General features: G+C 36.9%; 1 protein-coding gene across 2 annotated transcripts; it reads right to left on the reverse strand.

Annotated features, from left to right (window-relative positions):
* Nucleotides 1-4,515: 4,515 nt before the first annotated feature.
* Nucleotides 4,516-30,545, reverse strand: LOC149302587 (poly(rC)-binding protein 3-like). 2 transcript variants are annotated; one of them, XM_089482209.1, is made up of 12 exons: nt 30,468-30,545; nt 27,781-27,804; nt 27,645-27,677; nt 26,473-26,589; nt 22,168-22,299; nt 17,569-17,697; nt 14,431-14,574; nt 13,538-13,579; nt 12,987-13,062; nt 11,340-11,392; nt 9,586-9,755; nt 4,516-4,873 (listed from the first exon to the last, which is right to left on the reverse strand). In XM_089482209.1, the coding sequence occupies exons 1-12, from the start codon at nt 30,543-30,545 to the stop codon at nt 4,516-4,518; spliced, it is 1,356 nt and encodes a 451-aa protein (XP_089338335.1). The 2 variants fall into 2 exon arrangements, with proteins under 2 accessions (XP_089338335.1, XP_089338334.1); XM_089482208.1 differs by having other exon boundaries at nt 14,389-14,574.
* Nucleotides 30,546-72,089: the final 41,544 nt, after the last annotated feature.

Below are 72,089 nucleotides of genomic sequence, written 5' to 3' on the forward strand. Positions count from 1 at the left end.
ACACCTCTGGCACGTATAAGGTTAATGCTGGAGGTTGATTGCAATACAACTCACCCTAGCATTGAAAAAGTTTATACACACAGTTAAAAAATAAAGTATTGCATTTTACATGGTACGGTTTCAACATTGGTTTAGGTTGATAGCATTGTATGGAAGTCCATCTTGATAAAGCTATGTGTCTAAGCAGTGCAAAAAGTGAATAACTGTGGCGAAATTGTGGGTTTCTCTCTATAGAAAAGATGGTGAGGAAAACAATATTGCATTACCAAACCAACGTGTAGCAAAAGAGTTCAGGGAAGCAAAGGAAGGTGAGTGGGAAAACCACAAAAAAAAGATGATTAAAAAAAAAACTAGTTCCAACAGAGTACAAAAATCCATAATAGCAATTTTGCTGACATAGCTGGCATGTTGCATGTGTTTTTATGCACGCTGACAGCTGTCCATTCAGAGTACGAGCCTTAAAATGAAACATATTAAATATATATGTTAAATATACATTACTGCTTTTTTTATTTTTCCTTACAAATCCCTACAAAGATACCTATCCCAGTTCTAAGCTTACAGAAAAAGTACAAGAAAGATTTTTTTAGGACATTTTTTATAATTGTAACCAGGGTCAGTTATGGGACCTTTGCTGGTCTGTGAATTGGACTGAAGAAGAATTAGAATTGTATAAATTAGAATACAGCGATTTGTGGAAAAGAACAAGAAGCTTTGCTCACTATTGTGGGTAGAGAAGCAATGAGTTCATTAAGAAGTAGTTAATGGCATTTTACATAAGGAGCTCTTTGAAAGGGGAAGTCCCTTGGATCTTTTTTTTCTCCTTGATCACAAAATCCAATGTTCTATACAATAATGCAGGTTAGCATTGAAGGAAAATGGTTTTATAGCATTTTGTTCCAGTAAGCGGCCATATCATATGCAACTCTAACACCACACTAAGTTGATTTTTATGACAATGCTAATAAAGTCCTGGTTGATGAATGAAATCGTTCCCTTCTAAGTATTTGAGTGTCAGACAAGGTGATTAAGACTGAGCTGTACTTTTGTTTACCTCAAAGCAGTATGATAAGGAGTCAGAGTGTTTGTAAAGTAAATAACAGAGCTAGAACACACACCAGCACCTTATATACAGTTGTCTAAAAAACTAGAACTTTGAAAACTGTTTCATATTCTAGTAATACAAAATGGTAGGAGTTCCTAAGTAACTTTATTCACGATGGAATGCACTCCTTACAGGGACCTACTTGCTTCTGGTCTCAGAGATGTACTATTACTAGATTCCTCAAAGTATGCTTGAGTCTTGCCATTCAGAGTTAGACACAGTTATCCAACCTCTACACGCACTGCTGTTCATAGCATTACCAAGATTAACTTGAACCACATCACAAAACTGGTATCAAAGCTCACAATTATGTCAAAATGTGTTGTCTGGTCTATTACAAATCTGCTGGTGTACCAAACCAACTGGCAATGATACAGAATGAACACAAGCACAACTATGGAGGTAATCTAGCTGCTCCCAAGCGGAATAGGAACTACCAAAACTAGATGTTATACTTGTTTGAAAAGAGTTAGAGTGATCCTACTGTACCTTTGCCCTTCATAATGTATAGTTAATATACTTCAAGGAAATTCCTCATCTCACCACAAATCACCACCTCTAATCCATATGACCTTACTATAGCAAACATATATACTGTTAACAGTATACATAAAATATACTTAAAACGTAATATTCTATTAGTCAATGACAATTTCTATTCTTTACATTTACACGCTAAAAGAAAGTAGGTAGGGGTCATAACATAGTCTGTAAATCTTTTCACACTGACGTTAAGGTACATCAGGGAGAGTATGTGTTAGCAGCAAAGAAAAGCCATTTATTTCTATAAATACATTTATATGCAATATTCAATAAACTGCTCTCCATTTTTATCTAAAAACGCTGCCATTCTTGTAAAGAACCTAATTATAAACTATTCATTTTGTCAGTCTTTTTTGCAACAGCTACACATTATTGAAAGCTACTGTCAGAAGACTTACATGTAGCCAAATTGGTAAATAAACCAGACATCAACTGTGGTCAGTCCTGCACTTAAAACATATGTTTTGTGTCTATTAGTTTTAGAAGATACAGGAGCCATCATTCTTTACACTTGAGGAGGATTTCAGGATCTCCTCACATGAGCACAGTCGCTTCATTCTGTTATGATAATCTATAACCAGTTGGGTGCCAGAATGAAGAACATTCTTGCCTGCTTGCTCAACTTACATCAATGGCCTTTGGTCCATTAATCCTTATGAAACAATGATCTATGTACCTATGAGGGAAAATCAGGGAACATTGCAGGGTTCTAAATGGACCTACCTTAGCATGCTAAAATAGTAAGAGTATAATTAAGAAAGAAGCCAGAACTAGGACCATTCTCACAGACGGACATACAACAGAGCACCTGAAGGCAGGTTAACATTGAGCTAGAGTGAATGATATAAAAGTGGAACAACAACATATGGTAGAATAGTGTTTGGGGTTTATGCCTTGTGGGTAATATAGATGACACATATATATATATAATAGTGGGTGTGTAAGTATGATACTGTGTGTGTGTAGGTATGTTACGGTATGTTACTTTATGTAAGTACGTGTGTGTGTATATATATATATATATATATATATATATATATATATATATAGTGGGTATGTCAAGGTGGGTTATGCATAAAACCAAATGTGGTGCAAAGTATGTAAAGTGATATTATCACCACGGAAACCAATGGAATGGTCCCATTAACTGGAACATTCCATCTGTTGCTATAACGACTAGAATACTTTTCAGACTTTACAAAATTACAGTGTGATAAATATAAATATTTACAATCTAATAAATATTTATACTGTTTTGCCTTAAGCTTATCTCTGCTGTTTGCGGAGTTACTTTTTGATATATTTGTAAAAAAATATTTGTGATATTATTAATATAAGTATTTCGGGGCTTCCCTGAATGTAAAATACAAATCTTTTCCCTTGATATTTCCTATACAGGCTTTAAAGTATGCAACATATTAGTGCAACAGTTTATATGTATACTTCTCTTCATAGCAAATGTATGCAATATTGTTTAGTGATTAACATTCTTTAAATACAGTGGTATCATCTCTTCTCTTTTTTGTAAAATTATACATGCTTTCTATAAAGTGTATATACATATCAGAATGGTTTTCAGAGGATTAAACACATGCAAATACCATTTGTTATAGATACAGATATACATGTTATAGATATACATTTGTAATATAGTATATTAGCCTCCAGGAGTATCTGTGAACCCCTTTTGAAAATGACTACTAGAGACCAGTCCAATATTAGCATTTAAGTCCACACAGATATTTGTGGGTAAACTCAGTTTTAATACAGCTTAAATAATGTTTACATTTTATTTTTTAATGCCTAAATAATTACATCTTTCGTAATTTCTACAGTTGTATTTTCTTAGTGAATTATAGCAGTGTACTTTGGATCATTCAGCTTTTGCGTTGTAACTATGCAAGCAACACTCTTGCTTTCTCTTATGTAAAAGACTAAGTTCGTTTTTTTCTCCAGGAACAATATATGAACGGCGTATTTAATTTAGCGTTTCATCTCCTTCGAGCGCCTCAAATAATATGTAACCTATTACATACATGAATATATGAATACATGAATATAAACATGTTGTTTACAAATTGCAAAATCTTAGCTTCTTGTCCATGTATGTACACATTGATACATTTGTGAACAATTTTAATTGCTAGAATAATTTGCAAAGTTTCACATCAAATATGTTAGTTATAACTGGAATAAAGGACTGGAATAATGCATTATTATGGGAATATTCTGATAAATTACTTGATACAAAATCCCCTATGCCATCTAATCTGTGCATTTGGTTTCTCAAAGCATGTAAGCAAAATGAGTTAGAAATATATCCCACAGTGAGGCATGGAGATTTTTGAAATTGGGTTAGGGCTCATAGTTACATGTTCTTCATCTAACTCTTTAAGGCAGATCACTACGTACTGACTTCAATATCATACTTTAGCCACTCTATAATTTGTAGGATTATATTTTATTATTCTTAAAGTTGTAGTAATACATTCCAGATGTTTTGTTACACCATTATTACTTTTTTATTGAAAAGTTTCAAATTCTTAACTTGTATAAGGCAAACATGCCAGTTTATCTAAACTTAATACTTCCCCTACTCAACTTTCCCCTTGTCTGACCCAACCAAAATAAATACATTTTTAAAATATCAAAATAAAATAAATAGAACTGATAAAAACATAAGCTGTTGGAACTAGTTGGCATTTTGGGTTAATAGTCATGGAAAGGAGGACAAAAAATTGAATCGGCAACAATAAACATTTGCAATTCAACAAAAAGAAATGAAACAGAAAAGAAGTGTAAATGCCATATTGTTTCCATTGGGTTTATCTACCACAGAATCTTGGTAGAGCTTTGTTTTCATCCATTCAATATGGAGCAAACTTCTGTCGGTCAGATTTCTTAACCCCACTCGTCGATGAAATTTTGGCAGTATAAGCAGGTAAATTCCCAGTGGCCCCCGCAGTGGCCGCTGCATTTAGTGCCAGGAGTGGGACAGTTTTCATGCCAAGCAGACTGGAGACAGGAACAGCATAGTGGGTGGTCGGTAAAGTTTGTAGGTGGGGAGGGGAATTGACGTTAACCGCGGAGGCAGCAGCAGCTGCCGCCAACACAGCCATAGAGGTGGGGGTGGAGGAAGGGGTGGTAGACTGAGAGAGGTTCATGTTCAGGTCAACAGGGGTCGTGACGGAAGCAGTCTGGGTGCTCAGTTTAGCCATCTCTAAGCTGCAAACGAAGAGAGGAACAGGAACAAATAGGTTGGGATGGTCAAGCAAGGATCAATTTGGGAAGAGAAGGAATGGAAGACGGAAAGCAAACATAATAGGGTTGGGTTAGATGGATCAACAAAAGGAAGAGACATATGGAAGGTAGGGAGAGAAAGAGAGAAAAAAAAGGGGAAAATGAGGGTCAGAGGAGGAACATGTTATGTGTTAAAGAAGAGAAATAACAAAAGGGTATTTCATGATTTGATGAGGATAACATTACTAAGACTATAATGAATAATCCATTGAGCGCCTAAGGAGTGAGCACCACTTTCTGATGCGTACTCCCCTGACGATCAAAGTCTTAACATAATAGGTGCTTTTAATGTCAATGAAAGAAATAAATCTAAGAAATGCAGAGAATGATATAAGATGACAAAGCAAAACTTAAAAGAATGAAAACATATTTCCGTTGAGTTTTCCTAAGCACTGGTATGTTTGCCTTTAAGTTTTGAATTTTTAAGATAAGTCTTTCATACTGTCCCACTTTTTTCCTAACAGATGTTTTGTTAAATAACTATAATCAGGAATACAACCCATTGTATAAGAGAAAATATGAGACATATTGGTAATTTAATAAAGGCTACAAAGTATTTCATTTTTGTCAAACTAGTGTTTACTGCTTTACTTAATGCATTTCCCATACTGAAACCTGAAAACATTTATAAAATCACACACTGTAAACAATTTAAGCAAACATTTTTATATTAAAGTCCAAAATTAGCTCATTAGACACACCGTATATATATTGTTCCAGCCATGAATATGAAATATTTATGGTCTAATCCTCAAATTTCCATACCTGGATAAAGCGTTCATTACTATTATGGAAGTTTTTATTACACCATAATTGATAGATAATCAAGCAATTTATCGATGACACTTTTAATATATCCATTTAATTTTTAGATTTACCTTCTGAGCTAGGGGATAATAAATAAGATTGTTATATGATTTAAGAATCACTTTCTTCTTTTGATTGCTGACAACAAATGAATGAAATAATCTCTTGAGGTCCATTGGTTAACCCATGGTCTTGTTCTGCATAATACTATTATTTTATTTATATATCAACCCTGTATTGCATGCAGACGTCTGATTTGTGCAAAGCACAGTACTTACTTACTGACATGGCCTTGGCTTTAACACAGTACACTGAAACTAAGTTAGCCATGGAATACTGTCTCAAAAGTAGTTCTAGTACCTAATTTTCCTAACTAGCTTTGATGGACCATTTCAGATTATTCTTTTCAGCAATATTGTGCTACAAAGTATAATATTGGGTACATTAAGGCCATTTCAATGTGCTAAGACAGAGTAAGCCAAATGCTAATTTCCAGCTGCTGTAAAACCACAACTTGCATTAGATACTGTATAAGAACTATGAAATATTTAAAATTCCCTGTACCCCCCAGCTAGTTGTCGTGATAAACTCACCTCTAGTCAGCTCCAGCACAGGCTTGGAGAAGTGTGCAAGCAGCTAGGATTTCAATGAGGACATGTGCTTGCTACTGACTGGCTGCTTCAATCAGCCAATTAGTGGCAAGAATCATCAGACTACAGAGGAGGAGGGCCTCTGCAGGGCTGAGGGTTCTACCATGCCATACTCACTCCTCGGGGAGGGGGGGTGCACACTGTATTGAAGTGGTTGGGTTCATCTGATTTTTGTTAATTGAAAAAAGTTATAAAAATGTTTCAAAATTTGTTATCCTACAAAGATAACTTAACGAAGAAAAGAGTTGGGTGGATACCGTTTTTAAGCTTTTAATATAATGGAATGTTTTATGTAAAATATATTTTATATATCTTAGTGTCTATTATTTATATAAGAAATGTGTTATATCTGTATTTTCTTGAATATAAGCACCCTTTTGCACAAAAAACCCCAAACATAAATAATGTAAAACCTAGATTTAGAAACTTAACAAACTTACTGTAAATCAGAGTTTTTCAAGGGCCTCAAATGAGCCTGGATTACTGTGTATTTTTCCCAGAAAATTAAATTCTTTTTTAATTGAGATAGCTGTGCTTAAACTGGGATATCTAAAAACAGCGGCCTGTTTGCAGAACTTCAGTCAGTTTTCAACATCACTGCAATAAATCATATTTTGGTATCCAAATTGTCTACATTGTTTATACCCAGGGTATTATAATACAATGCAGCTTATAATCATTTTTTATTTGATACCAAACTACAGTCTCAAAAGGTCTCACAGGGCACATGACAACTCAATATTTCTCACTAGTCAATAGTGTATGAATTTGTAGGTATATATATCAAAGGTACAGAACACAGTAGGAATTGGAACACTACGAAGAAAGGCTTGCAAAGTAATTGTATTTTTTAGGTACTAAAGTATTTTGGACCATGTAAGGATGTTTTATTAATTGTCTTCAGGAGACCTTTTACACAAGGTTGAACACGTAAAAAAAAAAGCCACAATGATAATCTGCAGCCAAGGGATATTGATTAGGCAGATACAATTTCAACAACGCCTAACAGACAACAGAATAGAATGCAAGCAATTTTTGTTAAGAGGGGAGCTTTCATTAGTTACTATTTTTATGAAATCTGGATAGTTTTGAGGTCTGCTTTCAACTTGTCACATAACTCACAGATTTGCAAGTTGTAGACTCAGTCCCCACGGAAAACAACAAAGGTGATCAACTGGGTGTAACCAGATGACCAACAATCCCGAAGTAAGTTAACCAATCTCTCCCTTATTTGAAGTAGCCTGCCAGGTAGCTTATGATTTGGCACCATGTTATCATATTACATTTATTATGTATAAAAGGTCTCAAGAAAATGTACTCCCTTTTTAATGCTTGTTCCCCTATTTCTAAATTAGGGACACCTGTGTAGCAGACTGTCATCATTAAATCTAAAACTTATTGGCATACTAGGCTATCACCTAAAATGAAGAAACACTCTTAAGGTTTCTTTTTTCATATTATCCAACTTCATTAATGTGACTAGTGTTTAACTCTTATAAACAAAAGAACAGCACCATATATCAAAGAAATGTAATAAATACACTGACTTGTTATAATTAACATTACAAAAGGCTACAATATCAGTCAGAAGTTACAGCATATCCATAAATTCTGTATCGTATCCACAGGAACCCTTACATTCAAAGACCAATACTCTTGTGAGTACTTCTTACATTCTACTGAACTGTTCATTAAATATCATCTTGAAGGTAATGAAACTATAAAAAGTATCTTTGGTTATGTAACAAGGGTTTAACCTTTTCTGTATCTTCTGCTGAGAAGTTAATGTATCCCAGCATCCAATGGCCCTCCCCATTCTTTATTGCCTGTTTATTTAAGAGCTTTTTAATACTTTTTTTATACTTGGCACTGAAACAGTAAATGGGAGGATATTTGGATGAATGCCCACTGTGCCCACAGAACTTTTTTGCAAAACATAGAGTGGAGGCTGAATACAGATTAATTGTGATGTGTTATTTTAAACAATATATGGGTAGCATCATACACACCATTGAGTGTTTTGGTAACAGTCACTTTAAGGGGAGATGATCGCAATGTATACATAGATCATACTTAATCATTATTATTCTGCTGCTTTAAACAAATCTAAATTATTTTCAAGTATGATCGATTGGATTGAAAAAGAACAAGCAAGACTTGTGTATTGAACATATTTGCTCTATTCTTTTTTCATAGTACAAAATGTAGCATATTACCGGCTACCATTAATTCATCTAGTTTTGCCTTTCAGTTACAGTATTACTGGCCTTTTCTGCTTATATGAAAGCAATCATTGCAACTTATCATTAACGGTGGCTCTTAATAGCCAACAACATGATACAACATAAAACTTGGTAATAGTTTTAATAAAAAGCCCTACCCTTGATTTAATCATTGAGGTATAGAATGCTGAATTCTATTTATCTTATCCTCATTATTTTGGAAGATTCATTATTTCCATGCAAGAAGTGGAGGAAGACCACTGATTTCTATAAACCAGACACTCATTTCCTTAACAGTAAGATTGATGATGGGTGACAAGCAAACATCTTATTATTACTACCCTACATTCCCTATATCCGCACCATTAATGGCGCTGCTAAATCCAATGCCTCTGTGTCATGAGCAGATATATTTATTAACAAGTCTGGAATGTAATTTCCAGCTTGCAAATTAAATCTGTCTTGCAATCTGCTTTGCTATCATTGAATTATAGGATACAAATACATATCTCATTAGCAAGCAGCCCAGATCGGTAAATATATTATTGGCTCACAAGACAGAAAATGGTTTTAGTAAGACCTTAGTCGAAGCCAAATAATAACATGTATGATGGATGCTGCCATATCTCCTGGCTATATTATTTAATGTGGCTATACTGTATGTGTCATTTAAATTGTTTATCATACTACTTAAACTAGAATAGGTGTGGAACTATTGTGGATAAAGATGCCACGCGATCTTTATCGCTTTGGCTACCTGGCTTTATCACATATCATATTTTAAATAGATGACATAATGGTTATTTGCCGATTATGCCAAATATAGGGCCTTTCTGAGGCCACAATCAGCAGACGTCTGAAGACATTTACTCCAGTGTTTTTATATTACTACAATATATTTATTGATTGGAGGATACCCCAGTATTGTCTACTGGTAAAGCCGATTTGTTTAACTTACCTGGCATTAATGAGGTACTGAGCTAAGCTGATGTTTGCAGGGGATCCTGTGATTGTAACTTGTCTTTCCCCATTGCCTTCTGAAGCATTTGCAATCTTGATCTGTGCTCCTGACATCTGTCTGATTTCATTTATCTTACTGCCTTGTCTGCCGATAATGCAACCTATTAGCTGTAGGGAGACAATGTATTAAGATAAGTACTTCACGCGTAGGAAAGCTTTAAATAACGTAAAAAAGAAAAGATAGCCAAGTGTGAGAATCGCAGAGCAGGTCAGTCAAATCTAGGACAGCGGTGCTTCCCATAACAGAACTACCTGCTCCACAATTATTCTAGTCTATTCCAAACCAACTGCAATGTCACAGTGTGTCCAAAGTAACAAGGCATGCCCAATTAGAAAAAGGTTCATTGCTAACTAAAAGTATTTACGGACCCTGTTGGTTTCAGCCCACACTACTTAGCACTTTGTACACAAGCTGGTTTTATATTTCCAAAGCTTAAATGAGGGGCTAACAATGAAGCATGACAAAGTTTTCTCTGATCCTGAAAAGGCATTTTAATTTAAACCCCTTACCTCAATGTGCATGAGGGATGTGCTCCAGACCTTGGTTACTTGTCATAGTTTAACCTTTAACCCCCAATGACACTAAGCACATGATGGGGAAGAAGGAATCATTTTAGTAGGCCACACCCAGCTGCACTTGTTGTCCCTCCTTGGTTAACAGGAATGTAATAAAAATAGTTATTTATCATTAATTTATGCTAATATTAATCCTCCTTTTTAAAAAAAAAAAGAAAGATATTTATCAAGTTGCCTATGAGCACAAGTGAGTTGCCATTTAACTCACGTGCCCTCGCCTGCAACTAACACGATTAACAGTTGCATTTATTTACATGTACTTGCAAGCAAGTGTATATTAGTGCATATGTATGTTGCATGTTGATGAGTCTTGTCAGTTGAGTTAACCCTTAGCTTGGCTGACCAATATATATATATATATATATATATACACACACACATATTGTTATACTGTTTTCTTTTATTATTATTAAGAGTTAATGAACATGCTATTTAATGCCTTTTTTATCACAGATACTTGGTTTGGAAGTCCAACTATTTTGTCTTGTTTAATGACACCATGTTTAGGAATCACTTTTCAGGGGGTACCTTAATGTGGTAGGTGAGCTTATGTGTTTTGGTCAAAATACAGCACTAAAATGTAATGTTTATTGAAATTATGAATTTGTAGGTTTTTGGATTTTGTTCTTCCATTTTTACATTTAAGCATAGACTACAAAAGAGCCCAAATCAGGCCAGTCAACCACTGCAAAACTCTAAAAAATGTAGTTCAGACAACTACTTATTGCAACTGTAACCCAATATGAGGAGCATGAAGGCTTCAGGAATTGCCTGGGGATATTCTCGTGTTGTGTAGAGGACTCTCACAACACGAGGTTTGGTCACCCCTTGTGGCGATCGGTTTTTATATACTAATGGAGATCTTTCCTTTCTAATGGCACTAGTCAGGGGAAAAACATTTTAGAACCTAAACCCAGGATTTTATTTATTCTGCAGCATTATCAGTGTTCTTCCTTATGCTCAACATGGCTACTACACAATCTGTTGACAAAGTGTCAAAGGTGCTTCTCTAACAAGCATAGAGAAATATGACCAACCATCTGGGTGCTAGATTTGATGACTATACAAAGTTATTGGTTCTCTATTAATGCCACTGGAAAAACTAAATTCACTTACATCATTTGGAATAGTAAGTTCATGGGAACTGGTCGGTGATGTGGCATCCAATCCTACAAGTAGGAAAAAAAGAAAAGGAAGAGAAAAATTATGGTCAGAATTTGGTAAATGAGAGGTAAAGAAATAAATATTTACTTTATCACAAATGAAAATAAAATAAATGAAAGGTCAGAAACTGCAGCAAAGAAAGGTACAGAACTTACAGCAATGCAACAGAGGGTGTTAAAGTGGTCACAAGGTTTACATAGACTTATTTTTTTTTTTTTGTCTTTTTTATTAGTGCCCTTTTCCTTAAAAATATATAGGTTTCTAGATTAACTTACTATGAAGCACCAGAAACCAATGAGCTAAACAGACAAAGTCATGATTTAATATAAAATATACAAGCTGTCTGCCCTCCCTGTCTACATACAAAAAAAGTAAAGCAAAAAGTCTACTGAGTAATAACTTAAAAATGAACATTTAGGGTAACAAAAATTGTGTTTTTTTAAAAAGTGAAGGGTTAGGGCAGGATAAACAAGGAACACTAGTGTAGTTAGAAAAAAAAAGATTAGTAAAATTTCAGAGATTTTGGGAAGGAGGGCTTTTTGTAAAGGAGGATATAGATAATACTGTAAGTTGCATACATTTGTTTTGTCTATGGGAGGAAAGAAGGACAAAAAGGAGACAAGCAGTCGGATTGCTACATTTGGACAGGCATGCTACATATTGATTTCGGAAAAGCAAAAGGGGAGGACATTGAAAGCTAAAGGGCAAGCAAACACAAGGCAGAGGAGTTTTCCTTTTTTTATCACATATTATTGAGCTAATTTTGCACTATCCAATACTAAAATAAAACTTAGATTTTACGTTTTTGTTTTCAAAACCATCAGGTACTTGTTTGTTTAGAAAAAAAAAGGAATTGAAAACAGAAACATGTTTTGGTTAAAAATGACCAATATTTTATCACATTATGTGTTTTATACGTTAGCCCAATTACGTTGCTATGTCGATTCTATAACATTTCTAATTTCATATGCATGAATAGTGCGGTATGTGATAAAAAAAAAAAGATCAAAGCCTAAAGCATGTACCTAATGTTTTCAAGATGTAACATTAAATAATGGCAAGAAAGTTATTCCATATATCTATATAGGTTTTTGTTCTGATCATTTCCCAATAAGCTCAATTACATGTAATAGTAGGATGGATAAATTGTGAAAAAGTACTGTTAATTTTTTATGAAATACAACTTTTACTGTTGTGGAAAACAATTCTTTTCTACATCATCGGTTGCTGTGGGAATAATTAAAGGCTCTGTTTTCCAATAAATTCTAAAAAAAGGAACTGCTTATCTAAATGAACTGAAATGTTGATTAGTATACACTGGTACATGCTTTAGTGATATTAGTTCCGGTGTTGGAAGGAACAGTGTAAGTAAAAATATATCTAGTGTATGCTAATGGTACAAATTAAAGCGAGGCAGATTAGACAGAGAGATCAAATGGTAAACAAGGCACAAAAGAAACAGAAACAATGTGCATCATGTAAGAACAAAAAAGGAAATTTTGGTCATTGAAGGAATTTAGTAAAAGAAATTAGGTAATGACCATGGGAAAACAAAGGTGTTAAGAAGAAGGGCATTCTCAGGGGGTCATGGGTACGTACCAGGGAAACCAGGGGTGGTCTGCCCAAGGGGAGTAAAAGGGGTATGCTGCATAGCCAACTGGTGAAGCTTGGTCAACTGCAGGGCAGGATGGGAAATTAGAACTAACCAATCAAATGTAATTATTTCAGAGTACAGAAAACCATCTATCGTTCAAAAACAAAACAATAAAACCGGATTATTCAAATTAACAGAAAAACGAGGATTCTTCATTCTTTTGTAAGCTATCATACAGACAATAAAACAATTAGAAAAAAAAAATGCATATTTATCTGTTATTTCATGTAATGGCTACTGTTAATGTTATCATACAAATATATACTAAGGAAACTGAAAAATGCATGCAAAATTAATAGGTAATCTAAGTAAAAGACAGGTATTACATTTTATATTTGTATCTGAGACGTTGTACTTTCTAGCTAGAATGTTCTAGAATCTAGAATGTTTAATACATTCTACGCGGATCACCAAAGGGAGTTGTTGTAGAAAGTACGTACTGCCCAGTACAAATACTAGGTTTAGGTTGCATATAATTAGCATACGCTGGACTCACGTCTGGATGTGGAATTGCATACTGCCCTTGAATTGCAAATGCCTGAAAAACAACAAGTAAATAAAATAAAAGTTACACTAGAGTTTTAGTATGTCTGACAATGATGGTGAATAAACTGCAACAGAAATATATATATTTGGTGACGGATACCGATTGATGATATTTTTCCCAAGATATTTGCTAGAAGGCTCAAGCTAAACCCGTGATTACTTCCAAAACTTACACTGAACACAAATAATAACATCAAACTGATTTTGGGTTACTAACACCGAACAAACAGGACTTTCTCTCTTAATTATTCATGACATAATGAATAAAGTAAAAGAAGAGAACTCAGAATACGATAGGAGAAGTGCATAGATATTTTTTTGATACTCTATTTACTGTATCTCCATGAGGCTCAACATGCAAATTGTTGATAAGGGATGGTTACGAGAAACTAGCAGAGTATTTTCCCGCCAAAATCAATGGCAGCGCAAAATTAGCATGCGTGCTATGGAAATCTTGCGCAAGCCAGGGTTGGATGTAGATGAATACCTTGCGCTTGTGCACTACAAGGAAAATCAGCTGGAGGACTGGGAAGCACCCCAAAATGTATAGATGGGATTTCAATAAATCCATCTATGCATTCATATGCTAAACAAAGACACAATTACAAGGTAACAGTGGAGTGTATTATTTAATCACTTGTCTGTGTTTCTTATCGGTGCACATAACACATATGATATAGAAAAGGAGGGATGACACCGATGAGTTGGTATTGTGGTGATCCTTGCTACATGCAATACAGTAGATGGGAGGTAGGATTGTATCTACTATATATTGTTACCAGGTGATGTCTACAAAACCACATATATTTTTATACTATACCAGGATAAAGAAAGTAAACTAACAGGTGCTGGTTGAGGTTGGGCCAGGACGGTGTGATTTCCAGCTGAGGCCAAAATGGTGTCCGCTCTTACCTGGCCTCCAGCAAAAATAAGAGGTCCAGAGGCAGGCTTTGGCCGATAAGGAATGGTTGCACCTTTTGGCGGTGACTGCAAACAACAAAATCAAATGCACTTAAAAATGTATAAGTTTAAGCATTCCTTATCAGTTAACACAATACATTAGAGGTTTGTAAAAAAACATATAATATTTCACCTTCCCATGTGATCTTTTTTTAATGGCCAACCCATATAAACTGCTTTAAAAGACAATATTGAAGATAGACACATTTTTTCAGAAATACATTTGAAAAAAGGTCCTAAAGTACATTCACATATTTTTTTCCTGTCAGTTTCTTATTTTTGTAATAAATTATTATACTAATTATATATCTTCACCAATTATAAAGGGACATAAATTAGAAGGCATAATAATGATAATGTAATAATGCATGCAAGTCTACAGGATTTTTTTCATTTAAAAATAATATTATAGTAGGGACACAATATAATTTCAAGTATATCAACAATTTTATGAAGTCGTATTTTTAACCCCTTAATGACAATTGCCGGTCCTGGCACGGCACGGAAAAGCATGTGCTTTACGACAATTGACGTGCCAGGACCGGCACGTCTTTAAACGGGTGCAGAAAGCGATCTACTATCGACTTTCTGCACCCAAAAAGCGTTGCTGAATGCCTCGACCTCGAGGCATTCAGCAACGCCGCGATCGGCACGAAGGGGCCATCTCTGGCCCCTCCACGGGGCGTCAACATCCGCCATACTTTGTATGGCGGCGGACGCCCGTTTTAAAAGCGTTTAGGAGGCGATCGACGATGGTGTCGCTGGAATGCCTCGATCAGGAGGCATCCAGCGACACCAAACACTAACCTTTTGATGGGCTGTGACCGCTCCGGAGAGCGGTCACAGCCGCAGCTGCCGGCAATCTTCGCCATCAAGGAAGATGGCCGCCGTCCTGTAACAGGAACCACAAATTTTAAAAGTTCGCTAGATGGTCCAGACCATCTAGAGAACTTTGGCTCCACTTGCAGGTTGAATACAGGTACTGCATTCACCATGCAAGTCAATGGAGCCCAGCTTTCTAATCACAGTGTGATTAGTAAAAATAAATTACAAAATAAAATAAAATTAATAATAATTAGAAAAAAATAGTAAAAAAACAGTAAAATGTAAAAATCATTTCCCACTGATGTCACTATCAGGGGAACCTCCAAGTTGAAAAAAAATGTTAAATTTTTTTTTTAAAAAAATAATAAAAAAAAAATATATATATATATAAAAAATATATTTTTGTGAGCAAGTCCTAAAATTAGCATATTAGCTTAAAACAATTCTCGCATGGAAAGAGTTAAAATACTGGCATATTAAATGCCCGTGGGGTGTCTACTTTTAAAAAATGTATGATTTGATGGGGTAAATTGAATGGGCCAGGTTCAACAACGTCCCAATTAACACGGGGGGAAGGATGGCCACACATCTAATTTCCAATTAGAAAAATGCACACGTACCAAATGTGGCCTTTTAGTTCCCCCCAAAAATGACACACCCATGCATGTGGGGTATCACTGCACTCAGGAGATGTTGCTGAACACATTATGGGGTGTCGTGTGACAGCGGCATATACCAGGAGCTGTAAATTCATACATAAAGTAGGTGTGTGTGGGAAAAATACACACACAAAAATATTACTGCAAACTTTGAAAAAATGCTGGTGGTAAAATATGTGCATGCAAAGAGTTAAAATACCAGCATTTAAAATACCCTGGGGTGTCTAGTTTTGAAAAATATATGGTTTTGTTGGGCACACTGAAATGGCCTGGCTCAAAGATGTACCAAATAGGGCATGGGCAGTGGATCCCAAATGCCAAAGTTCAACATTGAAAAAAGCGCATGCCCCAAATGTGGCCCTTTTGCCCCAAAACAGCCAGGCAAAATCATTCATGTGAGGTATCGCTGCGCTCAGGAGATGTTGCTGAACACATATTGGGGTGTTTTGTGATAGTGACATAAACTAGAACATTTTAATTCATACCTGAAGTAAAATGTGTATGACAAAACAAATGCAAAAAAATGACTACCATAAAGTTTGACAAAGACTGGTGGTAGATATGGTGCATGGAAAGAGTTAAAATACTAGCATTTGGAATACCCTGGGCTGTCTAGTTTTCAAAAATATATGACTTGATGGGGTAAATTGCATTGGCCGGGTTCAAAGATACCCGAAATGGCACATGGGGGGAAGAATTACCAGATTTGGAAAAAATGGCTTTGAAATAGCAAAACGCTACCTGTACTTATTGCCCCATAATGGGTAGAAAAAAGCAAAAAAACATAAAAACATTGGGTATTTCTAAACTCAGGACAAATAGTAGAATCTATTTAGCAGGTTTTTTCATTACCTTTTATAGATGAGTAAAAGATTTTTCAACTAAAAGTTAGAAACAGTCATTTTTTTCTAAATTTTTCACCATATTTTATAATTTTTTTAATAGTAAATAATATGATACAATCAAAACAATGTCATCTAAAGAAAGCCCTTCTTGTCCTGAAAAAAACAATATCTAATGTGTGTGGGTTCAGTAAACGGGAAAGAAGAAAATTACAGCTAAACACAAGCAGCGCAGAAATGTTAAAAAGGCCATTGTCACAAAGGGTACAAAAAGTAAAATCAGCCTTTGTCTCGAAGGGGTTAAAGTAATTCCGTCTCTTTAAAATAGTCTCCTCTCTTGGTTTACGGGTATATTCTTGAAGCTGAAAGATCAAAGACAGCTCTATGGCTTCATAGTAAACAGTCCCCAACAGGCATTGTCTGCCAACAAACACTCTTTTTTTGGGTTGTCATGAGTAGCATTGTGGTTATCCTCCTACCCATAAGACATTCAATGTCAGTAGTTGGCGAGCCCATCTTGTCTAGGACTCATTATGATCTCTAATTAGGTAAAACGCCTTCATCAGGCTTTGTTTTCATGGTTTGGAATTCTTATAGGTGTGACTAACCCCCCACTTTAAAACCTAAAAGGACAAATGTACATTTTACCAACAGAGAACATGTCTGAGTTGAAGTGCAGAGAATGATTGTCTCACCTCTAGCATAACTACACAAATCTGTTTCACGCACTGAATGATGGCATCAGGAGTTCCTGATATTGTTACAGCCCGCTCTGTGGAATTAGGCAGCATATCTCCTGCTACTTGAACCTGGGCTCCTGTGGACTTAAGAAAACACAAAAATAAATCTTATTAGTATAAACTAAAAATGATCATTATCAATGGGTACAGCCAAGCTCAAATCATCTCTCCCCGACTTGAACCAATTTTAGCTGCCAACACAGGTATCTAAAATGTTGCTTCTAGTAACTTAGAGAACATAAAAGACATACACTGACCCACACAGCTACACATAACCTCTAATATTAAACATGTATTTGTCACCTAAATTAAAATGATCAGTTGGTGCCTCAGTTGGTCTGATGGCACTATGTCCAATAAGTTGAGTTGTCACATTTTCCTCCCTCATCTCTCTCTCTCCAACGTTTATTGGTTTGAAAAGAGAATATTGTTGGGGGGTTTTTAAACTTGTTTCGTGTGCTAAAAAAAAACTAATATTACCTCCTAGGCTAAAATGTCTCTGTGTTAATAAGATACCAGTTGCAATGAAAGTTCCAGGGATCAGAAGAAGACAACTGCTAAGGCACTGGCAATTTGTAATAATCTAATACATTCATAATTTAGAAATAATATGTAAGACCCAGACATGAAAATAAATAACCCTGCTGGTTTATGCCTAGCAGCAATATTAATTCTTCACGCACCATTAATCCTTGTACTTGGCTTGTTATTAATTTTTATAGGATGTGACAAGAAATGCTTGTCATTTTATTGTCTTAATTTTTTTCTGGGAACATCACTAATTTGGGCTCTGTCTCACCGAATTGTATCATGACTTAGTTATAGGCTTTTAATTAAACAATAAGTTTTGGCTCGCTGCAGATGTATTTTTACTGAAAATGATAAGTTCACCTGGTTCACAGCTTCCTCCAGTGTCTTAAAATCTTTTAGTTTTCTGCACAGTAAAAACAAATTATGCCCACACAACTTAAAGGCTCATTAAATAAACTATCATTAAACAAAATATATATCTGGGCGGTTTTCATTAGTAGGTACACTAAATGCCTGACTGCTTTTTCCCGAGACAAACTCAGTCAATTGACAAAGTACAATGTTTTTGATTTGCATTCTGTCTATATACACTAACCTACTATTGCCATAAATGGGGTGGTAGTTGGAGAATTAACCATATTAATTAAGTTTTAAAATGTTTTTCTTTAACTTTTTATTTAGCTGGTTTTCAGCTTGATCACTCTTCATTTGTCAAAATCCTGTTTTTTTATTGTGGCCTTTTATTGTTGAACATAGCATTTATTTTTATAATGCAGGATAAGACTTGAAGTATTTTCTTGTCAACCTGGTACATCACTGGCCCTCCAGACCCATCAGGGTGGGGGGTCAAGAACAAAAGAGTTACTTAGTGGAGTTTTACAATATACAAATGTATGTTTCCACACTAAAATATCGAGCTGCTGCTGCTTACCAAAATTTGTTTCAATCCACTCTTAAAACCATCCAAACTTTCCAGTTTAGTCTCTTTAGCAGTGAATGAATTTTAGAGCTTAACCACCCTCACTGTATACATTTTATACTCTGTTTCAACTGTAACCACTATTCATTGAGGTGAGAGGTACTGATGTGTTCTCTGTCAATGGGGTGGGCTTTCTTTCTTTACATCACGACTTTACTACTACACCCTGGTACATTAATCTGCATGTATATACACTCACTGGCCACTTTATTAGGCACACCTTGCTAGTACAGAGTTGGACCCCCTTTTGCCTTCAGAACTGCCTTCATTCTTCGTGGCATACTTTCTACAAGGTGCTGAAAACATTTCTCAGAGATTTTGATCCATATGGACATGATGACATCACGCAGTTGCTGTAGATTTGTCGCTGCACATCCATGATGCGAATGTCCCATTTCACCACATCCCAAAGGTGCTCTATTGGATTGAGATCTGGTATGCCATTGGAGTACAGTGACCTCATTGTCATGTTCAAGAAACCAGTTTGAGATAATGTGAGCTTTGTGACATGGTGCATTATCCTGCTGGAAGTAGCTATCAGAAGATGGGTACACTGGACATGGTCAGCAACAATACTCTGGAAGGCTGTTGCGTTTATATGATGCTCAATTGGTACTAAGGGGCCCAACGTGTGCCAAGAAAATCTCCCCCACACCATTACACCACCACCGCCAGCCTTAACCATTGTTTTAAGGCAGGATGAATCCATTATTTCATGTTGTTTATGCCACTGACCCTGCCATCTGAATGTCATAGCTGGAATCGAGATTAATCAGACCATGCAACGTTCTTCCAGTCTTCCATTGTCCAATTTTGGTGAGCCTGTGTGAATTGTAGCCCCAGTTTCCTGTTCTTAGCTGACAGGAGTGGCACCCGGTGTGGTCTTCTGCTGCTGTAGCCCATCTGCTTCAAGGTTCGACGTGTTGCGCGTTCAGAGATGATATTCTGCATACCTTGGTTGTAATGAGTGGTTATTTGAATTACTGTTGCCTTTCTGTCATCTCAAATCAGTCTGCCCATTCTGCTCTGACATCAACAAGACATTTTCGTCCACACAACTGCCGCTCACTGGATATTTTCCCTTTTTCGGTTCATTCTCTGTGAACCCTAGAGATGGTTATGCGTGAAAATGCCAGTAGATCAGCAGTTTCTTAAAAACTCAGACCATCCCATCTGGCACCAACAACTATGCCACATTCAAAGTCCCTTAAATTCCCTTTCTTATGCTCGGTTTTAACTTGGGCAAGTTATATTGACTACGTCTACATGCCTAAATGTATTGAGTTGCTGCCATGTGATTGGCTGATTAACTTTTTGTGTTAGCAGCCAATTGAACAGGTGTACCTAATAAAGTGGCCAGTGAGTGTGTATATATATATATATATATATATATATATATATATTTATATTTAGTCTCACTTGTAGTTTCCAGCAATTTGGGATATTTTCGTTTCTGTGCCACTTCTAGGTCATTAAGACACATGATAAGTAACAGATGACCACTGTTTATTTAGTACATGTATAAACAAAGCATAAAGTACACTATTTCCTCAAACACAATGATGAAATTGAATCAGCCGATTCAGTCTCTTAGGAGGGTTAAAGTGATTTTTAAGGGGACTCTATCTCCTAGACATAGAATTTACACTATAAATACACCTACATCAGTGAGCCATGAATGCATGTATCAAGGCTAATTAAGAAAGCTGTGGTGAAATGATTAATTAATACATGTGTATGTAAAATTGTCATAGGCAGCAGATTTTTTCTTATGGCTATATGTTCTAGGACCTGTAGTGTTATTATAGATGAGTAGATCTCCTTTAACTAATTCAAAACAGATAATGGACATGTTGTCCATCGCGTGACTTTAGTCAGAGACTTCTATGGCCTCTTAATATACTTGATAGCTTTCAGTGGCCAATCCAACTTGAAGTTACCCTAGGGTCTCTGTCCCTTATGCCCCACAACTAAACACACTAATTATCCTAATTCCATCCAATCAACTTGTTTTCTAACTATATATAACACATGCACAGAAATAATAACATGTTTCAAATATCTTAAAAATGGCTAAGGAAACACAAAGTCAAAAAAACTTTTAACTTTTAGATGGGAAACTTATCTTAAATAATAGCAGAGTTCCCTAAGGGCTACACGAGTCTTAAAAAGCACTTTGCAAGCCACAGGGTAAAGAGGTATTTTTGGAAACATCTCTTTTCTTCTCATGAGGGCTACAAATGTTCAGTCAGTAATGTATGTTCAATGCCTTTTGACTGCTTTCTTAAAAGGATAGAGAGACTTGTGCTATTGTTTATCCCTTCAGTGGCATCTTGGTACTCAATAACTAGTGACGTTAGTGCTATGCAATTATTTGGCCTTTTAAAGTGTAAGGTTGGCCTTTACAGTAAGCTTCAAGGTATATTAAAATAATTCCACATTTCTCTGTCATGGCTGTAGGTTCCAGGACCTGTAATGTTGTTATGCCAAGATGAATAGATTTCCTTTAATTGATGAATCCAAAACAGATAATGGACATGCTGTCCATCGCATGACTGCGGTCAGAGACTTGGCCTGATAATGTCATACATACTCATATGCTACTGAGCAGACCTGTTTTGTTTCCATCTATCTTCTCTCATTGTCCAGCCCTCTCCCTAAGACAACAGTCATACCAAAGAACTCTCCAGTCTTCCCTGTATGGGAGGTTTGATGTTTGGCTTGGCCCATCTTGCTCCCCAGCTGTGCCTTACTCTCCATCTCTTTCCTGCCACTTGAAAGCCAGTCCTGCTTCTAAGTGTGGCTAGCCATCACCAACACAGGTCTCATCCCATGAAGAACAATATAATCACTGCACATATAGAGCTAAGCTGTTCTTCTGAGGGGAACATTGGATGGTAAAGTATCATTATCACCATATGTGGCCCAATAAACAGTGCTGTCCACATTGTTAACAATATATATATATAATAATACAAAAACGTGTTATATTCAAAGTGATTGCTGCTTTATGAGGTTCAGTGATTTTAATAACCAATTATTACCTCTCTGATCTCTTTAATTTTAGAACCCCCTTTCCCTATAAGAGATCCGCATTGACTTGCAGGGACAACTAGTCTCAGTGTCACCGGTGGCTTGCTCGTCACTGTGCTGTTTGTCATGGAAGCATTAATATCCTGAAATGACAAAAAGTAATACCAATTAAATGAAACTAGCATTTATTAGTTGAACATACTATTGGTACAGGAAAAAGTCAACCAGATGTAACAAAATGTGGCTTATCTTTAATTTATTTGTGCTTTCACCTTGAATGTCCTCTAAAAACAGTGGTCTTTAGTTACTAGCACAACAGATATGAGAGAAGATGTCATACATAATGCCACATAAGAGATAAAACAACCATAAACCTTCATCAATAATCCTTATTGCATAGCATATGCTGTTCATTAGTGCAGTCATTGCATGTAACTTCCGTTCATAATCAATCAATCAATAAACTGGAGTTCTACTCCATGAGGTTATACAATAACATGGTAGACATGAATAATCCACCAGTGGCCCAAACCATTTATGGCAAAACCATGGGGGTAAGGGAGGATGATTCAGACGTGAAAGTAAATTAGTTATGTTACAAATTGGTCAAAGCTTTTCCATCAAGCATTGTTTTAGTAACATAGTAACATAGTTCATAAGGTTGAAAAAAGACCAAAGTCCCTACTGTGTTGATCCAGAGGAAGGCAAAAAACCCTTATGAAGCAGATGCCAATTGCCCCATTCCAGGGGGATAATTCCTTCCCGACTCCAAATATGGCAATCAGAATAAATCCCTGGATCAACGTTCTGTCCCTATTAATCTAATATCCATAACTTGTAATATTATTGCTTTCAAGAAACACGTCCAGGCTCCTTTTGAACTCTTTTATTGAGTTTACCATTACCACTTCCTCTGGCAGAGAGTTCCATAATCTCACCGCTCTTACTGTAAAGAACCCCCGTCTGTGCTGGTGTAGAAACCTTCTTTCCTCCAGCCGTAGAGGATGTCCCCTTCTTATAGATACAGTCCTGGGTATAAATAGGCCCTGGGAGTGATCTCTGTACTGCCCCCTTATATATTTATACATAGTTATTAAGTCCCCCCAAGTCGTCTTTTTTCCAAACTAAATAACCCTAATTCTGATAATCTTTCTGGGTACTGTAGTCCTCCCATTCCCCTTATTACTCTGGTTGCCCGTCTTTGAAGCCTCACCAGCTCCACTATATCTTTCTTGTAGACTGGTGCCCAGTACTGTACACAGTATTCCATGTGTGGTCTGACTAGTGACTTGTACAGTGGTAGAATTATTTCCTTGTCGTGGGCATCTATGCCTCTTTTAATATTACACAAGCTCGGAATGTACAAATAAATTAGGCTGCTGATATATGGATTGAAGTGTGGAATGTTATTTCATTTTGTGCTCATAACAAGTTGGAAGGGCTCGTAGCAACATAACAAAGGCGTTGTTCACCGCAGCAAAGAGAGTATTAAGTTCAACTCTTGAGTCTAATTATAGCAAAGAGATAATAGCAATTTCAGCATCTATTAGCAATACACAATGCAGGCACCGTGGTTTATAGCTGACTCTATGGCACGCAGCTGTAAAAACAACTCTAATACTTCAGTCACTGATATATTGGACTGTATAATATTACTACTATGGAAAACTTTAGCTACTATTGTTCAAAAAAAGGGCATTACACCAGATTTCCTTTACAAGATTTACTGGATGCCCAATCTAAGCTTGAACTCACAACAAGAATATTGATTTTTAATTTTGTTGGATTATGTCCCTCTATAAACTTTCCAGAGAGCAGATCGCATGATACAACCTATTTGCGAGCCTTCACTCTGACTCGGAGAATGTAAACTATCATATAACTGTACAGAATCTTGACACAAACTTTATTTTTTGTTCCATTGTAGCTCTTAATTGAGTATTTTTCATCTACTGTGGAGGAACGCTATTTTAACAGAGGTTATAGTTGTAGGTATTTTCTCCTTGCTTAAGAGAGGATTAGAGGGAACCTGAAATGCAGTTAATCACATCTCTGTTTATATGTAGTCTTTTGCAGTGTGGTCAAATGCTGTTTAATGTTGCTGCTAGTTCCAATTACATAGTAGGGTAACTCTGAAAAGGCTACAATAAAGGTACATAGTAAGATACTTGGAGGCAGGTGAGTGCATTTAAATCCATCCCCAGCAGGACCGGACTAAGCAGATTCATGAACATTGGAGTCTGTGGCATACTCTTGCTCAGGGTAGCAGTTCCAGAGGAGAGTGGAGAGGGTAGATGAATGAGCAACCTCTCTCCTCATAGGACTAGATAAACCCTGTATTCAGATGATGGTAAGTGAAGGGGCAGAGAATTGGCCCTTCGCAACACCTTAGGATACATTTTACCCCAATTTTTCATAGCATAGGGGTTGGGGGTTTTTCCGGGAGGGTCAAAATATTCTCCCCACCTTTCCCCTCTGCCACTCCAATACCTCCTTACTGCCTCCTCAATGCCTAACTGTATATCATAGGAGCTCCAGTTAGTGTGTGAGTAGGCCACCACAACCCCAGTCTATAACTACAATCCCCATGAAGTTCAATATGTGCAATATGGCTGCTGAATATTATTGTAGATGCAGTCAACAAAAGTTAGTGTTTGTATTGTACACTTGGTGTAGCCCCCCCCACCAAGTCCAATCTACAGTTACCAGCTACTATTACTATGATAATCAACTAGTTGATGCTCATCATCATGGCAGTTATAGTCCAGAAAATGCAATGTAGTGTAGTCTAGCTCTATGATGCACCACATTCCAATGTATTATTAAAAAAAAAAAAAGGGAGTAAAAAAGGGAAGGCAATAAAGGCTTCAAACCAAAATAGGACACTTTGTGGCTAACATTTAATACTCATGATGTTCAGCCAACTAAACGGATGGCTGAGAATCATGAGATGTGCATTCCACAGCATCTGCAGTACCAATCCATAATGATATAAAAGCTAACATTTCCCACCTCCCCGTGATGCTTAATATACCAGACTGGGAGTCATGGGAAATGTCATGTCAACAGCTAGAATATTAACTAACCCTAGCTGCAATACATGTTTGTAATAAACTACCTTGTATCTGCAGCATGCAAACTGTGTCTCTGCCCAGGTTGGGACTCTATGCCTGTGAAGGAGCAGCTGTTAGACTGAAGGAGAGGAGACCAGCTAGAGAGAGGGGAAGACAGCAGACCAAACCACTCTGACAGCAGGGGTGTACAACATTAAATAAAAGCTTTTCTGCTGCACTCCCCTGGCTACCAGGTGTTTTTCTGCTTTATAGGTCTTGTCAACCTACTTTAAATAGCCTACTGTTTCTCACTCCCCTGCTGCTGGAGCAATTGCCCCCTTTCGCCTCTGGACCTCCATGCATATGACCCATGCCAGTGTAGGTAATTAACAAGATACTGTCCACCAAACGAATGAAATACTGTTGATGTCTGCTAGTTTTTTGTCTCATTGAAAATGTTTAATGCTATATAATACAGGTGGGCTCATAATATATAACCGCTAAAATAAAGTAGAACAGAAAAACAGACCTCGGTAAATGAAATGTATACCTTGTAAAATGTAAAACATTGACATCAATACATAATTGAATCATACAGTTACGGAGTTGAAAGTGTGCAATTATTCTTTCAATTTCAATCTGCTTTGGGACCAGTCTGCAAGGGTTTTTCCTTTTTTTCTTTGCCATTAATGTGCATTACTGGAAGCAATTGCTTCTCCCATAAGTCTACAGAAGGCAAAAAGAAAGGATCAAACAGCTTGCAAATTGACCCATTATTCCTCTTCCAGCAATGTTACAGCTAAAAGCGTTTTAAGTGAATGAAGAGTCCCCTTTTTCCATTAAACAGAACATTAGGTAATTTGTATTGAACTTTAAAACAAACACGAGAAGGCTTATCAAAAATAATATATATCTTCCCATGTATTAAGAGGGCAAAAGTCAAATCTATTACGCACAGCTCAAAAAGGCCACAGTTTCAGAATCATCATTAAATGTAGAGATCAAAATGTTTCATTAGTAAAAGAGAACGCATATAAGCCCATCTAGGGAACCTCTACTATACCGGGAGAAATACTATTGGAATTGGTATTCAAGAAGCAATTGCCCCCCCCCCAGGCAGAGGGCAATTTGGGCTACTGGATTAACTGACCATTTTGCTAGGCTTGCTTCCCAGAATGAAAATTGTCAGCCCTCCCATACACTACCTGTTTAGTATTAACAATGTCCACACATTATAAAGATGGAGTTGGAGTATATCTTTACCTCTTCAAATTTGAGTGCAATCATGGAAAATGCTTTAAATATTGCATCTGTTGGTCCTGTTATTGTTACAATTCGTTCAGGGCAGGAGCCTTCTGATATGTTGATTCGAGCGCCGCTCTGTAAAGAACAGTAAAAAAAGGTTTATAACAGTCATAATTTTTGTAAACAATAACCCATTTTAGATGGGCTTAGTGATACGATTTACCAAATATTGGTCCCCATATGCCTACCATTATGTGAATGGCGACAAAAAAATAAAATAAATATAAACACTACCGTTCAAAAGTTTGGGGTCACTTAGCAGTTTACATTGAAAACAAGGAAATTTCTAGCTGTGTAACATAATTGCAAAAGGGTTTTCTAATGATCAATTAGCTTTTTAAACATAAACTTGGATCAGTCAATTAAACCTACAATTTAAACACAGGAGTGATGATAACTGATAAAGGGCCTCTGTGTGTCTATTAAGATATTCCGTTAAATATCAGCCATTTCCAGCTACAATGCTCATTTAAAACATTAACAACGTCTACACTGGATTTCTGATTCACTTCATGTTATTTTAATGGACAAAATTTTTATTTTGTTTCAAAAACAAGGACATTTCTAAGTGACCCTTAGACAGAAACCAAGATGAATAAAAAAGATTGCTTAGCTGCGAAGACTGAAAAGGGTATTCTTTGATATTAGGAGCCACTGATGTCCTTATCCTGATTGTTCTTAGCTATAATGTGTTGGCACAATTTCCATTACTCCCTTGTTCATTTCCAAACCATTACACTTAATGCACTTATTCAGGTTTCATAATGATTTCATTTAGACTGCTAAGAACTTGAGTAAATGTATAGTAACCTGTAAATTGCACTTTGCATTTTAAAGACACTTGCTTATTCATGGCAACTTGTTTTTCAGGAAGCCTTTTCTCGTTATGACTTGGCCAGAAAATAAACATTTCTACAAATAACCTGGAATACATTTTTTCAATATGCTTTTTGTAATCAATTTACGTAATAAAGGGAGGAAGGATTTGTAATGTACTATTTCAGATAAATAGCTGATCAAAAACAACACAGGTTGTAATACTGCTTATGTCCACAAAGTGGCACTGTTTCCTCGTCTTTAGAAACCATACACAAACAAGACTAGAAAGGATAGAGAAAACATATTCTTACCTCCTCTCGCATCTTCTTAACGGTCTCACCTTTCTATTATGAAAACAAAATGACAAAATAAAGACATTTAAGAATGGCAGGGCTATGAAATGTAACAAGGGAATAGCTGAAAGTAAATTAAAGATGATGTACCAACCTTTCCAATGATGCTTCCCACCTCCTGTAACAGAGAAGAGACACATGATCAACAAAAGTAAAACAAAATCCTTAAAATTGTATTAGTAATGTCTCTACAGTAAAGAAGAAAGAACTTGTTGCTTTTAAGAATTCAACACAGAAGCTACTGGGGCTGTAGTCCAAGAAAACAAGATGGCTGTTCACAGCGACTTTAGTTTACAAACATTCATATGTATCACAAAGCTACAAATACAATAATGTTTTCTTCTTCTCATTTTGAAACTAACAGCCTATTCCCTGGTAGTATTTTTTAGATTGCAATATTATTTCTCTTTGGAAATAAAAGTGTATGACCTAATTTTCCAAACGGCAACGGATCCTTCATGATCTTAAGAGGCAGTCCTTCGTTTTGATCCAAGCCCCTCTTCTCATGATCTCTCTCTTTTCTATGAACTAATATGTTTTTGGGGGGTATTTGTATATTTATCCAGTGGTGTACATTGCTTTGCTTTGGAAATGCGGATCTGGGCAGAAATAAACTAGGGTGGCTCTGCAGACATGGCACAGTCCTCCATAGTGTAAATACGCAGGTTGGGGAGATCAATGATCTCCCTTTTAGTACAATCAACGCTGGTGCTAAAGGGAGCTTAATCGATTGGCTCTGGGTTACACGGCAGAAGGACTCCCACCCTATACATCACTGTATATATATTAGCTGCTATACATCTCGAGGTTATGATACCTGTGTGCCACCCCAGAGCAATAAAATGACGTATATTTAGACATACGTAATTAGAATCACTGCTTTATCCATTGTACGATAAACCAAGACTGACTTAAATTCAAAGAGGTATGCCTGATTTATCATGAAGTTTTTTTTCAATATTTAAGCATACACAAATTATTCTCCTTCCATTTCAGAAAATGTTTTCTCTCTACAAAGATTAACATAAAATCGGCTCAGAAATACGATGCAACCTAGAAAAATGAATTTGAATAAACTATGAATAATGAGAAGGTATGAGAAATCCTCAAAAGGCTCCAGACAGACAGTTCAATCAGTGAGCTAAACGTGTTTAGGACTACGTATCAAGCAAGATTTTACACATAAAATGATGCCGAAACAAATTCGTGTCTCCTCAAGTCTGAGTTTATAGCGATAGATGAAGAATATTTTTAATGCAAAAGTAAAGCTTCCTACAACTCCCGAGGTCTATACTAGCAAGGCACATTGAGTATAGCCTAATGTCAAGTAAGCATACATATTGTGATCTATTCACTTAAAGAACGAGTTTAACCAAGGATCTCTCCATTTGTCAGGGCTGTTGCAAGTAGAGTCATATATGATTTCAATCAGGACTCCTATCAGGAGCACAACATTGCAAAAATGTGCCATACCAAGTTATCTGCAACAAATGAATGCGTGTGGCCTGCAGTTATCTCAGAGGATTTTATTTGCCGAGTTGGACCTAGTTTGGCCAGCAAGAGTCCACAAGGTAACAAGAGAGAGCACAAGAGAGTTAAACCTTGAGCAGGATGCACTGTTCAGCAGACTATTAATTGTCGGTCCCTTCTCGGCTACTTGTTTTGACTGTGATATTGATGAAAAGAGAATAACCCTAAAAGTAATGAAAAGATGTTTCGCAGCAGTTCTTCAGTATTTTTCTTGCAAACCTTTGTCACTATATTTCTTTGTTATCTAATGATCTGTGCGTTGTATTATTGTACAGAATGTAGCGTTAATAGATCCAAAAACAATCCAAACTAGATACGCCCTCTACGGAACAATCGTCCAGTTTATAATAAGCTATGTTGGTTAAAATGACTTAGTTCACGTGTGATCATTTTGGCTGACTAGCGGCATGGTAAATACTAAGGTCCTTCCCCAAGGACAGGACACCTGCTTTGATATGCTTGTGTTTTCCGAGCACATGCCGTTTGGTAAGTGGGCATATTGAACATTCGTTTATATCAAATCGTGGAAAAGAGTGTAAAGGCTGAAATGATTCTTAATGAATCTGTCTAGTGACATGGACAACTTATGGCCACGCACATTACATATCACATAAGCCTAGTAGCAAAGTCACATTCCAGATTACCCCCACTTGAAAATCTTACTTCTAATAAACAAAATAGAAAATAGGTTATTTTCCTCTTTTTAGTCAAGTAGTAACCCCAATCTTGCTGATGCATCACCAGTTTTAATTTGCTGCCTCACTACAAGTTATTTATGCTAATCTTCTAACCTTGGCCATAAGAAACTTCTAGTAGATGGGCACCTGGGCGCCAACCAATTGATAAAAGGACACGAAAAAAGCAGAGGTGTCTCATCTTAACTTTGACCAACATGATGTTCACTTAAGCAGTGGGCATTGTTTTGCTATACATTTTGACCATTTTTATTTTAGGCTTACAATTAAGTGAAACGATATACTTTTCTTGGCTACAGAAACCTGCAAACTCACCTTAAAACTCCTGCTTTAATAAATATACTGTATTTTTGTACAATTATATACGTAACACATATTGGTGATCCAGCACAGATATATCCATGGCCATGGAGAAGGCGTTGGGTGATTGTACGTTAATTATAGTATATTGTTTTATAAGTATATTGTCCATACGCGTTTTTCCGCTGTTGTGTTACTTCCGCTCTAACGAAGACATGGAAGTTTAGATAAATTCAAAGAAGTAGAAAGAACTTACCTTCCCATGCATTAATAACCGTATGGTCAGCGTGACATTGAGGCCCCCCTCCGGAGCATTTGCATCGTTTGTGTTCATTTCTGGCACTTTGTCCTCCACACTTGGCACCAGATTATCTTTTTTTCTTATTTAATCTGCGGGGACAAAACATCACAGAGACAATGAAGCAGTTTGACAAGAACAAGTGGTAACCTAATGTACTGCATAGAATAAAGGAAGGCACGCCAATAGTTTACACACGTCCACATTTGCCTTTTGCCCTGCCTCTGGAAAGTTAAATTAAATAAAAAGGCATTTTAGATGTATACTTTACAATTACGATTCTGTTCATTTCTCCTGCTGTGATTGAACGATCTGCACTATTTTCTATTCTGTCGGAGAGAACGCACTCTGGAAATATTGCAGTTACTCTGGATAAATCCATGTCAGCATGTTTCATCTTTCACAAATACCTATCAACCACCCAGACAATTCGCGGCACATCTGAGGAGCATTGTTCGGAATACCAAAAAGATTGAGATTTTTTTTTTTATTTGTATGCTTGTAAATCAAAAGGGAGTGGGGATTTGTTGACAAATGTTCAAAATAAATTGAATCCAGAATATTTCACACCACAGGCCACAGATATATGAACGTTAAAGGACAATTATCAAAGTAATATAACTTATAAGGACCGTGTAACTCCCATAAGACGTGCAAAGAAATCTATCTTTTTCTTTCACCGGGAGTCAGACCTTGTGACTTAACCATGGCGTCTTTTTCTATCAGATGATCCTTTCTAAAGATGACAGGATTGCTGTAACATTCCACGCATTGTATTATCTTGGCTTATGGTCGGCTGCTAGAGTCAATGGCAAATTGTTTTGCTCCTAGCTAAAGGGTTTATTCTTCAAAGTGCCCAAGTTCAAAAATGGTACTGATTTTTCAGAATTTCTTATTTGAGTGATTCACAGCGGAGCATAACCCTTTTAAACTTGGGAAAATTGCAAATCAAGAGAAAATGGAAACTGAATTGGGGAGAAAAATCCGCTATTGATGTTTATAAAAATATATATAAAAAAAAACTTTATAAACCAAATGAGGCCAGCGAGATGAAAGGTAAACCCCCCCCCCCCTCATAATAACTAGGAAAGTTCAACAAATAGTCTCAGTAAAGTATAAAAAGTATAATTTTTTTTAAGTGGAAGAGGTGAACGAAAAGGGGAGGATTAGAATAATAGCCTCACACACTCGGCACTTTTTTTTACGCATGCTCTTCCAACACCCTCTTTTTTCATTTTATTTTTTTTTAAACATCATCCGGCGATAGTTCATTAAAAGATCTGAATATCTGTGTGGATCTGTGCAGCTCTTTGACTTTCTGATGCTATATAAATACTCCATTTGCATTGTATATACTTCCTATGGACTGGAGCACATTGGCCTGAGGCTCTAAAGATATTTCAGTCTCAGGGCAAAGCCCTAATTTGCAACAAATGAACCAAGAACCACTCGCTGAATGCGAGCAATGTCAGAGTACATTTGTGTCTGTAGATGTCATTGCCCCCAAGGACAAGGACCTGGCAGGCTTCAGCTATTGTGGGAGAGAGATTTTTAATCCCATATGGCAGATTAAGGTTTTTGTAAATCTTTTATCCTTTTAGTATTGAGGTGCCTATACAGCAGGGGTTAATCATATCTTTTCCAAAATGTCTGATCTTGACTTAACCTACAGGTTTAATTAACTGATGAACGGTCATAATGAATATATTATGATTATCGCAAGGAATTTACTATATGTTCCTTGACGTCATATCTAATTATTACCCAGATGGGACAACAGCATTCTTTAAATTAAGTTAGAACTCACTGTGTGTATACCATGGTGCAGCTATCTTATCCCCAGGACCCACATGACTATCTACGACTATGAAGTTATCTCTCCTCTAATGCTACGTTGCTGATTGTTGTCTACTAACATTTTACTGGTACTAAGCAACCATAGATGGATTTGGATTTAGCATCATAAATCGACAATTCATAAGGAGTTCAACTAATTTTATGGAGAACTCAGAATTCTACTAAAGTAAGGAAGAACGTGGAGGTTCTCAATCACGTTGACACTACAAAGAGCTGCAAAGCTACAATCCTATTGGACACAAATGGATACTCGACTCAAATTACCAAGGTCTATGTAAAACATGTTTAGGGATTAAAACTCTAATAAATCATTATGCACCCTCAGTAGATACATGTCAAATGTATACCATGAGCTTTCAGAACTATACAAACACATACAAGCTGCTCCACCAGCAGCTGACATTTCAGACATTACTACATAATGAAACCATGCAGTGCCCAAGATTACTGAATTCATGATGCCTCCTTTGTATCTCAGGCAATGATGTGAAATGGTCCATAATTGTACACTAAATTCCTTGTTGGTCATATGAATCTAAGGACCCTTTGTTTAAACCATCCTATGATAATTTTGAGATTTTGGCGAAAAACTTTCTCCTATAACCCCAAGTAATGAAGCAGTAACGTAAACAAGTAAATACAAAAGGTTTATCCATTTAAGTGAATCATTTTTTTAACCACATCTTACTTTCTTCAAATATTTATCATTTTCATTTTTTAAAGTGATTTAGATACACACTATGTATAATATACCAACAAAATATATGTCCACATGTAGACAATAGTTTTACGGAGTTGAAACAAGAATCAAATTATTGGGTTACGAGCGGCAACTGCATCAAGGCCTTTAGCTACTGAGAAGGAGGCTACTATAAAGGTACCATAAAGAATGAGTGCAAATTAATATAGGTTTGCATCAATAAATAAAAATATTATATCATGTATTGGTAAGGACCAATTTAGAAATTCTTCTGCAATAAGAACCAAGTTGACTCAACAAAATACATTGCTTAATAAGATGTCATTCAAGACATTTTGCCTATTTACCAACGCATTCTTGCAGAAGAAGCAAAATGTAGTTGCTCTTTCATAATGAATATTTAAGATTAAGAGTAAAATGTTTCACTTCTCAACTCATCTGGAAACTTAGCTTTTTCTATAATGTTTGTGTTACAAATGTTGTTATTGGTATTTGTTCAGAAAAACAGTAATGTGTTTCTGTATCATTTAAATCACAAATAAAACTGAATATATCTTATCTATCAATATCAATTGTGTTTATGCATTATAAAACACCCATATCATAAGATAAGCCAGTAATGGAAAACATATGTGCTGTAAATCTAAATACACAAAATACTTCTGGTGCTTAAAATAATAATGATAATAATAATAATAATAATAATGTTATATTTAGATCATTTATGCAATAACGAGTTTCAAACGAAAGCTTTGTGCAGTCTCAAACATCAGCATATGATTCTCATGAGACAGAATGAGATAACACCTAAGGCTAAAAGGGTTAAATGGTTAATTACCATAGAAGGGTACTGATATTTTTCTTCAAATTGAACACATTGATATACACATTTAGCCGTTTAACTTCTCCCACAAACCCTCTTTTTCTGTTAGCACATTTTGCTCATTTGCAAACTAAATTGACGCAAGTAGCTATGGCAGAAAATATCTATATAATAATGTCCAAATTAAGAGCATTCTTGCAGGCGGCCACAATACAAAGGACTGTTCCATGACCATGATTCACACACACCGATATAGTGGTTACTAAATGACAATTGGTTTAATGCGACATTACTGGTGAAAAAAGATAATAAAAATAATGAAAGCTGAAGACCATGATGTGAGTTTGCAAATGAAATGTCAATCTGTCATCGGCTTGGGACCTCAAAGAGGTGACAAATATCTCTCTCAATGTTTGACATGATATGCAATGCTATCTTTTTCAAACCTACCGCAGTTGTCTGCTACAGAGGCTTGCAGAGTCCACAAAAGCCTAGTTATATAAATAAAAGTCTACTTTATGTGGAGGGGACAAACACAATCTCATGCCTGGAAACTATAAATATTGATGGGGTTGGGCAGAGCAGTGGGCGTACTGACAACGCGTCAAAGTGGATCCTTTAGACAGTCTAGATTTCTGGGCACTGTGCCGCTGTTCCAGGTAGCTGCCCTATTGTCCCATTTTTACAGACAGTAGGACGCATGAGATGTTTGGGAGATCCTGTGATATCTCCAGACCATCATAGTGGGCTGAAAATGCAGTTGCAGCAGCACAAGCTTTCTTTACATGTCCCACATAACCTCATTAGGACACTAGCATTTCTAGGTGGCTAATTAGGTAAGCCTGGCCACCAACCATTTCCAGCACTGCCTACTTCTGGGGCTGACCCTGCTTCTCCTTGCCCCTTGCCAAACACCCCAACACAGGTGTCCCTATTTGGTCACCTGAAATGTTCACCGGTATGTGGCTCTTACCATATATTAGGGAACACTCTGGGCTTGACAGAGTATTAAAAGTTCCATCATTATATGTAGGTGTCCACAGATCTGCCAACATCACCACAGTAGAGTTTGCGCACAAATTTAAGCGTGGTACAGTGAAAGGAAAAGTGGTATTATTGGAAAGTAGAAGTGTTTAGGAACAGCCGACACAGAAGACCACGTAAAGTCACAGAGCAGGGTCAGTGCTGAGGCGCATGGTGCTTAAAAGTTGCCAACGCTCTGCTGATTCCACAGCTGAAGAGTTCCAAACTTCTACTGACATTAATATCAGCACAAAAACCGTGCAGTGGGAGCTTCATGGAATGGGTTTCCATGCCCAAGCAGCTGCATGCAAGGCTCACATCCCCAAGTACAATGCAGAGTGTCGGATCAAGTGGTATAAAGCACACCACTACTGGACTCTGGAGTAGTGACAATGTGTCCTGTAGAGCCTCGCATCACGCTTCTCTGTTTTGCTGTCTGATGGGCAACTCTGGGAGCCTTATGGGTGAGTCTGGGTTTGGCGGATGCATTGTGCCAACTGTAAAGTTTGGTGGAGGAGGGATAATGGTACGGGGCTGTTTTTCAGGGTTTGTGCCCTTTACTTCCAGTGAAGGGGAATCTTAATGCTTCAGCATACCAAGACATTTTGGACAATGCTATGCTTCCAACTTTGTAGGAACAGTTTGGGGGAAGACCCTTTTCTATTTCAACATGACACAATGCAAGGTCCATGAAGACATGCTTGGGTGAGTTTGGTGTGGAAGAACTTGACTGGCCCACACAGAGCCCCGACCCCAACCCCGTTGAACACCTTTGGGATGAACTGGAATGGAGATTGAGAGCCAGGCCTTCTCGTCCAACATCAGTGCCTGACCTCACAGACTGGCTTAAAGACAAATTTCTTCATCTAAGTATGCATTTGTCATACTTCCCACCATAAACAACCTATGTTGTATTATTCTTTGATGTTGTAAAACAATTTTTTTAACTTTTGATGTTATTACATCACTTAAATAAAGCATGGGAATAAAAATATGATAAAGGCAAGGCCACAGAGTGGTCTATTCACTGCAAAGCCAGTGCAGTACATGGACAAAGTAGACTAAGATGTAACTCTCAAACACAAAACTGCCAACTAGAATTTGGACTTGTGTTAACTAACACTTGACATGCATAAAATGAAAAAAGCTGGCAACTTGCATATAAGCAGGATTTTCCTTTTTAATGTAATTTTCCAAGTTGCGGGAAGGTCATGCAATTTACCATTCAACACGTACACCCTCACCTGCATCTTACAAAATGTAGTTGCATACTCTTGCATCAACTCACAAAATTACAACCCCCCCCTCCCAAGCCTAGTGTACTTAGTCTTGTTAACTCTTGACTAATTCTCGTGACTACTAATTCTTATTTGTATAAATTACAATAACAACTTTCGGGTTAGAGAATTCTATAAATCCACTAACATAGAACACAAAGCTACTTTAAAAACCTAAAACATTACACAATATTACAAAATAAACAGTGTTAAATAAATAACAATTACAGTCTATAAGCCCTTTAAAAGCAAGCGATTTCTTAATGATCCGGAATAAATGTGACCAAACATAGGGATAGATTCCATGACCAGTCTAAAATTTCAGCATTAATTGGTACTCAAACACACATATCCCATAGTCACAACCTAGCATGCTCTGACAACACATCCAAACCACAGTGAATTTAATAAGATCAAAAGAAAACTTCTGACGGTAGCACACACCATTGCCACAGCAGAAGCTCTTTACAGCCAATGTGGCAAAGTCAGTAATGAAAGCACTTTTGCATTGACTGATATTTGTTTATCCCTGTGTTAAATTAACATACTTGTTTTGCTTTTGCAGCTAATAACAAGCATTTACAAATATAGTTAAGTACTTTTATGTGTTAAGTGTTGGGATGAATGTTGGGATCAGAAGCCATGTGTTAGTGTTTATGGCAATAAATAAATCTATGTAAATACTAATTCAGTGGTATCATTTTGTGTATGGATTGAGGATAAAATTGTCAATGGTATACTGAGTTTTTGCCTGTCTGCGCATGAACAACACACAATTGAGTTCCCCTTGTTAAGGTGTGTGCAAGTATTGTGAATTCTAGCCAACATTTGTATCTTCCTAAGTACCGTATCTTCATGGATAGTGTATTAATATCCCATTTACTGCATGTTCTAATTAGTGACGGCACTTCTTTATGTAATAAGGAACTTGAGACATTTTAACTCTTCGTGGAACTTGTCCTTAGATAAATGTGCACTCTTTGTAGTTCAGGGGCCATCAAAGTCTGAGTGCAACTGAGTGCCAGTCATTCTTTTTGTTCTAGTATTCCTCACGCTGACCCTTTTATCAATGCATGCATTTGCTGCAAGGAAAATACTTTCCATATGGCTATGTCAACTACTAGCATAGCCGGAATACCAACACTGATCCTTAACCTGTGTCATTCAAAAAGCCTCAGATATTTTTGATGTTTGTGTTAGCTTTTACATCCCCGTAAAGTCTATTCGGGCTGTATATAACTTACTTCATCCCATCACTGGTCTTTCTGTCTGTCTATAGATCCACATGTCTATATCTACCAATCACTGTGCACACTATCATTAATCTTTTAGTCTTTAAAAATCGCCTTTAACTCTGGTACAAGCAATGAAACGGGTAATTATATGTAAACTAAGAATCAGAGTTATGAGTTTAGGAACAAGATTCTAGGCCACGTTGCCTGGGGTGGGCCCAAGGGATTACCCTGCGTATACCGTAGTGCCACAATTGCCAGCCACAGACTGCCCCTAATCTCGGCCTCCAAAATATCTCTCCAAAACTATTACATCGATTGGCAAACCAAACAGACAGACTATGGGTAGTTTCAATAAATTTGTTTACTCATGGCAGCACACTCGATGACCGTTGAAAAAATATGGTACGGCTAACCTTTTAGAGGATAGGAGCCTTAACGTTTATTCTCAGTTCAGGTACATAATGGCGAAAGTGCCCCACCAAAGCGATACATAGTGTATAATGTCTCTTCCAAATACAAGGAGTAGGCCAACAATAATAAGGCACTGGTATTTTACCAGAGCATCCCTAGAAATATAGGAGCCTATGCTTACATGATCAGCTACTTACACTATGAATCTAAATTCAATCAACAAAAAAATATATGCAATAGCTTTTACAACGCTTTAGTCATAAATATATAATCATCACTAGTACTAAACCTTGCAAATCACTCTATGTATTTAACACACACAACTGGGTATTGATATGCTTTGCTCGTTTAGAAGAGGTCGCTGCCAAGGTCAAAAAAGCAGAGCGTAACCTTTTTTAGATGAACATTTAGGTCTGACATTGTTAGTGGCCTTTGATACTGTTTTCCGCAGGGAAGAAAAGCATCCTTTGGCAAAGAAACTTCAGTCGCTTCTTACTGTAGGTTATGTCTTTACAGTCAAACATGATTAATGGCTCTTTAAAATGCACAGGAGCCCTAGCCAGCTGTATTCTTTCATCCATAATACCATATTTATGAGCTCTGAACCTATACAATTTAAAAAATGTGCCTTCACATTGAAGCTATAATTTAATTACTTTCCTTCCTACTTGTCATTCTGTTATTTTGATTAGGCATAAAGCATGCACTACTGGAGTATATGTTAAAAAAAGGTTATTTATATATTGTCTTTTTCCAATTAGTTTGTTGTTTTCTGTTTTATGAAATTTTTTAAATGCTTTATTTTACAAAACAGGAAAGTGTTAAAAAAGAAAAGAAAATCATACCGGAAGCTGAAAGGGGCATCAGGAGAGGCTTACTGCATGTCGTCTAAATACTACATACCACATAAGTGTATGTGAACTACACAACCTTTGCGGAATACTGGAGTCACCAAGTTGCCAAATCTAAGAAAAAAGTGTATATGGGGGCAATTATTTTTTTCACATTGTCAGAAACTTGAACGCTCTGTGAGTGAGGAGATATATATTTTAAACAGAGGTGGTCCTGCTCATCAAGCAGAATGTGAGCCAACTTAGCCGCACCAAAGGGGATACTGTGTATCAATGGGCTCCCAATGGATTTCCATCCAGGAGCAGTATGCAGAATTTTACCTTGCTGCTACCCTTCCATGCTCTTCTGCTTAACAGCAAGGCATGCCATCAATTGAAAAGGGTAAGAGTCTAGCAGCTCTGAAGGGTGTTTCACACAAGTGCCCGGGATGTCTTCTATGCATGCAGGGCCGGCCCAAGACATAATCCCGCCTGGGGCGAAGTTTAAAATGCCGGCCCCCCCCATTATCTACCCTTCCTCTGCCGCCCCCCCATTATCTACCCTTTCCCCCCTTTTGTACTTACCTTTCAGAAATGACGTCTTCTTCCGGCGCTCAGCATTACAGGCCGGCACCGAGACCGAGCTACAGGGCTCGCAGAGGAGAGAGAGGGGCGCCGAGCAGGTACTGACAACTTGGTAAGCGAAAACCACTCGGCGCCCTCTCTCTCTTCCGCTTTAAAAAAAAAAAAAAAAAGTGCTCAGGGTGGCCCCTTCAAAAGTGCCGCCTGGAGCAATTGCCCCACTCTGCTCCATGGTAGGGTATATAAAGCAACAGTATGTCTGAATATTTTAACCAATTGTATCCATACAAACAGATATAATTAATTTGTGATATGTATATATATATTCTCAATTGACCTTACAAACTTACAGTGATATTGTGAATGCAAAATCCCACACGTTCAAATGCGGACACTGTTAATACCATAAACCATTCTCCGCGTCTAGTGTGCATATATCTCTGGTTGTGATAAAACTGTAAATGAATATCAATAAAACTACATAGACAGAAGATACAAAAAAGTATGACGGAGGGAATTAATTTAAAGCATATACAGGGCATGAGTTAAAGTCATTTGCAAGCTTAACACATGTATTGGCAGGAAGCTATTGCACAGGATATCAGTCAACTTCAGACATGAGGTCACAATTCTAGATGCTTTGTAGAGGAGATCTGCCTAGAGATAATCTTGACAGAGGATAAAATCCTGTTTTATTAAATAATTACATCCCTTTGTACAGCAACATCACAATTGTGTTGCAATTAAAGTGAATGCACATTTCATATTTTAGATGGGAACGTTCATTGTTTCTCTGCGTGAAGGTCTGGATAAAACCGCTTCCTTATAATTTCCTTTACGAATACAAATCAATCGAAATGTATATCTTATTTGACTCAAATAAGGCTGGTTCTCGAGTAAATGGTTTTCAATAACTTCGAAGAATGGATTACTTTGGTCTGAACAAGCTGCATAATTAACAATTGACTGAGACCATTTCATTTTTTCATATAAAGGAATCATTTCATAGTTGAGAAGAGTTGAATAATCATCTGTGAGAAACAGAGGGTTACATTGTCCCATGTGTGCTATTTACATAGGAAAATAACGTGAAAACAAGGCAGCTTTGTAGTTTGTGTTGATTGCCTATAAATGCAGTTCTGTTCTCAGACATAACATGACTTGTCAGTGCAGCCAGAACGCATCAACCTTTCATAGATGTGAACAATGAATAGACCTCTCTACTGTGTCTGATGAAGCAGCCTAGTAAGGCAAGAAAAAAAAGTGTTAAAGCATTGCCACACTTTGTAGGCAATATTATTTTGGGTGACCCATCCAAGCATAGTTGCCCTTGGACTAATAATCCCATAAACTTGTGCCAGCCACTTGTTGTGTTATGACTGTCAAAGATTTAAGAGAGATAAAGTCCAGTAACAGCTAATGATCTGAAACTTGACCATTGTAGGACACAACGATAGGTATTGTGTACTGATCCAAGACAAGAGATTTGTGATAACTTTCTAGAGCCCTACGTTCATTAAGTAAGATACAGAATCACAAACATTCAAGACCTCAGAGATAATAACTAAAGAATGGACTTGTGGGGTGTTGAAGACTCTGTGAATGTTGTCATACTAAAATATCAGATTTTGATACTTATATTCACAGTGATGAGTTGATCATGGAGATCAACCACTCATGGAGATCAACTTATCATGGAGAAGCCCCTGTGTCAATAAAACCAAGAAAGAGACGCGGTTAAATGGAATATATTTACAGACACTGAAACATTTCTGATGCACTAAATATTGTTTAGATGGTCTACATTATGGCTATTTATGAAAGTTGATTTTTTCCTGGACATTCACAAAATGATGTGTGAGCTAAAAGATTTCATAAACCTTGTTCTATTCCACAGGTGGACATAGCGGGTACAATGTTATTTTATAGATGATGGCTATGACCACCTAACTCTGTGAGTTTGATCGGCAGTTTATTACTGAAATATTGACCAATTTCTAAAGATCTGCATTATTTTAATTAAAATCAGGACTGGAAGATACAAACTATGGACACTGAGTATAAAAGTAGTAATAATAATAATAATAAGAACTAGACACATCTGTAACATTACAAAAAATATTGTCTCCATGTGTAGCACAAGAGAAAATAACAGTGTAGGATAATTCAGAAAAAAATGCTTAATAAGGCTACACACGCAGTGAAAATGTGCGTTTGTGTATAGTGTCGGCTGTATAAAAACATTTTTTTGTACTTGAGTCCTCTAATTAACAGCCATAAAAACAGCAAGTAACATTTTTTTATGTGAATTATATAATCAGCCTTGAAATGCTGAAATTAATGCACAGTTAATGTGCCGCTCATTGTCAGGTTATGAATATCATCCCTTTGATGCAGACTTCAGTACAGTTTGGCCCTATGGCTAATCAAGTGTATTTTACACATAAATTAAGGCTTGCTTTCATGATATTACACATGATGCACTTTATTTACTTTCTTTTATGTTATTAACAAAAGGTCTGGGGTGGTATAAATCATTAGGTTGTTCATAGTCTGCTGATAGATCTCTGTTTGATGTGTTTGATTACATTGTAATGATTTTAGGCCTGAGATGTGAGCCTTCCGTATTCATTTATGATACCCCCCCAATGAAACTACCAGTAATTCAATCAATTCATTGCATATTAGCTAATCTGATTCCAATAGAATCAACATATATGTCATATTGGCCAGTTTATGTGTTTAATTCTTATGCTGCCAGATATATATATATTTTTTTAATTACTATATAATACAGGGGTGTCCAACCTGCGCCCCTCAAGCTGCTGCTACATCTCCCATAATGCTTTTTCAGCTAAGGGGCTGGCTGAGGAGTATGGGAGATGTAGTCCTGCAGCAGCTGGAGGGCCGCAGGTTGGACGCCCCTGATATAATATAAAGTCAGGAATGGAATCATATTACCTTGAAACCACTACAAAGCAACCAATTCGATATAGATAAAAATATAGCAATATAAAACAAAGAAAATCACTAAAACTACAAGAATATAGCTGGGTGAGCCCAATGTGTGGTCTGGTGGGCTTATTAAGAGTGGCAGAGAATGAGATTGAACAAACCCACTTTGGTTTATATGCTGGGCAGGTCTGGTTCCACTAGTGAGCAACTCAACAAGCTAAGCAGAGCATCTAACTTCCCCACCAGGGTTAAGCAAAGTGCCAGTAGCCAGACACCAGTTTCCGTGACGAGCCTTGTGGAAGTCATTGTTGCTTATGGAACATTTAGTCAAATATCCTTTCCAAAGAACAGTGTTGCCTACCCCTGTTCCCAACCTCTATGTGAATACAAGAGTTGGGTTCCAAATGATTGTTATTGTCTTTATTAGCCAATGCTCACTCACTGCACTCCCTGACTGGCCATCAAATGCCTGGTGGGCCACTAGCCAATATCACTCCATACTATGCTGCAATGCGCGGCCATAGGCTGCATATGGCCAGCCGCTTGCTGCATGAGCATAGAAATGTAACATGCATCTTCTCATATCCAGCCATCAGCCGTATTGACGTCTTTTGGCGGCCGATGGCCTTAAAGTGTCAGGGCTGTCTCGTCTGGACCTGGACACGTGATACCTTTTATATAGTATAAATATGCATCCAAATAGTAAAAACATGACTTTTAACAAACGCATACACAGACTCTGAAACATCATGTAGAAAAATAGGAACATTGAATTCGACTGCGGCTAAGAACCCTTAGGCCCATCTAGTCTGCACATTTTCTATGCTGTAAAAAACTCAAATATTATTCAGTCTGTATTCCTGTCTTATATTAAGGATAACCATATGCGTATCCCATGCACATTGAATTTCCCTACACTCACCTCTACCGCTTCTGCTGGAAGGCTTAATACGGTATATAACAGTAAACTTACACAAATCTTTTTTTCTGAAATCTAGTGCATTGGTCAACATTACAAAGCTGTGCGACATTAAACATCTGGAAAACACAGAGCTTCGTCTTTTATAAAAGCCATGTTTAAGATTTGTTGAAATACACACTGTGGTAAAGTGTATGGGAGAGTGGTTGATGGGATATATGTCTCACCTGGTTACCTCAGCCAGGCCTGGTAGCAAACCCAGGTGCTCTCAGGTGAGGCTTCCTAAGCTCATTACTGGGGAGGAGGCCTTAAAAGAAAGGGCTGTTAGGTTTTCAGAGGGAGGGAGACACTGAATGAAGGAGCAGCTACAGCCAGCGCTGCAGCCCACCAGGTATGAAGCTTTACCCCATACAAAACTGGTTACTTTGCTTTGCGTCAGACCTTAGGCTGCTAGCGAGGTATCCTGCTGTTTAGTTAGAGCCGGACAGGCTTATAGTTTGTTTTATTTACAAGGTGCTCTGTGATTACAACATCTACATAAACACGCTTTTATGTTGGAAACCTGTGTGAAACTGTCATTGCTGCCCCATGCGTGAGCTGTCCCCTACAACACCTAGTAGATAATCTCATGCTTTGCGTTCTTTTGGCATCACTTTATGTATATTATATATACATAATTTATAGATTAGCGGTGAAACGGAAAAAAAGCAAAGCCCCTTGAGCCAGGTTGGTAGCAAATAACAGGCATATAATGGTATACAGTGAAGACATTTATACATAAACAATTACCCCTGTTTCATCTCTAAGAGGCAACACGGTGCAGATGGAAGATTGTCTTTCTGCTCATTCTGCGGGAGAGGTGAATATGCTTCTGTGCAGCCCATGATCTGTGCTTCTTTGTTTCATTCTTCTCATGATGTCATGCATACCAAGGGCTTCAGAACAACAGTATACTTGAATCAAGTCACTTGTCCTTGAACCAACCCCCAGTGCTGAAAAAAGGTCAGTGTCAGCTTGCAGAGGTCACCAATTAGCTGTATAGACTCCCCCTGAATTGCTCTCTCTTTTTAAAGCAGTGGAGGAATATGGAATTTAATATCCTACAGCACAGATGATACAGGATTTTGTTTTTTTGATGATCAGGCAGCACCATTAAAAGTAAAATGATATGATCAGAGATAAAAGACCCATTGATGCAGCACGTTCAAAGCGCCAAGGCCCAGTGATATAATGGGGGCCCCTGCAGGCTACTGACAACAGACGGTTAAATGTTCCAGTTTTAGTCCTTAGGGTCTATGCATAGGGTGCTGTGAATCAGGTCTTCATACTATCGCCTTACTTTGGGATCATTTATTTGCCAGGATCAAATGTTCCAACAAACCACGATGGATCTTTACAATGTAGAAAAGCATGATCCCGAAAAATTGCTTTTGTTTATTAATTCTTTCATTTTTTATTGATTGTGGTTATTAGTAAACATAATTTTGATATATTTGCTTAAATGCATTTTTGAAGTAGATCTATATATTACGATAGATATCATGTCCAGTAGGGTAACAGAAACTGCTGCCCGCTGTAAGCGTTGAGGCACCCTTTCTCTCCATACATAATGTGTTTTTTATCTAAACTGCAGTATTTCCAACATGTGATTGTGCATATATTAAACATCACTTACATATATGGAACGAATAACCAAAATGTGCCGTTTTTCCCTAAAAACAAGCTAGTAATATGGTAACAAGCATCTTTACCAGCAGATGCCATTTATGTCAGCATCAAAGGACCAAGAAGCTTTGGGGGGTTCCAACACCAAAGTTGCCTTTGGATTTCCATTCCTAACCTTCTACAATCACATGAATCCTGCTGAAATATACAATGTTTTAAATGATTATACAGAGAGGATGCATACTTAAAAGTCCATAGTTAAATCTACTGCCATCTACATATATATATATATATATATATATATATATATATATATATATATACATAGTGTATATAACTGCTAGAGGCATAGGCTCTGTTGTTTGAAGTACAAGTATTTGGCATATCCATCTATACTGCGATCATAGCGCAGCTGTTATCTGTTTGGTACACACAAACTCATGGAATAATCTACGAAAGTTGTTGGTTGTTAGCTGATGAGTTAATGGAGCAAAGATAGTGTAGACAGGGTCATTCTTGTCTATCGATCTGGTCAGTAATGGGTATAGCAGTAAAACCAAGTGAACTGCAAGAACAGCAATGTTTGTTTTTTTCAGTTGCAATCCTGACCCTTTGACAATATCAATATCTGCAGCTTTACTGTAGTCTTACCTGCCGGCTCTACGCAGCTATGTTAACAAAATATGGAGGGTATTTACTGGAGTCTCACAAATGACATACCAGGGCAATGTTTGTTATCAACCCAACTCAGTGCTACAGCAACTGCTTCAAAATAAAGCTCTGTAAGTCATTAACTGCAACATGTATAACTTATTAGGCGCGGCAGAATATTTTAGCGTTTGAAAAAGTATATCGCGGTATTGGTCCACAAGAAAATCAAGACTTTAGTAGAAGTTGCCAATATAGAAAAAGATTTAGAGCCACATGTAGATGTAGAGTCACGCATATATACAAGTTCCCAAAAACAGAATGAGCAGCAAAAAATATTTTTATCATATTTGTACAAAACTGGGAGGCAGTGTACCAATCGGTCAGTTAAAAAGGAAGACCTCTGATCCTAGTTATGCTAAGGTGCCAGTTCTACACAGCGTCTATAGACTGCATTACAAGGCACAGTGTGCCTTCAAGACACAATGTATCCGGATATGACATCATAATACGGCCTTTAGCTTTATAATGCATAGTAATACAGGGTTAATTTGGCGATAATGAAAAAAGCAGTGGACAAACAGTTTTTTGGTCAACTTTTATATGTAATTCTATCAATACTAAATTACTTAAACAGTAAACAGTCTACAAACCATTTAAAACAAGTTTAGCCAAATAAAAAAGGGCAGGATTAAGAGCATCATGGGCTATGCCACACCGACACCCAAACACACACACACCAGGATGGGCTCTGCCACACCGACACCAAAACACACACACAACGGGACAGACTATGCCACACCGACAACCAAACACACACATCAGGACAGTCTCTGCTACGCCGACATCCAAACACACACACCACGACAGGCTCTGCCACACCGACACCCAAACACACACACACAACGACAGGCTCTGCCATACCGACACCTGCATCAGGATGGGTTAAGCTACACAAAGCATAAAAAAATTCAAAGGGGCGGGACGAAGACCCTCACCGAGGCCTGCACGCCGGCCGCTTCAAAATCATTAAGCTGTCGGCGAAGGCGGCCATCTAACTGCCGCAATGGCATCTCTGGTTGCCGGCCCACGGACCAGCCGGCCCACCAGTAAATCTCCCGGTTTCACGGCGCACGTTGGTTGCGGCTGCTATAGACTCGTTGGAACTAGGATTTCATTAATAATAAAAGAGGTTTAAGCCATGTTTGTAGTATTAAGTGCTTCATTATGAAAGGATGCAAAATTGCTCTTAAAAGCCAAATGCAATACAAATGCAATACAGATCAATTTTTGACTTAAAAGGCTTATTATTGCATTCAGGATGTGTGATAAATATAGAATTAACATGTGACAGGGAGTACTAGGATTCCTTTTTCATAAAATGCTAAATGCCGTTTAAGGTGCATTCCTTACCCATGCCTGCGGGAGCTGAGATTATATCTACCAACCTATGAATACAGACACTAACCAGCAGGACATGAAATTGAAGTTCTGTATTTTGTATCTTATTTTATTCAATGTATTTGCAGCATTTTATCCAAATACGACTAGACATCAGTAAACATCCCAGCCAAATCAATAACACTCCAGAAAAGCTGCTTTCAGTCTCATATGCTTGGGGATATGTAAAGGGACAGCATTTTACTCTAGAACCCACTTAATGTCCGTTAACATTTCTGTTATAAACAGAACTTTTCTTTTTCTCAGTATAAATCGTATGATGTCTCTTTCGAAACTGCTGGATCTGGAACAGATTTTTATTATAAGTAAATAGTCATTTATAACAGTTAAATGACACGCAGATAGATTGTGTTATGCTTTGCTGTCTTTTTTTATCCCTATTGCTTTGCTCAGCCTTATTACTGTTATTGTATAGCAGTTCAGATAAACATCAATGCTCCAATTGCTTTAATAGTCGGATTGTGTTCCTTTTCTGCCATAGCCATTGAAGCTTGTCATGTTTGACAAATCTAGTAATTGAGATTAACTCTTGTAGGGAACTGATACAAAACCAGTAATTTCCTACTACAGACTGTTGGTTTATGTGAGTTTATAGCAATGTTTTACTTGCCCCTTTTTTCCCTTTTTACTGTCTACAATTTCAGTTAAGCAAGGTTATTTCTGATGCTGAAATAGACTATAGGCTCTTACGCTACATCCATGCTAGGATAGATTTAAAAAAAATAAAAAATACTAAAATGGATTTGTAGGATAAGCACAGTTTGATAACCCCTAGAAATTTGGTTAATCATCCAAAAATGGATACATAAAGGCAAGAGTAAAAATGGCTACTATTAGCCCCGATCCTTCTGTTTCACTAAGCACATTTTAGGTCTGCCGTATGAGGAATCTAATAGTGTCTTTAGATTCTGCAGACCATCTGCTGTTTGTTACTTACTAGCTGGATCAACCTACCAGAAGTGGTAGAATGTAAACATGCATAGGACAGGCAAAACACGGTCCTGAAAAAAAGACCAGAAACCTAAACATATAAGAATGGATGTTATCTGCCACAAAATTTTATATTTCAGTGTTCCTATGTTGTTATCATCATGCAGTTAAGGACTAGACTGAGTGGTCACTGCTGGCTCGGAGAACGTCGCGCATAGCGGCCTATCGTCATCCCCGTATGTATGTTCAGAGAGCACTCCCAGTGATTTCAATAGGAGCACTTTCCTACCACTGATTGGCTGCTTCATGCAGTTGCCAGAATTATCCCATCAGAAATAGGATGGGAAGCTGCAGCTCTACATCTTCTCTACAATTTACAAAGAATATCTTTATTGTTTGTTTAGGAGGGGTCCCTGGTACAATAAAATGTTCATTTAACAATTTTATGTTATACCAGTGTTCACATCCTAAATTGTCATAAATAACTTTTCATCCAGTCAGCCTTACTGCTTAACCCTCTAAATCCTAAATGAGGTTAAGATTTGCAATGCATTACTCCCTTCCCTGACACTAAATAGGTTAATATAATGCAACTGTTGTATATTGTTTATATGCAGCCTTCCAGGCGATGCATATTTAAATATAAAGTTATGCCAATTTCAACAAACATGTTACGCAAAATCATGTTTTCTCAAGTTACAATATTGCAATATTATTAGAAACGTTAACCAGTTCTAGTGGATATTGGTGTTATAAAATAACGATTAGGTATGTCAACCTCTGTTGACTATTAGAGTAGCATTATTCTCCAAAAACACATCTAGTGATAAGCTCACATTGTAATGCAGCGCCATTCCCTGGTGTAATCCGTTTTTATTGCTAGGCATGTAGGAGTTTAAGTGTTTCTTTTTTGGATTGTACGGTTCTACAGTAGTCCCTGGAAGTAATTATAGTCCAACTTCAGAATGTCAGATCTTGTAATCTCAAAAACAGGAAATCAGCACACACACACACAACAAGCTCAAGGATTTCAAAGAGTGGATGCAATAATCTATTTTGGAAACAAATAAGCTTTCCGTTGCTATCAACATCCATGATAACTTACCAGTACTTGTTTTTATTCAAATAACTTTAACACAAATATATATGCACACCTTGACACGTTAGAAAGTAACCTAGCATGAATCGCAGGTGATCATTTTCTCAAAGTTGAATATTTTCCCTTATTGTTATGCTTGTGACACATGTAGACTATCCCAGACTCTTGGTGGGAGACAATTGTTCCAGATGGGTTCCTGGATGTTCAAGAAGTTGAGATCTGTGGAAGTGTGGTTGTATATTAATTTAATCTACTAAAAGTGAATGCTAAAAATCTGCCTCCGGGATTCTCACCTTAAATTAAACCCGTCCTTTGGGTTAGACGTATTTTCAAAATATTGGACAACGTACCAACATTGCTACAGTGGAGCATAAAAATGTACATTCAGAGATAGGGTAATGACAACTAAATTTAAATCCCAATGAATTTTCTAATTATAGTACCCTTACCCCAGATTTTTTGAAGCATTAGAATATTGGCCATATATCATCTTCTATGTTTCTTTTTTTTAATCTATATAGTTCATATGTACAAAAGTAGCACTGCATTTTTTTGTTCTAGTTTAGATCTAAAACTAAGTGTTATGAAAATTAATATTGGAAATAATTCCAACAAACACAAATAATTTTCCTCGATTTATGCTACGTACTCTCTGCCACTCCAGTTTCTTAGGTCTCCCACTGCTATAATCCTCATGTCACAAAACCTCCTTGACATTATCATTTATTTAATTTACTTCTCATAGCATTAAGTGGACACATCGTGCAAGTGAGGGGTTTTTATATATCTCTAACAAAAAATATGTCATTTATAGCACAGGAGCTCAGAGGGAAAGGCTTTTTGACATACTGACATTACTTAAATCTCTTTGGAATTGGTTAGCATTTCGAGTTTGGCTGTTTGTAATGATTACTACCGTCATGGGGTAGCCAACAGGTAGCCCTATAACAGCTGTTTAAGTATAGCTTGACCAGAAAGGAGCTGGCAGACGATCACAGAAGCTATAGTTTGACAACAGCTAGACATCTACGTGCTGGCTATCCGTACCTAGTGAATATATGGCTTCAGGGCTTAATTTCCTATTCTGTGTTTGTGGTTGTGTTTCTCAGCCTGTTTCCAGCAAAGCAGTTTTAATAGCCAGTTTTTCCAGCCATTATAAAACATCCTGTAACTTGCCTAACAATTAGAATTAATGTCTAAAGTGCTCTCTTGCCACATCAGATCTGCTCCAGGAGTTATTAGTACCTCATGTTGTGAAAACATGGTAGTACACCTTTACCGTTTGACTCCTCTGACAGTCTAGATTGAGAAGAGGACCTATTACATCAGAACAGTGATACACAACTCCAGTCGTCAAGGGACATCATACGTTTGTGTGTTTTAAGGCATGTATGAATAGCTTTTCAGGTATTTTTGCTTATACAGTCTGCTCCTATTCTCATTTAATTCAAAATTTTAATAGAAACTTCCAATGCCCTATGTCTAACACAAAAATATTTTGGCAGATTAAAAAGGCATTTAGTCATTCGCATTTTCTCATTAGAGCACTAGTGATGGACTTCCTGCTCATATGGGTCAACAACCTTACGAATAACTACATACGTGCACTTTCCAAAGGCTCTGCCACCAATATGTAACCGCGTCATGGTAATATAGTACTTACTAAATACTAGCCATGAAAAGTGTCCAAAAGTAGGTCAGAGCTAAAATAAACTAAAAGCTTTATAAATAAACATGATGTTCTGAATATAAAATCAGCATCCCTGTTCTCATTCCATGTGCTTGCATGATGCTCCGCTCTAGGATGGAAAAGAGCACCACTACAAGTTGATAGGATGATTTAAATGCAACATTAAAATGAAGACACTAATTACACATCTAGTCTGCTTGATTTTTTTCTATCAAATGTAAAAACTCAAGCCTTACTTCGTCTTTTTACAGGAACGTTATAGAAACAGAGATACAGTGCTGTGAAAAAAATATTTGCCACCTTCCTGATTTCTTGTATTTCTGCATATTTCTCACACTTAAATGTTTCCGATCATCAGGCTAATTTTAGACAAAGATAACCTGAATAACAAAATACAGTTTTTAAATGATGATTTCATGTATAGAAGAAAAAAGCTATCAAACCCTACCTGGCCTTATGTGAAAAAGTAATTGCCCCCTAAATCAACCAATTAACTAAATTTTATTAATAGCTTTAATTCAATTTCAATAGGCATGCCCAGGCACGATTACTACCAGCCCTGTAGAATCTATACATCACAGTTGAAGTATTTGAAGAACAGATGACAAACAAAGTCATTGATTTCTATTAGTCTGGAAAGGGTTACAAAGCCATTTCTAAGGTTGTGGGACTCCAGCATACCATGGTGAGAACCATTATCTAGAAATGGAGAAAATTTGGAACAGTAGTGAACCTTCTCAGGAATGGCTAGCCTGTCAAAATTCCTCTGGGCGCATTGGTGAGTCATCCTAGGGGTCACAAAAGAACCCAGACTAACATATGAAGAACTGCAGGCCTCACTTGCCCTCAATTAAGGTCAGGGTTCACTATTCCACAATAACAAGGAGACTGTGCAAAAATGGCATTCATGGGAGTGTGGCAAGACAAAAACCTGCTGACCAAAAATAACACCAAAAGGCTCATCTTATATTTGCCAAAACCATCTCGATGGCCCCCCAAACCTTTGGGATACTAATTGTGGAATGATGAGTCAAAAGTGGAACTTTTAGGAAGACATGGGTCATGTTACATCTGGTGTAAAGCTAACACAGAATTCCACAATAAGAAAATAATACCAACAATAAAAAATGGTGGTGGTGGTAGTGTGATGGTCTGGGGCTGGGGAAATCGGTTCAATGTGGTTTTTTTTTTGTCTTCTTCTGGGTGAACAGCAAGGTTGAACTTGATGGAGTTTTTTCAACCTACATTATACTATGTAATATGGTTGTACCCATATCTGTCTGCTTCTTTTTTTTTTTTTTTAGATATTTCTATTACATAACCCTTAAAAGGAGGTTTTTATTGTAACCCCTAAAACAAAACAAAAAATCCATGTGAAAAGTAATTTTGCAGAGACACTGGAGAAACCGTTGTCTGGTTACATAGCTAAAATACAAGGAAAACCCCTAATGCCTGTGTGACTCCCCCAGGGCAGGACACTCTACTTAAATCAATTTGTCAGAGGATCCGTTGCTTTATCATTTCCAACCCCCTCCTTCATATATAGGTTTTTGGAAACACAGACAGCTGGGTGCACAGCTGTTTCTTGCTTGGATATCAATTAGAACATCAAAATTCATCTGCTAATTAGTAAGCAGGCATAGAGAAATAAAAAAAAATTGCAAATGAATCATTTCCAACTTATGTACTGAAAATATGCTGCAACCCATCAAGGGAAGAATTGTATATGGCACTGCATAAAAAAAACAAACAAAAAACAAAGTTTATTTTAATTTTCATTTTGAAGTTAACTTAACTGCCTAACTGGGAGAAGCGTTGGTCAGTTCTAATGGATGTTCACCTTGTGTTAAATCTGCAATAAATACACTAACTACTGAAAACAGAAAATACAACTATTCTATGTTTTCTAAGAATGAACGTAGTAAGCCAATATCTCATCTGAAATCAATACATACCATATACATGTTTTGTAGAAAATCCTGCATTACCCTGGTTGGTGGCAATAGTCACGCAGCACTGGTTTTAGGGGCAAGGTAGTACTTTGTAGGTAGCCACCGGAGCACGCCAAATGGTTGAGTTTAATGTATGTGGGACATGTAGCTTGGTGAAGTTAGGGAACCCGGGGCAATTTTCGAACTGGGGCCTTGCGGTTTCTGTTATATAAGAGTTATGCTATACCATATCTGTTCAGTAAATGTTATTTATTTAAACTTTAAATTTAATTTATTAACTAGAATTTGATTTCTAGTTTTTTTCCAGTTGACATACAATTCACAAATTTGTGCAATAAATATTCTTGCCAATATAATTTTTTTGGGCGGGGGCGCTTTTGCATTTTAAACTATGCGTGTCTGGATCTGACATTCCTATATATTTTCTGAACAAAGTGAGCAGAACATTTCCAGAGTGTTGTAAAGGGCTTTTCTATTAGATACTAATTTTTCAAACATCAGAAATCCACCTACATATAAGCCCTCCCTGGGGCCATGTAAAGGTCTCTTAATCAATGTGTCTTGACCCTGTACATCAGTAAGCATCTTATAAATTGCCACAACTTCTAAATGCACTTGTACTATTGCATTTCCATTTTGGAACACGGGGTAATAATGCGTGAGACATGTCACATTTAGAATGAACACACACAAAGCACAATAGCATCAATTAGAAATGCACTTTTGATAAGTGACATTGTGATATTTGGCCACATTTTGGACTTTCGAAACCTAAAAGAAACAATGTGAAAACAAAATAGTATCCTTGATTCAAAAACTAATATCGCTTTACTCTTTTATTAAATCACTTAACGTCTGTTATTAAAAGTTCGGATTCATCATTAGTTTGCTACTTGCAGATTGTGGTATAAGGCTCCTTACCTCTTTCATGCTCAGATTAATGAAGACTATTATTTTTTTTCTTTCAAAAATGCATATCTACATATCTAAAGCACACAAAGGGTGAATAAATAAAATACCTTTTGATTTTGTGGGAATATTGGGCTGTTTTTCAGGGTCTGGGCTACTCCCCTTAGAGAAAATTTGAATGCTTCAGCATACCAAGACATTTTGGACAATGCTTTGCTTCCAACTTTGTGTAAACAGGTTGGGGAGGACCCTTTTCTATTCCATCATGACTGTACCCCAGTGCGCAAAGAAAGGTCCATAAAGACATGGTTGGATGAGTTTGGTGTGGAAGAACTTGACTGGCTCCCAAAGAGCTCTGATGTCAACCCCATCGAAGACCTTTGGGGTAAACTGTAATGGAGATTGCGAGCCAGGCCTTCTAATTCAACTTCAGTACCTGACCTCACAATTGCTCTACTGGATTAATGAGCGTAAATTCCAACAGGAACACTCCTGTGGAAATCCTTCTCAGAAGAGTGGAAGGTGTTATAGCTGCAAAGGGGGGGACCAACTACATATTATTGTCTATGTATTTATAGTGCAATATCATAAAAGTCCCTGTTGGTGTAATGGTCAGCTGTCCCAATACTTTTGTCCATAGTGTATGTACATATATATTATACTTTTATAAAGCACCAACACATGTGTATGTACGACATGTAAAATGGTTATATTATATTTGTATGTATATCATATTATATTTCAAGACCTAAATTATAGGTGCAGAAATGTACAAGAATTGGTATCTAAATGAAGAAAACATGTGTGCTCTTTTATGAACAGAGTTGGGTGCTTACCAGATTTCAATCACAGTGTCTAGATGAAGCTTGCTTCTCATTGCCTCTAGGTAGAGGTGCTCAATCTCTGGACCAAGAAAGTGTTTGGCCATATCCATTAACTGCAAAGGTTCTGTTTGGGCTAGCCATGACTTAATTCATGGCTAGCCCTGTCTATTATTATGGCCACACACACCCCTTCCTTTTTTCTAGAAGAAGCCTGGGAGGGGAATCTCTGCAAAGTCAACTATGGAAAGTCCCCGGGGATCTTTAGTCGCTATTCTTGAAATTATATTTCCATACCCACATGGATTTCTCTTCCTAGTCTTTGTAGCTAAAAGAGGCTTTCGGGATCATGCATAAAATATTCCTTAGTTAAGCACATTGCTATTTTGTTATTTACATACATAAAAATGATCATACATGACATCCTTAATCAATATTGATACCTTTAAGGGCTAAGCTATACATTATTGTCATTATGTCCAGGGTATAGGAAATATGACTGATTCCATCAATTTCAAAACATTTTTTAAATAAAAGTAATTGTAATGTAAAAATTATGTATCTCAAGTTCCACTGGTATATTAAAAAAAACTCAACAATAAATCCACATCCGGCTTTCAGTCATGGACTTTGACCAATGACGTATTTTTAATATCTTCTGTTTATTTGCAGGCTTCAGATTTAATTTGTTAAGTTATGTACTTTGGGCTTGATTGAGTTGTTGATATAAAAACTCTCTTTATTTATTCTGTATATCCATATAGGGATATTGTTTTGTTGAGGCATCCCCTAACAGCTTCTGGGGCCTGCAGTTCCACTCATTGCCCCTTTGATCCATAAGCTTAGTGTTGGCGACATATATGGTACTAAGCAATGTTACACAGGAATTCTCCCATGTTGACTTTCATCCTCCTAAGCCCCTCTACTCTAGTTTCTCTTTTGACTGACAACAAAGCAATAAAGACATAAAGGTGGCAGAGGGCGTGCTTAGAACCATAACTGTTCAGTTTTGATCTTTACTTATGATCCATTGCCGTTTACAACATACTGGTTTTACAGTTCATTAGAAGTAGCGTAATTTGATTTATAGATTTGGGGCTGTTACCTCAAGCTTGTTCTGATGTTTTATAGAAATTATACTGTTGCTACCAGGATATACACTAAGATAGGCTTCAGGTGGCAAAACAGTATGGGCAAAAATGTGTAACCATCTGGAAGCTGTAATACCCTGTTCAGATAGGTCTTCTTTTACTATTGATCCTTTAGTTACTATTGATCATTAGTTCATTATCCAGTACTGTCCAAACAGGTTTACAGTAATAAGGGTTGATAAATAAATAAATAATAATAAATATATATATATATATACTGTATATACATAAATAAATATATATAAATTCCTTGTTATGCCAATCGTGTTACGCAAGACACCGTGGTGGCTCTATGTGGAATTGCAACCTTACCAAAGCACACCATGGAACAACTGCGACCGTGCCCCCTCACCAATCTTCCTTCGTGATATCCAGAAACAAATATTTTTTCCTCAAAGAAACATTCTTACAAATCCCATGATCACTCTAAAGTAATGTAACTATGCTTATCCCTCTGAACGGTTTTTTTTTGTTTTTTTTAGAAAACCTTCATTTCTATAGCTTTTAAAAGCTGCACCCTATAATTTATTTTGGCATACGTTCCTTTTCCTTCTAAACGTTGATTTTCTAATAAGGATGTGACAAGAGAAGAGGATAACGGCATTGCTTTCGCACAGACATGAGAATATTTTATTTCACTCATTATCTCAATAACCTGTTCAATTACATAATTAGAGCCTGTCCTGAATATTCCCTGGAAAGAATCAAGCAGGTTTTCATTAAGGTTAAAAAAAGACCATTTTGAGAAGATGAATAAGCCTATGTATTGCCTGCTCACCCCACTTAATTTCCTATGACACTGGAGGAGGGCTGGAGGTATTGTATACCTCTCCATGCTCGGTGATTGCAGAGCACGCTGTTCAATTTCCCCCACTGCACCATGATGTTTAACTAGGAATTAAGAGATGTATCAATGTCACTGCGTTATTGTAGTGCTCTCTATGACTCCTAAAGCAACCCGCCGATTCCTTTTAAAGCCAGTTAAAATACAAGCCGCAAAGCTCTGCCAAATATTTCAGCGTGAAAAACCATTTCTCGCGTTTCACTGCAAGTAGCTTAGACAATGATGTTAACCAGGTCAGACAGCTTTGTTTTTTTGTGTTTTTTTTAAATATAATATTGTATTTTTAGAGGGAGCGATATAAACCGTAGATTTACTTCCCAACGTCTGATTCTGCACTTTTAATTTAGTGTGATGGTAGCAATAGTAACACAGCCCTCATTATGTCTACAACTGAAACAAGAGGTCAGATGGAATTTAAATCAGATTTTAGTTATTCATTTACTGAATTAAAAGGGCGCATTGAATCAGACAAAAGTACTTGAAAACACATACCAAAGACATGATGAAATAAAAGAAGGCCGACGGATGACCCATTTTCTGCAAACAATATAATGCTTAGTTGGGTTTCAAAAATGATTTGGAGATATAATCAAAATTCATGCCAATAGTACAGGGATGGGCAAAAAAGGGTGAATTTATGTTCAAATAGTTTACTCTCATTTCTTGCTAGGAGTCAGTACATTACATGTATATTTTCTATACAACAGAGTGAATACTCTGTTGTATAGAAAATATTTAAAGAGGTGCCAGAGGCTACTGCTTTGTGGTTTTAGACACTAGAACAGGCCAGAGTATATTGGCAAGATTTGTTAGAAAACATCATTTTTGAAGGATCCATGAAGCCATCTGATTATTTATGTTAATATTTATACATTAATACAGTTATTTATACATGCTCTGAAATGTCGCACAGAAAATCAAGAATAATTAAAAAAAATGCTTTTATAATAGAAAATGTCTATTATGATGATAAAGCGTTAGCAAACATTGTTTTATCTTGCAAGTGAATTCTGTCAGCAGTGATATTGCATTCTACAATGAATAACCTCACTTTAATCTAATGTGTCTTTTTTTCACTCTGTCTTGATTACCAGATCAATTTTCTTGCCTGTATGATGTCTCTAATTGATGTGAGCTTCTTCGTATTGGAAATCAACAGAATGACACTAAAACCCAAGGCTTTTCCATGTTGTTAAAGGATGTAATATGTTTAAAATGGTGTAAATGGAGAGTACAGATTTTGGATTTTGGAAGCTTCACTACCGTCGCATAAGGAAATACTATAAATATTGATGACTACATATTGGCATACCTGGGAACTCACGTGGAAGTTCCGAAAATCAGATCTGATTAAAGACCGTGGTGTATTTATCTGTGGTGGTGCCCCAGCCCCAACCCAGGGCAGCACCCTCAGCAGGGTCCCTTCCTCATCCTCTATTTTGAGGGTCAAGACATGACACCATATGCTGAAACACCTGACTCCAAAGGATATGCAGAGGAAGAGAAACTAGGGAGGGCATGTGGTGTCAATTTGGGGCTAGCCACATCCATATGCATAGCTAGCCCTACCCGTTTAATGCAGCCCCCAAGGGTGGGGTGGGAGGGCTGTGGACCATAGGAAGTTCCCATGCATACAGGCCAGGATTTCTGGATATCTCTCCTTCAAATGGCTCAATCAACATAACAATATGTATATATTGTTTTATTTACATACCAGTACTGTTGCTGTACTTTCCTTGTTCACTGTGCAGAGGCAGTATTGGGTAAATCCGAGTAAAGCTGTGCCTTCCTCTGCTGACCAAAAACAGAAAACACATAAGGTTGGTTTTTTTTCTGGAATGCTGGAAACATTGCTAAGTCATATTCCTACGTGATAATGATACTAGCAAAGATAATACAAAGTAGCAACCCTAATCTTGCCTTAGCTACGTATCTGGATCTCCGCCATTGTCATGTACACGCACATAAGACGATAAATGCTAAAAAGTATATGGAGTTTCATTATATGGAATCTACTAGGTCTACCGTGTTCTGGTCTCGACTTTTGGATAACTAACACGCTGTTCTATTCCAATACAAATAACTGAGAAGCAAGAACCTGGCTGCTATTGCAAGAGTGAGTGGGGTACATTTTTTTCTTGAATTACCTAGTAGCAGGACTGCAATCATCAAGAGCATTCCTTTGGTTATGATGAGTATAGAAAACACATTGTATGAAACTCATTCATAAAATATGAACATAAACATATTTTATTCTGTACAATAAGGAAAAGAAACACATGTACACTGACATTTACACTCACTGCCAGGAAGCACAATGGACACAGAACCATTGATGGTAATCTATAAGATTAATACTCCGTGAAATAGTTTTATGTCAACCTAAAAGTAGAGCCAGATTCATTTCAGTTAGATCATCAAATTAAGATCCTCCATGTTTGCACCATCCTGCTCTGAATTCTCAATAATGTTGGTGGCAATAAATATGCAATAGCGCTATAACTCTTGGCCTATGGCAGGGACCTGTGCTATGATGGGGACCCAGAAGACTAGATTTCCTTGCGGCTAATCACCTTAGCTGTCTAAAAGTCTGAATGATGTCACGGAAAAACAAATTTGTACTAAATTTAGCTCATCATCAATGAGATTATTCACAGTTTTTATTGCTCTAATCGTCTTGCTTGTGTGCGATATATTATGTATGTTACAGAAAATAACAGTGACAGCATGGCTATTTATAGAGGTGGACAATGTCAAATAAAAGCTTAATGGATAGTACAGAACATTTAGTGCGGCCTTTTGTTATTTTTGTGACAGTATCAAATGAGCAACTATACGAGTACCGTGGTTGGTATCAAATCTAATCTGCAGCGATGATACCTATCTGAAATTAATACTTACTTATCAAGAAGGAATCTGCCACTGGCAGTGAATGCACTCAATGGATTACACTCTTAGAACAAGGACTTCCTGCAGGTAATCTCTGTTTAGTTATTCCTGCTTATTTAAAATGTAAACTATGCCGCTTTAAAGCCCTTTTCAATTCTGTCCAACTTAATATCCACAGATTGTAAACTCCCAAGACCAGGCCCCTCTTCTTCTTCTTCTGTACCACTATGTGTTAACGTGCATTAATGTTATTTTCATTTTAAATTGGCTTTTATTAAATATTTTCCCGAACCCCTATTGAAACAGTGCTACGAAATCCGCTGCCGCTATATAAACAAATGTCACGTAAAAACGACATAAAAAAAGAAACTGATTTGGTAATATAGGTTTATAGACTGTAATTTTACTGATTACTGTGTTCAGTTATGACCAAGAAACTGAGAATCCCTTGCCGCGTGTAACTGCGTGACAGTGAAAGGTTGAAAATACAGTGGTTTATACACTTAACAATACGTGTCAGTATAGGTTACAGTTATATGAAGAATATATCCAGTCCTGTATATTATTAAATATCTAGTGAATCAGGTGCATCCTATATTATAAAAAAAATATATATATATTTAACAACAAAAGTTGTATTTCTAAAGCAACTTAAAACACCTTATTTAATTAGCCACAAAAATATGTTGATGTTTCTAACAACTCATCAAATATTGTCTTATCCCTAAATTCATACAATCAGTGTTCTATATTGTACAACAGGGTATTAGAGTATTATGGGTGCTTATTACATTAGCTAGAGAACATGTCTGCGTGTCTAATCCATCACAGAGTATTTACTATCATCCCAGTCGCTGATCAGTCATCAGCGGGTCATCCCAGTTTTAAAACTGTGGCATTCCCACATTATCAGTGAATGAGCTAATTGATCACGTATTGTCTAATAGATTAACAAGGGGATCATAAGTATTCTGCAAAATTAGATAATCACTAAAATTATTTGGGGAAGGAATAGAAGACAGAAGCTTCTGGCATAACCTGTTGTAGGCAATAATTAGAGTGGATGCTGCTGCTTTCAGTATCCCGCAAAAAAAAAAAGGATACACAAATGTGATTCAATTTCAATAATTGCTCTATCCAAGACTATCTAGTGGCGTAATGGCTGGGCTGTCCGTACTTTTAGAACTGGGATATCTAGACTGACAAGGATTAATGCTCTGAAGCAGATCTGCTTTTGGGGAACATGTGGCTAAAACCATTCCATTAGTAATACTAATCAGATAAAGTGTTGCTAATGGATGTCCCAGCATCTGCCCAGTTCAAGCTACGCTGTTCAGTGATTCTGGTTTGCGTTTTTATTTATTTTTTGACAGAATAAGAACTACTGTCTAAATTCAACATGGTAGATATAATTTATATCAGGATTGTCATCTTGTCCCCTTTTTATTTTAGTGTATTAATACTTAAGAACAACATTTGTTTCTGCGGTGGAGCATGAATTTAATCACTGCACAAAGTCCCAGATGTCTCCCAGTTTATGTAGGGCAGTTGGGGATTTAGTCATTGATAAATCTTAAAGAGAGATGTTGCTTACATCCCAGCTATCATAGAGTTTACTGGCCAGACTCCATTAACTGAATTGTTCTAGGCCATCTTAAAAGCTCACGGGGTGCAGCTTGAAGGTCGTACGGCTTATGTGATTCTGTGCGTTTTATGGTCCATCCCTTTGTAACTCCTACCTAATTTACCCATACCTGGGTTCCAGCCTTATTCTACAACCATCAAAGTAACTTGCATATTAATCTAAATACAGGTTGTTTGCAGGCTGATTGCCCATTGACCTTCCAATGGTGGTGCTATGTAAATTATTAAATAAAAATAACTTATTTGGCAACCAATTACCAATGCTGTAATGTTAGCTACACAGACAATTTTATTTTTTTATTTTTTTGCATAAAATGTGCTGCTTTTTTAAACAAAAATAATCCAGGCTCTATATCCTAACACAGTTCAAAGGTATTTTGTCAGGTTTGGCATCCCTTTACCAGTTTTGAAATAGTTAAAATGGCTGAAGAAGGACACTTGTGTTATGGTGTGTGGTTAGAGGAGACGGGGCTTTAACAAATCTTTTCTTATCTTTGTTGCTCACTCAAAGTGATGTTATTCTTTTTTTCCTGTATATATTATAGTGAGTTTTAGGGCCGTAGAACAGTGTGATACACTCATACTCTGCAAACATTCAGAGCTGCTGAAAAGGAGGAATATCAGGGTAAGATAGAAGGGCAGAGCCACTTAAGTCGCAAAGAGGGACTGGCCCTACTTCAAATGGAAGCTTGGGAGGTATGTTTACACTGCAGCATATTGAATGCGTAGAACATTGTTAACACACCTGATATGATGAGTTTAACTTCCCTATAATTGCCAGTGATCTGAGGATTTGTTTCAAATGACTGTCACCTGTAGGTTGTAACAGTAGTTAATGTATTAATTCTATTTATCCATGCTAATCCTCTCGCTACTCAGACACCATTTGGCAGACTGCTATGTTTATAACAAATGAATGGGATTATAGCCAGCAGCAACTGAGCACTAAATCTTAAAGAATCCAACATTGTGAAGAGTACAAATGAGGAGAAACTAGACAAAGTTTAAATTAGAGCCGGCAGATGCGGGCATATTTATTGATTTAGGGGAAAGGGGAATCTGTGATGCACCAAGACTCCGCACTCATGACAGTAGGGTCACCAAGTACTCGGCTTTCCTGAGTGGCATATGAAGGCTTACTTATAGATATTTATTTATGGGAATTAAATTTAGGAAATTAATATATCTAGGATAATCCTGGTTACAAAGAACTGATCTTCATCCTGTTTTATTTCTACTCATAGAATACTTATTTTTTGTATAATAAATAAGGTAGATTATAGAAACCTGGTAAATTTTGATTACCTGCTATATATAGCGGTTTCATAACCATGATAATTATTTGGGGTGCTGATAAAAAGCCTGATCTGGTTTATTATACTTTTATCCGCTCAACCTATCTGTAATAAATGTATTTTATTAATCTTTAATAGTAATAAGAAGAATACCATTGAACACATGAGTTGTGTGGCAGATAAATCACATTGTCTGCTACTCAAGAAAACATTGTGTGGCTTCCTTAGTGAGTTAATTTATCACACAGTGTGTGATCCATTAATGAGGGTCCTAGGTATTCTGCAGATTAAATAATTAGTCTACAGAGACCCCTGAGGTCCCAAATAATTTATTTCTACAATTCTTTATATGCAGGTCCAATAAAAAGTATCACCTTTGACCAAAGACATCTATTTTCTGTCATTTTCCCATCACTTTTTTTTATGTATGATTCTCCATAAAACCTGATGGCCTATAATAAGAATTACTTTGATCTGCTAAGCTTATTTATTTCAGGATTCCATGCTGTCATTTTATTAAGGGGCTCTTTTAGGCACCTTAAGGGTCAAAATTCTACCAAATGAACCCGCAAAATGTTATTTATTTCATCATTCTATAAATCTATAACATAAAATTCTACACTGTGTAATGTGCTGTTAAAACTTTTGCATTCACAAAATAGTTTAAGCTTAATACAAAGACCAACATTCTTATAGGATTTACGTGTTCTACATATCTATTTTATTATGAGTTATTTATATTTATTGATGCCTATAGTTACATTTATCTACCTAAAAATACTCATTTAATAGCTCCCATTTGATGAAAGAAATACTGAAATTTATGTTTTTTTTGGGTTTTTTTTTAAAAGAGTCTCTTTATGGGGGGGAAATATTCTGCTAATATATATTTTTGTAAAGTTTTCCTCACTTAACTAATCATTTTTTTTTCTAATTAAAATGATCAAATAAACAATTAGAATCACACAAAGCATTTACCAAAATAAATCCCTGACTTTGTGTCTGGATGCGTGCCATAACGCACTTATTAGAGTCTCAATCCCAAAAATATCTTGTTCTGTCTTTGAAGAAATAATATTGTACAGCATTGGATGAAAGTGGGAGGTGCAACTGAGAAAAAGCATTCATTCTGTATACTACCCCAAGTGTCAGTGCTTAACATCTAAGTGATCGTAGCCACCTACACAAACGATTAACTAAGGCTGTGTGTTGCCTACCTCTCATCAACATACTGGGATAATTAGTGCTTTTCTGAAACACCTTTTGCAGTTGGGAATCTTTTTTTTAAAGTATTAAGCAAAATCAATGTGGATCTTACAGAGCAGGCATGTCGATATTTTAATAAACAACAGCATTGCGAAGCAGCGTTTATGTTAATTTGCCTATTTCAAAGTGGGAGGGTGTTCTGCTACAGTACATGTGACTGACTGCATGACTGACTTCTTATTGGTTTAGGAGTAATGGGGCATATATAGGAAGTGTTCTTAGGTATGCTTCCTGTTTTCAGTAGAAACTGTGGGAGTGAAAAAATAAAAGTTAAATTCCTAACTCTTATGCTAAAAGAATACATCCACTGATTGCTGAAAAATGCATTGGAGTCCACACAAAAATACCCCAATGTGCATTATTAAAATAAATGGGGAAATAGACTGTGCCTTTAGAAAATGCTGTTCAATGTAGATGCCGTATCAATAGCTATTTTAAGCAAATAAACCTCAATTCTCAATAACACCACTATAGCCACTTTTAAGAAGTTTGTATAGCAACAGTCCCTGTTTTGGGGTGATATGACAATAAAGTGTTGATGTCAAAGTTATGAATGAGGCAGTTTTTTTTTACTTGATTGAAGTTTTATGATGGGAAGGTTTTGAGCATTTGAACATTCTAAGAGTGATATTTCTAATGATGTTCTTAGCTATGTTTAGCTACATTCAGTATAGTAGGTGGGATAGCAATCCTACGTGCTTCTCTAGAGTGACATGGCGATCAGACAGAGTGAAAAGTCTTTTGTAATCTCATTTTAGTAAGACTTATAACATTATGTCAGTGTATTGTATATCTCGAGTGTGGGGTATAGCCAGGGCCAGTTTTCCCAAGGGGCTGATTCGTTTAGTATACCAGTTTTACTAGAGGAGCACCACAAGATATGAAAGACCTGATTGTAGAACCACCCAGCCGACTTCTAAACGCACACATTTTCTGTTTCACTAACTGAAGGTATGCCCAACTACGAAATTATTTATTAATAAAGATAAAGTATTATCATATATCACACAGCAACAGGCTACTGTGAAACCAACTACACACATAGTTTTAGCTCATGTCACACAGGATGGCCCCCTGAATGGAGATTTAACTCAGCTATGTCCAAGTGAAATCAGTATTTAACTAGAGCCTACCAAGACGCTGCCAACAATTTTGAAACTCACTGAACCCATTTTTTTTAGTTAAGTTTAGTTCTTTTTTTTTCCCCTCTTCCCAAGCAACTAAAATGTCAGTCACCAAAAGGTCACATTCCATCCTCATCCATGCCCTGGCTTCATTTATATGGGATTGTTGTACATAGGTTTACAGTGTTCATTATTTTAATAAATGTTTTTGGAAACATACAAAAAACAGTGGCATATCCAATGAGAAGAAATCATGTCTCACTGAAGGATTTTTTGTATTTTCTACATTTCAATTATTTTGCAGAATGAGATGGAATATATATTCAGAGATGAAGATTTGATTTGCCCTATGCTCAATTGTCTATTGCTGGCAGTATAGCAGATCACAGGTTGAAGCACAGGCAAAGTAAGTGCTAATAAGTCGACTAGCATACATAGACTAATCTGGGGATTTCAAGTGACATATCCTGTCTGGATTGTTAATAGTGCATTGTTCTTGACCAATGAGAAGCTATTACTACCACAGAAAATATAACAGTCGTTGTTACACTTGGAAAGTTCAAATAATCATTTATGAAGTCCCGTATTACAATGTACTGTAAGCATGGATATGTAATTGTGTGTATGTATTTGAGCATGGATGTGTACTTTTGTGTGTGTGAGCATGGATGTGTACTTTTATGTGTGTGAGCATGGATGTGTACTTTTGTGTGTGTGTGAGCGAGCATGGATATGTACCTCTGTGTGTGAGTATGGATGTGTAAGTGGGATGAGATGGAGTGTGTGTTAGTGAGTATGAGTAAGTGTGTGTAATTTGTGTGTTTACATATGTTTTATGTTGGAAGGAGGGGGTTCAAGGGACAAAGAAGGCACAGGGGGGCCGGAGTGAATTTTCCCATCAGTGCCCGATGGTTTCTAGTTATGCTCCTGTCTGCCGGAGTTAAAAAGCATACATTGATTTTATCTTACCTCTTGTAATTCCAAATACTATACTGATAACAATTCATCTTTGGGACAATCCAGTTTCCCCCTAAATTTACCTACTTTTTTTGTTTACTTCTGCTACACACAACTGAGCTGTGTTATTACAGATTTTTTAGATTGAACCTGAACTGTATTACTATTACTATATTTTTAGTTTGGGGTAGGGAGAGTTAAGTTATTCAATTTAATTTTTGAATAAATAATACTGGTGATAGAAGTTACATTGCAACAACAGCTAGGAAATTAACGCTGCCTAGTAAGAACTCTCTAGTCCTTGATGCGAGCTTAATCTACTAACAAGAGTAGGGCACCCTTCTCCTTCTACACTAGCATTTCCCAATGTCTGTTAATGTTTTTGTCAAATGCGTATATTGTCAATTTTAATGCTATTGTTAATTTTCACTCTACTTTATTGTAGTAGCACTTCGGAATCTGCTATAGCAATATACAAAAAATGTAATGTGATTCCATCATTTATGATTGCTTTGTAAAATTTTAATTGAAATCTTGTTCTAGAATTTTATGGATGTAGTTTTCCAGCAACTGTATTCAAATAATGCAGAAAGCAAATGTGGGGGCTTTCTACAGACTCATCTTAATCCTAAAACAAATAAAGATAGGCCAGGGATTTCCCAATACTCAGAAACTGGGCAGAGAAGAAAGGATCAAGTGATTCTTTTTCTACTGCCAAATGTTATGTTCATGTGGAAGTGTCATTCATGCCTAGTCGGGATTAGCTCTGATAAATGGAACAGAATTAGTTTAGAAATGTGCTATTTTTCTTCAAGAACAGCAGCACACGAACACACAACAGGTTGTAGATAAACTGACACTTCCCATAAAGTGACCCTAAAGTACTTTAAATTAATTCATGCAATAACGTTCACAACTCAAAATAATTCAACTAAATGCTTCGAAACCACACACATATGTATGCTAGTGGGACAACCAACATCTTTCTGAAGACTATTTCTTCCCATTAGGTAGCTACTGTAAGGAAGTCGTGGCAGGAGTCTTTAGCTAAAGTTGGGCTAACATAGAGGCTTTGAGGACCTCAGAGGCCTCTTTTTCAGACGGAGTGACCTCAGAGGTCCCGAAAGCCTATATAACTTTACATCTTTTTCTATGCTGGCCCAATAAAAGGTATCAACTTGAACTCAACTCCCTTTCTCTTGTGCTAAAAAAACAAAGAAAAGACAGCCTTTTATAACAAAAAAACCCCATCCATGTAGATCCATGTTTTACCCAAGTTAAGTAGTCCCATATAGTTTACTCTGGAAATAAAAAAAATAAAAAAAGAGATAATAGCACCAAACCGATCCACGGCAGAATTAATCAGAAAACAGTCTCAATTGGAGAAACAAACCAAATATTCCCTTTAGGAATACTGCCTGATTCCCTTTAGAAAGCTGAGACTATTAAGATATCCCATAAAAACTGCAAAAGGCACTGGAATGAAGAAAACTCTTTACAGAAAGGTAAAGGAGAAAACAAGAGATGCAGTGTAGTTATAGCAAATTACAGAGTACATTTAAATACATTAATCTAATTACTTTACAAATTAACCAAATTATGATTTTCAGAACCAGACACTAAAATGGATTAGCCAGAAACCAGACCCTTTTGTGCTGCGTTAAGATGCTATGATATACATAACATTGTTACAAGGGATTTGGGCTTGTTGTCCTCTACCGAATATATTTGTGCTGATATTTTCTCAGAAGGTGGTGGCTGGCATATAAAAAAATCATTAATAGTTTAGAACATTAACAAATCAGCCGTGCTCAAACTAAGGAACATGCAAGAAAAAATGTATTTGCAGTTTCAATGTATCCCTTTTAGTTTACTAATCTTAAAAATTAAAGACAAAAATAACTAGTGTGAAAGTAATCGTGTATTTTCATCTTAAACATTTGTAATACAGTACATATCTATAATAAAATAGATGTGGTAGTAGAAGCATTATTAAACAGTCCTTTACAGACACTAGACTAGCCAGAAGGCTTGTTTTTTCCCTCAGAAATCTCATGGTGCTGCCACAACCACAAGGGATTCTGGGTAGGCGCATGCAAATAAAGTCAACTATAGTCCATATAGAATACAAATATCAAAACCTCACACATAAACCATTGACCAAATATGATTGTTTGCCCCAAACATATAAGGTCTTCCCACTTAATGCACTTTAACGCATATGACAGCTGAGAGGTCCTTTTTAATTAATTACAAGTGTATGGTGGGTTTCTGAAGAATTACGCTACATGTGTTTGCCTCTTTGTCAGCCTTCGAAGGTGTTTTCCAGGCAGGAGGTGTGTTCGCTCTAAAGTTGAAGCACTTTCCGGCCAAGTGGCTCAAAAAGTTAGACCACGGAGAGGATGAGAAGCTGCAAGTCTGCAGCTTCTCCCTAAGGTAAGCATACTTTTCTCCAACTTTGAGCAAGCTACAAAATCCACATTTTGGCATTAAACCCATCATGTACTTCTGGGACCCTTTCAAATCCTCCCCATTGTTACTTTGCTTTTGTTATTTTTATACTTGGGGTGGAATTTAGGATTTAGGAAAAACTGAAATCTTGAAATGCGAAACTCAACATTTACACATGATTTTCAGGTACAATAAAAGGTATTACTACCTGCAATAAAGAAGTATTCCTCCAGGAGCCATCCATCAGAGCCCTTCTATAGAAATGGATTCCAGACAGAAAGGTTACATGGAGTTATCCTTGGCTCGAATTGCAATGTAGCAATCAGGCAGGTCAGATTATTTAATGGTGCCATATGGCCAGGAGCCCTAATTACGTAACATAATCTCTTTCGTTTCTACGCTTATCTGGTATTTAAGAATTACACAAAGCTTTGAATATTGCAATCTCAGGGAGCAATCTGTAAACCCGTGGGAGTTTATCTGTATGTATTTCTGTGCAGCATTTTATTTAAAATATAGCACCATGGACGGTTACGGTGCTCGAAACCTTTTAAAAAAAAAATCATAGTAGCATATCTAGGCAGGACTGTCATACTTGCAGAATTGGCTGGTATGTGAAAAAAGGAATTTTGCTACAAAATTGTACTGAGGAAATTATTATTATTTGTTTTGTTCTCGATAGCCATAGTTACCAATATCTAAACGTCTTAAGTGCATATATGTGTGTAGTTGTCATGGCATCTCAGTGTGTTTCACCTATAAGACAACCCATCTCTTCCCCTTTTATTGTATGCACATTGCCCAATTTCAATATTCTAAGCTCACCAGGAGAGCATTCATAAGACCTCCAAGCTTGCCAGGCAGGGACTTTGTATAAAGTGCCAAGAGGATAGATTGGAAGCTCACAGGCAGAGTCCATAATTGTAGCTGTATGTGTAACTGTATATTTGTTTATATATTATATATACACATATACACATAGAAAGCTGGAATTCAGGGCTGTTGTCAGCTATAACCACTTTAACCACTGGTGTGTTTATGTGCTAAATGATTGTGTACAATACACAAACATGCCTTCTTCCAAATCAATGCTCATGAGTTTACCAGATACAGCAAGGAAAATTTTGGCACAAAGGTATTACTTAGAGTATCGTCAACACAAACTGCATATAACCTGGTCACTGCGTAAAAACAAATTATATTCAATTATCACTATTGCTGAATGTCAGATTGTGAATTCAGAAATAGTCAAACAGCTAATCCATGTCCAGCTGTCCACATTAAGAGCTACTCGCCAGGAGGAGACCCTTGACGCTAATCCCTATGGTCTATTTAGATAAGAGATCATTGAGATCATTGCTTTTTTGGCCTGGTAATAACACCTCTCATAGAGATGGGCAGAAGACAAAACTTTGGCTTGCTTTCCTGTTAGTAAACACCTTATCTATAAAAACAGAGAAAAGATTCCCTGTAACACAGCGTGACACGAGCTTCTGTCTCTTGACCTGTCTATTGACATTCTATTGGAGAGCAATTAGCAATATAATTACATTCCCCCCAGTGTACTCAAGATAAACTCAAGATTCTGTTTAATTAAATAACGTAAAATTGTTTTGTAAATATAAAGATATAAATCAGTCTGCATATTGCGACATCTCACAAACATACACTTTGCTATAAAAAAGTAATTGCACATAATCCATAGAGCACAATGACTAGACTTCTCAGACCATGGCCCTTCTAGCCTGGTCTGTCGTTTCTCCATTGTTATCAGTTTTAGAATAGAAGGCTCAAAATAAATAAAGGTCATAGAGACTGTAAACAGATACAAATTAAGAAGAACGTACAGTAAGAATTTGTTGTAGATGGCTAACTTGCCGGTTGTATTGTGGAAACCCAAGTAAAACCCTAACTACGGGCAAAACAATCCTATTATTGGTTAAAAAATAAAGGAAGTGCGTGTGTTAAAAAGGAAAGGTCATGACCATGCACCGATTTAACCTTTGACCTTGTTCTGGAACCAGAGCCTCAGAGGTCGTTGTAAATATGAAAAGCTGCTCAAATCCCATTATTATTATTAAGCGAGAGATAAATAAAAGTAAGAACAAAATGATGCACTTGTGTTACAATAAACTATAACCACTTCTACCTCCTAAGAGAATAAAATATTTGTGTCTTTAAGAGAAACAATACCATGTTAACATATCTGTTTAACAAATGACTTTATAAGTATGTCTACATTGCATTGAATGTTATTTTTTAGCTTTTACATGTAAAACTTTCACTATATTAAGGGATGGGGCTACAAAAAGAATCACTTTTTTATGCAGGCAGATCGCTCTATTGGGTGATCAGGCTCCATGGCATACCATTGCTCCATGGACTGCCTGGGTTAGGATTCCATGGAGGATTGCATACCAAGCAAGCTAACTTGCTGCGGATTGCGATATGATGTCATATGCCGCTGTTCAACTTAGAGAACAGATGCAGAAAAGGAAAGTGGCGTGGTGGGGGGGCAGTCACGATGCTGCCCTGTGTAAGTCCTAGGCCAGCTCTTAACCAAAATACACCACTTTATAACCCCAATTGAAATCAGAAAATAGTGCACCTTCAAGTCATAGATGAACAGGACTTTGGTAAAAGCTTTAAGATGGACTCATTCTATAAGAGCTTTCTCTGGCCGTACAAAGAATCAGGAGTAATTTTACAAAAGTGCAACGGTGTTCTCCATTTTTTACTTTAACAATGAAAGCATGCATTTATAGAAAGGGTTGTGACAGACCAATGTAATTTAAAATGGTACCGTGTCAAAAGGGCTCATGTAACGTGGAGGGCGAAAGCCTCCACTTATGATCTTGTTTTCAGCCATTGCTGAGAACGAAGTTAGACAGGTGCCTTTCGCTGAAGCAATATTGCTGATGAAAACACTGATCATGTTTGTAATTCCGATTGGAAGACAAGAAATAATAATGTTTCACTGATTATTAAAACATGACATCCGTTTAAAGTTTATATAAAATGATATTCTTATGTGTCATTTTAATATTTTATCATGTTGCATTGTGCAAGAATTGTATTCTTTAATCGTTGGCATTGGAACACGACACACTATGAAATTGGTTTCTTACACTAAGTTTAATTTTATTACAGCAATAAAATAAAACAATAATACAAGGATCTGATGTGATTCTGTAAGGTTGTCTGTGCCCTTATTTTACAGCACCAATGGGGTATAACAATTGTGCTGGGCTCACAGGCCAGCTGGCCAGGATTTAGCGGCTCACTGGCAGGGATGGCAAATCTGGGTGCTAGTTTACTGTATGCAGACGTCCAACAGTGCAATGGGAAAAGTGTGTCAGCCCGTTAGTGTTAAGAGGCACTTAATACTACGGTGATAATCAGACTCAAGCAGTCCTCCATTTCCTGTTCCCAGTATGCCACAGTAAATCCCAGTTTGTGGTAAATATACTATACACACTATCCAGTGATGTTGCAGTTTAATATACCAGTGTACATATAAAAAGTAGTGTCCGTAGTTGCATATCAGGGCCGACTTTTAGCATTAGCTATCAATAAGTGCAGAACACCAAGTGCCACTGCGTAGGTGATACGAAGTCGGCACCCCAAGCCTACCCTACCAGCGACGTATCTCGCTTTATATAATGTTCCCCTGGGCTGTCTTTATGTTAACTGGGGCCTAGGGCAAGTCTTCTCCCCATAGCCTTTTAGCTAGTAGTATACCAACACTTCCTCCTTTGAACTTTGAATGCTGCCTGCTTCTGGGTGCCAGGATATGATGTCATATCTCAGCATGGAGAGGTCTGTGCCAGCGCCCAGAGACAGGGCCCAAGTGACAGCAGCTGTAAGGCCCTAACTTAAACCTGCAGCTGCCCCATTTGCCTTATAATGAAGAGGACCCTGTCCAGAGGTAGATGGCCTTCCATGATTCCCCCTGATACTCGGGCAGACAGCACCTATGCTAACAATGGTTCTGAACAGTTTCATTTTCTGGTAGCTGGGAAAAAAAATGAAAACCGAGTTTTATGTAGGAATAGATTTTAAAAGATATTATGTAGTAAATGTAGTGTGTTTCTAAGCCAACTGTGTTGTAATAACATTTCCTCAAAGGTTTTAGATAAACAAGTGATGCATGCAGTCATTTTATCTGATAA

Source organism: Sceloporus occidentalis, unplaced genomic scaffold (genome assembly GCF_023333645.1).
Source record: "Sceloporus occidentalis isolate IW3139 unplaced genomic scaffold, rSceOcc1.0.p SCAF_18, whole genome shotgun sequence".
In the NCBI taxonomy this organism is placed as follows: Eukaryota; Metazoa; Chordata; class Lepidosauria; order Squamata; family Phrynosomatidae; genus Sceloporus; species Sceloporus occidentalis.

Bases quoted from the DNA above. Each gene is read 5' to 3' on its own strand.
- LOC149302587 (XM_089482208.1), bottom strand. From the start codon at position 30,545: ATGAACACAAACGATGCAAATGCTCCGGAGGGGGGCCTCAATGTCACG. The intron at 13,580-14,388 runs GTGGTTTTGTAG...GTTGTTTTTCAG, and splicing joins GGTATAGTATAAAAATATAT to GCATTTGCAATTCAAGGGCA. The intron at 13,063-13,537 runs GTGAGTCCAGCG...CCTGCCCTGCAG, and splicing joins ATGCAATTCCACATCCAGAC to TTGACCAAGCTTCACCAGTT.